This window comes from Arachis hypogaea, chromosome 10 (assembly GCF_003086295.3).
Source record: "Arachis hypogaea cultivar Tifrunner chromosome 10, arahy.Tifrunner.gnm2.J5K5, whole genome shotgun sequence".
NCBI lineage: Eukaryota > Viridiplantae > Streptophyta > Magnoliopsida > Fabales > Fabaceae > Arachis > Arachis hypogaea.
The window spans coordinates 22,290,654-22,362,742 of NC_092045.1; the positions used below are offsets into that span (position 1 = coordinate 22,290,654).

The following is a 72,089-nucleotide window of genomic DNA, read 5'->3' on the forward strand; positions in this document are numbered from 1 at the left end:
CAATATATGAAGTTGGATGAAGTATCAGTTGTTGTATGTCTGATTTGTAGGCTAAAGCTTGGCTGGCCGTTGGCCATGTCTAGCGTTTTGGACAGAAGCTTTCACAAAAAGCTTGGCTGGCTATTAAGCCATGTCTAATTCCTGGACCGGAGCTTTAGACTAACATTGCAAAGATTCCTGAAATTCTTATTAAAAATTTTGAATTTCTTATTTTATTTTTCCTATATGTTTTCGAAAAAAATAAAATAAAATACAAAAAATCAATAAAATCATAAAAACCAAAAATATTTTGTGTTTCTTGTTTGAGTCTTGTGTCATGTTTTAAGTTTGGTATCAATTGCATGTTCATCTTTTTCTTGCATTTTTCAAAAATTCATGCATTGTAATTTTCATGATCTTCAAGTTGTTCTTGATGAATTTTCTTGTTTGATCTTCATATTTTATTGTTTTGTGTTGTATGGTGTTTTTCATATGCATTTTTGCATTCATAGTCTCTAAGCATTGAAAATTTCTAAGTTTGGTGTCTTGCATGTTTTTCTTTTCTTGAAAATTTTCAAAAATAAGTCTTGATGTTTATCTTGATCTTCAAAGTGTTCTTGGTGTTCATCTTGACATTCATAGTGTTCTTGCATGCATCATTGGTTTTGATCCAAAATTTTCATGTTTTAGGTCATTTTTGTGTTTTTCTCTCATCATTAAAAATTCAAAAAAATAAAAAATATCTTTTCCTTATTTTGCTCATAATTTTCGAAAATTTGAGTTGACTTAGTCAAAAATTTTTTAAAACTTAGTTATTTCTTATAAGTCAAGTCAAATTTTCAATTTTAAAAATCTTATCTTTTCAAAATCTTTTTTAAAAATCAAATCTTTTTCATTTTTTTATTATTTTCGAAAATTTTTAAAATTTATTCTCAAAATCTTTTTCTTATCTTTATTTCAAAATTTCGAAAACTTTACTAACAATTAATGTGATTAATTCAAAAATTTGAAGTTTGTTACTTTCTTGTTAAGAAAGGTTCAATCTTTAAATTCTAGAGTCATATCTTTTAGTTTCTTGCTAGTCAAGTAATCAATTTTAATTTTAAAAATCAAATCTTTTCCAAAATATCTTTTTCAATCATATCTTTTCAAAATATATTTTCAAATCATATCTTTTTCAAAATTAATTTCAAAAATCTTTTCTAACTTCTTATCTTTTAAAAATTGATTTTCAAACCTTTTTCAACTAACTAATTGACTTTTTGTTTGTTTCTTATCTTTTTCAAAACCATCTAACTACTTTTCTCTCTCTAATTTTCGAAAATTCCTCACTCTTTTAAAAATTCTTTTAATTAACTAATTATTTCAAATTCTAATTTTGATTTTATTCCTTCTCTTAGTTTTTGAATTTTAACTTTAATTTAAAATAAAAACAAAAATATTTTTTCTTTTATTTTGAGTTAATTTTTGAAAACCCCTCTTTCTCATCTCTTTCTATTTATTCATTTATTTACTAACACTTCTCTTCATCTCAAGAATTCGAACTCACTCTTCCCCCTTGTGTTTGGATTCTTACTTTTTTCTTCTTCTATTCTTTTATTCTTCTACTAACATAAAGGAATCTCTCTACTGTGGTAAAGAGGATCCCTATTATTATTATTTTCTCTTCTCTTCTTTTTCATATGAGCAGGAGCAAGGACAAGAATATTCTTGTTGAAGCAGACCCTGAAACCTAAAAGGACTATGAAGAGAAAACTAAGAGAAGCTAAATTACAACAATCCAGAGACAACCTTACAGAAATTTTCGAAAAGGAAGAGGAGATGGCAGCCGAAAATAATAATGTAAGGAGGATGCTTGGTGATTATACTACACCTACTTCCAAATTTGATGGAAGAAGCATCTCAATCCCTGCCATTGGAGCAAATAATTTTGAGTTGAAGCCTCAACTAGTTGCTCTAATGCAACAGAATTACAAGTTTCATGGACTTCCATCAGAAGATCCCTATCAGTTTTTAACTGAATTCTTGCAGATCTGTCAGACTGTTAAGACTAATGGAGTAGATCCTGAAGTCTATAGGCTTATGCTTTTCCCTTTTGCTGTAAGAGATAGAGCTAGAACATGGTTGGACTCACAACCTAAAGATAGCCTGGACTCTTGGGATAAGCTGGTCACGACCTTCTTGGCTAAGTTCTTTCCTCCTCAAAAGCTGAGCAAGTTTAGAGTGGATGTTCAGACCTTCAAACAAAAAGATGGTAAATCCCTCTATGAAGCTTGGGAAAGATATAAACAAATCACCAAAAGGTGTCCTTCTAACATGCTTTCAGAGTGGACCATTTTGGATATATTCTATTATGTTCTATCTGAGTTATCTAAGATGTCACTGGACCATTCTGTAGGTGGATCCATTCACCTAAAGAAAACACCTGCAGAAGCTCAAGAACTTATTGACATGGTTGCAAATAACCAATTCATGTACACTTCTGAGAGGAATTCTGTGAATAATGGGATGCCTCAAAGGAAGGAGTTCTTGAAATTGATGCTCTGAATGCCATAGTGGCTCAGAACAAAATGTTGACTCAGCAAGTCAACATGATTTCTCAAAGTCTGAATGGATGGAAAAATGCATCCAATAGTACTAAAGAGGCATCTTCTGAAGAATAAGCTTATGATCCAGAGAACCTTGCAATGGAAGAGGTAAATTACATGGGTGAACCCTATGGGAACACCTATAATTCCTCACGGAGAAATCATCCAAATTTCTCATGGAAGGATCAACAAAAGTCTCAACAAGGCTTTAATAATGGTGGAAGAAACAGGCTCAGCAATAGCAAGCCTTTTCCATCATCTTCTCAGCAACAGATAGAGAATTCTGAGCAGAAATCCTCTAGCTTAGCAAATATAGTCTCTGATCTGTCTAAGGCCACTTTAAGTTTCATGAGTGAAACAAGGTCCTCCTTCATTAAAAATTTGGAGGTACAAGTGGGCCAGCTGAGTAAGAAAATCACTGAAACTACTCCTAGTACTCTCCTAAGCAATACTGAAGAGAATCCAAAAAGAGAGTGCAAGGCCATTGACATAATCAAAATGGCCGAACCTAGATAGGAAGGGGAGGACGTGAATCCTAATGAAGAAGACCTTATGGGACGTCTCCCAGACAAGAAGGAGTTCCCTATTGAGGACCTAAAGGAATTTGAGGCTCATATAGAGACCATAGAGATTTCATTAAACCTCCTTTTGCCATTTATGAACTCTAAGAATTATTCTTCCTCTGAAGAGGATGAAGATGTAACTGGAGAGCAAGTTGCTCAATATCTAGGAGCCATCATGAAGCTGAATGCCAGGTTGTTTGGTAATGAGACTTGGAAAGGTGAACCTCCCTTGCTTATTAGTGAACTAGATACGTGGGTTCAACAAACTTTACCTCAAAAGAAATAAGATCCTGACAAATTCTTAATACCCTGTACAATGGGCACCATGACCTTTGAGAAGGCTCTGTGTGACCTGGGGTCAGGTATAAATCTTATTCCACTCTCTGTAATGGAGAAGCTGGAGATCTTTGAGGTACAGGCTGCCACATTCTCATTACAGATGGCAAACAAGTTAGTAAGACAAGTTCATCGATTGGTAGAGGACGTATTAGTAAAGGTTAAAGGCCTTTACATCCCTGCTGATTTCATAATCTTAGACACTAGGAAGGAAGAGGATGAATGCATCATCCTTGGAAGACCTTTCCTAGCCACAGCAGGAGCTGTGATTGATGTTGACAGAGGAGAGCTAGTCCTTCAATTGAATGGGGACTACTTGGTGTTTAAAGCTCAATGATCTTTCTCTGCAACCATGGAGAGGACGCATGAAAAGCTTCTCTCAATACAGAGTCAAACAGAGCCCCCACAATCAAACTCTAAGTTTGGTGTTGGGAGGCCACAACCAAACTTTAAGTTTGGTGTTGAACCCCCACATTCAAACTCTAAGTTTGGTGTTGGGAGGTCCCAACAATGCTATGAGGATTTGTGAGGCTCCATGAGAGCTCACTGTTAAGCTACTGACATTAAAGAAGCGCTAATTGGGAGGCAACCTAATTTTTATTTATCTAATTTTATTTTTATTTTTATTTTTTCTTTTATGTTTTATTAGGTTCATGATCATGTGGAGTCACAAAATAAATATTAAAATTAAAAACAGAATCAAAAATAGCAGAAGAAATAGCACACCCTAGAGGAAGAGCTTACTGGCGTTTGAACGCCAGTAAGCAGCATCTGGCTGGCGTTCAACACCAGAAAAGAGCATGAATCTGACGTTGAATGCCAGAAATAAGCAACAAGCTGGCGTTTAAATGCCAGGATTACACCCTGAGGAGAGCTGGCATTAAACAACAGAAACAAGCATGGAACTGGCGTTCAACGCCAGAAACATGCTGCAGACTGGCGTTGAACGCCCAAAACAAGCATAGAACTAGCGTTTAATGCCAAAAACAAGCATCAATCTGGAGTTAAACGCCAGGATTGCATACAGAGGGCATTTTACACGCCTCATTGGTGCAGGGATGACAATCCTTGACACCTCAAGATCTGTGGATCCCACAGGATCATCTCAGGATCTGTGGACCCCACAGGATCCCTACCTACCTCAATTTACCTTCTCTCTTCTTCACACAATCCAATAACACTCTTCCCCAAAAACCCTTCACCAATCACCTCAATCTCTCTTCCCCATCACCTCTTCACCACTCACATCCATCCACTCTTACCCATAAATCCCACCTACCTTCAAAATTCAAAATCCCTTTCCCACCCAAACCCACCCAATATGGCCGAACCTTAACCCCTCTCCCTCCACTATATAAACCCCTCTATCCTTCTTCATTTTTACACAACACAACCCTCTCTTCTCCCCCTTGGCCGAATACACGCCTCTCTCCCTCTCCTCCATTTTTTTTCTTCTTCTTCTCTTCTTTCTTCTCTTGCTCGAGGGGGAGCAATATTCTAAGTTTGGTGTGGTAAAAGCATAGCTTTTTTTTGTTTTTCTACAACCACTTATGGCACCTAAGGCCGGAGAAACCTCTAGAAATGGAAAGGGAAGACAAAAGCTTCCACCTCCGAGTCATGGGAGATGGAGAGATTCATCTCAAAGGTCCATCAAAACCATTTCTATGAAGTTGTGGCCAAGAAGAAGGTGATCCCTGAGGTCCCTTTCAAGCTCAAGAAAAATGAGTATCCGGAGATCCGACATGAGATCCAAAGAAGAGGTTGGGAAGTTCTGACCAACCCCATTCAACAAGTCGGAATCCTAATGGTTCAAGAGTTCTATGCCAATGCATGGATCACTAGGAACCATGATCAAAGTATGAACCCGAATCCAAAGAATTATCTTAAAATGGTTCGGGGGAAATACTTAAATTTCAATCTGGAAAATATGAGATTGGCATTCAACTTGCCTATGATGCAAGAAGATGCATGCCCCTACACTAGAAGGGTCAACTATGATCAAAGGTTGGACCAAGTCCTTACGGACATATGTGTGGAAGGAGCTCAATGGAAAAGAGACTCAAAAGGCAAGACGGTTTAATTAAGAAGACTGAACCTAAAGCCTGTGGCTAGAGGATGGTTAGAGTTCATCCAATGCTCTATCATCCCCACTAGCAACCGATCCGAAGTTACTGTGGATTGGGCCATCATGATCCATAGCATCATGATTGGAGAGGAAGTAGAAGTTCATGAAGTCATCTCTCTAGAACTCTACAAAATAGCCGAAAAGTCCTCCACCATGGCAAGGCTAGCTTTTCCTCATCTTATTTGCCATCTATGCTACTCAGCTGGAGTTATCATAGAAGGAGACATTCTCATTGAAGAGGATAAGCCCATCACTAAGAAGAGGATGGAGCAAACAAGAGAGCCCATTCATGGATCTCAAGAGACACATGAGGAAGCTCATTATCAAGAAATCCATGAGATGCCTCAAGGGATGCATTTTCCTCCAAACAACTATTGGGAACAACTCAACACTTCTCTAGAAGACTTGAGTTATAGCATGGACCAACTAAGGGTGGAACACCAAGAGCACTCCATCATTCTCCACGAGATTAGAGAAGATCAAAGAGCAATGAGGGAGGAGCAACAAAGGCAAGGAAGAGACATAGAAGAGCTCAAGGAAATCATTAGTCCTTCAAGAAGAAGACGCCACCATCACTAAGGTGGACTCATTCCTTGTTCCTATTTCTTTGTTTTTTTTTTCGGTTTTAAGCATCATGTTTATCTATGTTTGTGTCTTTATTACATGATCATTAGTGTCTAGTAACTATGTCTTAAGGTTATGAATAATTCCATGAATCCTTTACCTTTCTTAAATGAAAAATGTTTTTAATTCAAAAGAATAAGAAGTACACGAGTTTCGAATTCATCCTTGAAATTAGTTTAATTATATTGATGTGGTGACAATACTTTTTGTTTTCTGAATGAATGCTTGAACAGTGCATATTTTTGATCTTGTTGTTTATGAATGTTAAAATTGTTGGCTCTTGAAAGAATGATGAAAAAGAGAAATGTTATTGATGATATGAAAAATCATAAAATTGATTCTTGAAGCAAGAAAAAGCAGTGAAGAACAAAAGCTTGTGAAAAAAAAGAAAAAAAAGAAAAAGAAAAAGCAAGCAGAAAAAGCCAATAGCCCTTAAAACCAAAAGACAAGGGTAAAAAGGATCCAAGGCTTTGATCATCAATGGATAGGAGGGCCCAAGGAAATAAATCCAGGCCTAAGCGGCTAAATCAAGTTGTCCCTAACCATGTGCTTGTGGCATGCAGGTCTAAGTGAAAAGCTTGAGATTGAGTGGTTAAAGTCGTGATCCAAAGCAAAAAGGGTGTGCTTAAGAGCACTGGACACCTCTAACTGGGGACTTGAGCAAAGCTGAGTCACAATCTGAAAAGGTTCACCCAGTTATATGTCTGTGGCATTTATGTATCCGGTGGTAATATTGGAAAACAAAGTACTTAGGGCCACAGCCAAGACTCATAAAAGTAGCTGTGTTCAAGAATCAACATACTTAACTAGGAGAATCAATAACACTATCTGAACTCTAAGTTCCTATAGATGCCAATCATTCTAAACTTCAAAGGATAAAGTGAGATGCCAAAACTGTTCAGAAGCAAAAAGCTACAAGTCCCGCTCATCTAGTTAGAACTAATATTCATTGATGTTTTGAGATTTATAGTATATTCTCTTCTTTTTATCCTATTTGATTTTCAGCTGCTTGGGGACAAGCAACAATTTAAGTTTGGTGTTGTGATTTAGCGGATAATTTATACGCTTTTTGACATTGTTTTTAGGTAGTTTTTAGTAGGATCTAACTACTTTTAGGGATGTTTTTATTAGTTTTTATGCAAAATTCACATTTCTGGACTTTACTATGAATTTTTGTGTTTTTCTGTGATTTTAGGTATTTTCTGGCTGAAATTGAGGGACCTGAGTAAAAATCTGATAGGAGGATGACAAAGGACTGCTGATGCTGTTGGATTTTGACCTCCCTGCACTCAAAATGGATTTTCTGGAGCTACAAAATTCCAAATGGCGCGCTCTAAATGGCTTTGGAAAGTAGACATCCAAAACTTTCCAGAAATATATAATAGTCTATACTTTGTTTGAGTTTAAAGGACGCAAACAGGTGTTCAACGGCACTTCCATGCTGCATTCTGGAGTAAAACGCTAGAAACACGTCACGAACCAGAGTTAAACGCCAAAAACACGTTACAACTTGGCGTTTAACTCCAAGAGAAGCCTCTGCACGTGTAAAGCTCAAGCTCAGCCCAAGCACATACCAAAGTGGGCCCCGGAAGTAGATTTCTGCACTTTGACTTATTTTTGTAAACCCTAGTAGCTAGTCTAGTATAAATAGAACATTTTACTATTGTATTAGACGTCTTTTGATTAATCTTTAATCAGTGTATGCAATTTTAGACCTTCATGGGGGCTGGCCATTCGTCCATGCCTGGACCATCACTTATGTATTTTCAACGATGGAGTTTCTACACACCATAGATTAAGGGTGTGGAGCTTTGCTGTACCTCGCGTTTTAATGCAATTACTACTATTTTCCATTTAATTCAGCTTATTCTTGTTCTAAGATATTCGTTGCACTTCAACCTGATGGATGTGATGATCCGTGACACTCATCATCATCCATCCTTATGAACGCGTGACTAACAACCATTTTCGTTCTACCTTAGACCGAGCGCATATCTCTTGGGTTCCTTAATCAGAATCTTTGTGGTATAAGCTAGAACCCTTTGGTGGCCATTCTTGAGAATCCAAAAAGTCTAAACCTTGTCTGTGGTATTCCGAGTAGGATTCAGGGATTGAATGACTGCGATGAGTTTCAAACTCGTGATTGTTGGGCGTGGTGACAGACGCAAAAGAATCAATGGATTCTATTTCGACATGATCGAGAACCAACAGATGATTAGCCGTGCTGTGACAAGAGCATTTGGACCATTTTCACTAAGATGATGGATGTAGCCGTTGACAACGGTGTTTCCCTACATACAGCTTGCTATGGAAGGGAGTAAGAAGGATTGGATGAAAGCAGCAGAAAAGCAGAGATCTAGAAGGAACACAGTATCTCCATACACTTATCTGAAATTCCTACCAATGATTTACATAAGTATCTCTATTTTATTTTATGCTTTATTTATTATTAATTTTGAAACTCCATAACCATTTATAATACGCCTAACTGAGATTTACAAGATGACCATAGCTTGCTTCATATCAACAATCTCCGTGGGATCGACCCTTACTCACGTAAGGTTTATTACTTGGATGACCCAGTGCAGTTGCTGGTTAGTTGTGCGGAGTTGTGACAAAGTGTGATTAACGTTTGAGAGTGCTATCAAGTTTTTGGCACCATTATTGATGATCATAATTTCATGCACCACTAACTTCTTTACCAATTGGAAAGAGAGCAATTGGATGTAAATGGGTATTTCGTACCAAATACCACCCGAATGGCACAGTAGAGAGGCACAAGGCAACACTTGTTACCAAAGGATTTACACAAGTGTTTGGTATTGGCTATCGAGATACCTTCAGTCCTGTAGTGAAGCTAGGGACTTTGAGAGTGGTACTTGCTGTTGCAGTAGTAAAAATGTTGCACCTTAAACAAATTGATGTCAACACGGCATTTTTACATGGTGAACTCGATGAGGAGGTCTATATGAGAGTGCCTCCAGGTTTGGAAGCCTCGCTTGGTCAAGTTTGCAAGCTTGAAATATCCTTGTATGGATGGAAACAAGCGAGTAGGTAATGGAATTGCAAGCTCAAGTCTATTCTACTCGAGCTGAAATTCACTCAATGTAAATCGAATTATAGCCTCTTCACCAAGACTACTTCACTTGGATTCACAGCAATTCTCGTGTATGTCAATGATTTAGTATTGGCAGGTGATGATCTAAATGAAATTAACTCAGTTAAAGATGTTATTTATGAGAGATTTCAGATTAAAGACATGGGAGACTTGAAGTACTTCCTTAGTCTAGAAGTGGCAAAATCTAAGACGGGAATTGCTTTGTACCAGAGAAAATATGTTATTGATTTACTCAAAAAAATAGGACTTGAAGGGTGCAAACCTGCCACCACTCCCATTGATTATGGAGCAAAGCTCAGTAACACTGTTGTAAATTTGTTCACTGATTCTGGTTAGTATAGAAGAATTGTAGGCAAGTGGTGGATGAAATTGTGATCATATTCATTGTAATTGGATTTTAGAAATTGGCACGAGTGGACACAACTCCGTTCAACTAACCAGCAAGTGTACTGGGTCGTCCAAGTAATAAACCTTACGTGAGTAAGGGTCGATCCCACAGAGATTGTTGGTATGAAGCAAGCTATGGTCACCTTGCAAATCTCAGTTAGGCAGAAAAAAGGGGAATTGTGATTATTGGAATAAATAATAAAAAGGAATAATAAAAGGGATAGAAGACTTATGCAGATTCATTGGTGAGAATTTCAGATAAGCTGATGGAGATGCTGTAGAGCCCAAGGACGCCTGCTCTCCTACTGCTCCTACTCAATCCTTCTTACTCCTTTCCATGGCAAGCTTTGTGTAGGGGTTCACCATCAACTGTGGCTACTTTCATCCTCTCGGGAAAATGATCCTATGCGGTTGTCAGTCGCACGGCTAATCGTCTGGAGGCATCACCCATGGCTGATGGCTACATCCCATCCTCGCAGTGAAAACTAATGCTCACGCACTCTGTCACAGTACGGCTAATCACCGGTTGGTTCCCGCTCCTACTGGAATAGAATCCCTCTTTTGCGTCTGTCACTAACGCCCAGCAGGTTACAAGTTTGAAGCACGTCACAGTCATTCATTACCGGAATCCTACTCGGAATACCACAGACAAGGTTAGACTTTCCGGATTCCCAGGATCCTACTCGGAATACCACAGACAAGGTGAGACTTTCCGGATCCTCATAAATGCCGCCATCTATCTAGCTTATACCACGAAGATTCTGTTGGGGAATCTAAGAGATACGCATTCAAGCTCTGTTGCATGTAGAACGGAAGTGGTTGTCAATCACGCGCGTTCATAAGTGAGAATGATAATGAGGGTAATCTGACTCATAACATTCATCATGTTCTTGGGTACGAATGAATATCTTGGAATAAGAATAAGAGAGATTTTGAATAAAAGACAATAGAATTTCATTCATACTTGAGGTACAGCAGAGCTCCACACCCTTAATCTATGGTGTGCAGAAACTCCACTGTTGAAAACACATAAGCAAAAGGTTCAGGCATGGCCGAATGGCCAGCCCTCTCCATGATCAAGTGACCGAATGATAAAAGGCTTAAAGTGGTCAAAAGATATCTAATACATTAGATTAATGTTCTATTTATACTAGACTAGCTCCTAGGGTTTACATGAGTAAGTAATTGATGCATAAATTCACTTCCGGGGCCCACTTGGTGTATGCTTGGGCTGAGCTTGATCAATCCACGAGTAGAGGCATTTCTTGGCGTCAAACTCCAGGTTATGACGTGTTTTGGGCGTTCAACTCCGGATCATGACGTTTTTCTGGCGTTTAACTCCAGACAGCAGCGTGTACTTGGCGTTCAACGCCAATTTACGTCGTCTTTCTTCGAATAAAGTATGGACTATTATATATTGCTGGAAAGCCCTGGATGTCTACTTTCTAAAGCCGTTGAGAGCGTGCCAATTGGAGTTCTGTAGCTCCAGAAAATCCATTTCGAGTGCAGGGAGGTCAGATTCCAACAGCATCAGCAGTCCTTTTGTCAGCCTTCTTCAGAGTTTTGCTCAAATCCCTCAATTTCAGTCAGAATTTACCTGAAATCACAGAAAAACACACAAACTCATAGTAAAGTCCAGAAATGTGAATTTAACATAAAAACTAATGAAAACATCCCTAAAAGTAGCTCAAACTTACTAAAAACTATATAAAAACAATGCCAAAAAGCGTATAAATTATCCGCTCATCACAACACCAAACTTAAATTGTTGCTTGTCCCCAAGCAACTGAAAATCAATTAGGATAAAAAGAAGAGAATATACTATAAAGTCCAAAATATCAATGAATATTAATTTAATTAGATGAGCGGGACTTGTAGCTTTTTGCTTCTGAACAGTTTTGGCATCTCACTTTTTCCTTTGTAGTTTAGAGTGATTGGCATCTCTAGGAACTTAGAATTTTGGATAGTGTTATTGACTTTCCTAGTTAAGCATGTTGATTCTTGAACACAGCTACTTTATGAGTCTTGGCCTTGGCCCTAAGCACTTTGTCTTCCAGTATTACCACCGGATACACAAATGCCACAGACACATAACTGGGTGAACCTTTTCAGATTGTGACTCAGCTTTGCTAAAGTCCCCAGTTAGTAGTGTCCAGAGCTCTTAAGCACACTCTTTTGCTTTGGATCACGACTTTAACCACTCAGTCTCAAGCTTTTCACTTGGACCTTCATGACACAAGCACATGGTTAGGGACAGCTTGATTTAGCCGCTTAGGCTTGGATTTATTTTCTTGGGCCCTCCTATCCATTGATGCTCAAAGCCTTGGATCCTTTTTACCCTTGCCTTTTGGTTTTAAGGGCTATTGGCTTTTTCTACTGCTCCTTCTTTTTCTTTTTTTTTTTCGCCACTTTTTTTTTTCGCAAGCTTCCTTTTTCACTGCTTTTTCTTGCTTCAAGAATCAATTTCATGATTTTTCAGATCATCAATAACATTTCTCTTTGTTCATCATTCTTTCAAGAGCCAACAATTTTAACACTCATAAACAACAAGATCAAAAATATGCACTGTTCAAGCATTCATTCAGAAAACAAAAAGTATTGCCACCACATCAATATAATTAAATTAAATTCAAGGATAAATTCGAAATTCATGTACTTCTTGTTCTTTTGAATTAAAACACTTTTTATTTAAGAGAGGTGAAGGATTCATGGAATTATTCATAATCTTTAAGGCATGGTTACATACTAATGATCATGAAGTAAAGACACAAAACATAGATAAACACAATATTAAAAACGAAAAACAGAAAGAAAATAAAGAACAAGGAATGAATCCACCTTTAGTGGCGTCTTCTTCTTGAAGGACCAATGATGTTCTTCAGCTCTTCTATGTCCCTTCCTTGCCTTTGTTGCTCCTCCCTCATTGCTCTTTGATCTTCTCTTATTTCTTGGAGAATGATGGAGTGCTCATGATGTTCCACCCTTAATTGCTTCCAATATTTGTGTGGAGGACAACTTATCCCCTGAGGTATCTCAGGGATCTCTTGATTTGCAGCCACATGTTATACCACTGAGCTATGACGGCTTATATTTCCATCTCCCAAGACTCAGAGGTGGAAGCTTTTGTCTTCCCTTTGAGGTTTCTCTGGCCTTAGGTGCCATTAATGGTAATGGAAAAGCAAAAAAGCTATGCTTTTACCACACCAAACTTAAAATATTGCTCGCCCTCGAGCAAGAAAGAAAAGAAGAGAAGAAGAAGAAGAAGAAGAGAATGGAGGTGAGTGAGGGGAGATGGATTCGGCTATATGGGTGGGATTGGGTGGGAAAGAGAAGTTGAATTGTAAAGGTAGGTGGGGTGTATGAGGAAGAGTGGATAGATGTAGGTGGTGAATGAAAAATGGAAGGGATGACCATGAATGGAAAGAGAGAGGGCGAGGTAGGTGGGGATCCTATGGGGTCCGCAGATCCTGAGGTGAAAAGAAATACCATTCCTTCACCATATAGGCATGAAAAATGCCTTCGTGCATCATTCTGGCGTTCAAACGCCCATTGGTGCATGTTCTGGGCGTTCAACGCCCATGTGATGCATGTTTCTGGCGTTGAACGCCAGTTTCATGCTTGTTCTTGGCATTCAGCACCAGTTTGTCCTCTCTGTGCACCATCCTGGCGTTTAACGCCAGGTTGTTGCTTGTTTTGGGCGTTCAGCGCCATAATGGTGCTCTGTTCTGGCGTTAAACGCCGGCCAGATGCACCTTCTGGGCGTTGAACGCCAGCCCGTGCGTCCTCCAGGATGAAAAATTTTTTTCTTCTGTTTTTGACTCTGTTTTTAATTTTTTTTATTTTTTTCGTGACTCCTCATGATCATGTACCTAATTAAACACAAAAATAACAAAGAAACAAAGTAAAATAAAATTAGATAAATAAAATTGGGTTGCCTCCCAACAAGCGCTTCTTTAATGTCAATAGCTTGACAGTGGCTCTCATGGAGCCACAAGGTGATCAGGTCAATGTTGTATAGTTGCCAATACCAAACTTAGAGTTTGGATATGGGGTCTTAACACCAAACTTAGAGTTTGATTGTGGCCTCACAACACCAAACTTAGAGTTTGACTGTGTGGGCTCTTCTTGACTCTGAACTGAGAGAAGCTCTTCATGCTTACTCTCTTCTGTCACAGAGGGATGGCCATGTGCCTTAAAGACAAGGTAGTCCCCATTCAATTAAAGGACTAATTCTCCTCTGTTGACATCTATCACAGCTCCTGTTGTGGCTAGGAAAGGTCTTCCTAGGATGATGCATTCATCATCTTCCTTCCTAGTGTCTAGGATTATGAAATCAGCAGGGATGTAAAGGCCTTCAACCTTTACTAGCACGTCCTCTACTATTCCATAGGCTTGTCTCATTGACTTGTCTGCCAATTGTAATGAGAACAAGGCAGGTTGTACCTCAATGATTCCCAGCTTCTCCATTACAGAGAGTGGCATCAGATTTATCCCTGACCCAAGATCACATAGAGCTTTTTCAAAGCTCATGGTGCCAATGGTGCAAGGTATTAAGAACTTGCCAGGATCTTGTTTCTTTTGGGGTAGAGTTTTCTGAATCCAAGTATCCAGTTCACTAATGAGCAAGGGAGGTTCACTCTCCCAAGTCTCATTACCAAATAGCTTGGCATTCAGCTTCATGATAGCTCCTAAATATTGAGCAACTTGCTCTCCAGTCACATCTTCATCCTCTTCAGAGGATGAATAGTCTTCAGAGCTCATGAATGGCAGAAGGAGATTTAATGGAATCTCTATGGTCTCTATATGAGCCTCAGATTCCTCTGGATCCTTAATAGGAAACTCCTTCTTGCTTGAAGGACGTCCTAGGAGGTCTTCCTCACTAGGATTTTCGTCCTCCTCCTCCCTAGTGCATTCGGCCACTTTGATCAAATCAATGGCCTTGCACTCTCCTTTTGGATTCTCTTCTGTATTGCTTGGGAGAATACTGGGAGGAGTTTCAATGACTTTCTTGCTCAGCTGGCCCACTTGTGCCTCCAAATTTCTAATGGAGGATCTTGTTTCATTCATGAAACTGAAAGTGGCTTTTGACAGATTAGAGACTATATTGGCTAAATTAGAAGTGTTTTGTTCAGAGTTCTCTGTCTGTTGCTGAGAAGATGATGGATATGGCTTACTATTGCCTAGCCTATTGCGTCCACCATTGTTAAAGCCTTGTTGAGGCTTTTGTTGATCCTTCCAGGAGAAATTTGGATGATTTCTCCATGATGGGTTATAGGTGTTTCCATAAGGTTCACCCATGTAATTAACCTCTGCCATGGCAGGGTTCTCAGGATCATAAGCTTCTTCAGAAGCTACCTCTCTAGTACTGTTGGATGCATGTTGCAATCCATTTAGATTTTGAGAGATCATGTTGACCTGTTGAGTCAACACTTTGTTCTGAGCCAATATGGCATTCAGAGCATCAATTTCAAGAACTCCTTTCTTCTGAGGTATCCCATTATTCACAGAATTCCTCTCAGAGGTATACATGAACTAGTTGTTTGCAACCATGTCAATGAGTTCTTGAGCCTCTTCAGGCGTTTTCTTCAGGTGAATAGATCCACCTGCAGAATGGTCCAGTGACATTTTCGAAAATTCAGAGAGACCATAATAGAATATATCTAACATGGTCCATTCTGAAAACATGTCAGATGGACATCTTTTGGTCAGCTGCTTGTATCTTTCCCAAGCTTCATAGAGGGATTCACCATCTTTTTGTTTGAAGGTTTGAACATCCACTCTCAGCTTGCTCAGCTTTTGAGGAGGAAAGAATTTATCCAAGAAGGCAGTGACCAGCTTATCCCAGGAGTCCAGGCTATCCTTAGGTTGTGAATCCAACCATATTCTAGCTTTGTCTCTTACAGCAAAAGGGAAAAGCATGAGTCTGTAGACTTCAGGATCAACTCCATTTGTCTTTACAGTCTCACAGATCTGCAAGAACTCAGTTAAGAACTGATAAGGATCTTCAGATGGAAGTCCATAAAACTTGCAGTTTTGTTGCATTAATGCAACTAGTTGAGGCTTCAGCTCAAAGTTATTGGCTCCAATGGCAGGAATGGAGATGCTTCTTCCATCAAACTTGGATGTTGGCTTTGTGAAGTCACCAAGCATTCTCCTTGCATTATTATTATTATTATTTTCGGCTGCCATCTCCTTCTCTTGTTCGAAAATTTCTGAAAGGTTACCTTTAGAATAATTTAATTTAGCTTCTCTTAATTTTCTCTTCAGAGTCCTTTCAGGTTCTGGATCAACTTCAACAAGAGTGCCTTTTTCTCTGTTCCTGCTCATATGAAAGAGAAGAAACAAGAAAAGAAAGAGGAATCCTCTATGTCACAGTATAGAGATTCCTTTTATGTTAGTAGAAAGAGAAAGGGGAGAAGAATGAAAAAGAATGAATAGTCTGTATAAAGAGTAAGAATAGGGGGTGAAGAGAAGTGTTAGTAATTAATTAATTAAATAGAAGAAGAGAAGAGAGGGAGAAAAAATTCGAAAATAATTTTTGAAAAAGGGGTTAGTATTTTCGAAAAATCAAAGACAAAATATAATTAAAATTAAAATTTAAAACAAAAAGAATTTTTGAAAAAGAGAGGGAGAATTTTCAAAAATTAGAGAGGGAAAAGTAGTTAGGTGGTTTTGAAAAAGATAAGAAACAAACAAAAAGTTAGTTAGTTGATTGAAAAAGATTTGAAATCAAATTTGAAAAAGGATAAGAAGATAAGAAGTTAGATAAGATATTTTGAAATCAAATTTTGAAAAAGATAAAGTTTTTGAAAAAGATAAGATAAAAAGATAAAAAGATATATTTGAAAAAGATATTTTGAAAAAGATTTAATTTTAAAAATTACTTAGCTAACAAGAAACTACAAGATAAGATTCTAGAACTTAAAGATTGAACCTTTCTTAACAAGAAAGTAACAAACTTCAAATTTTTGAACCAATCACATTACTTGTTAGTTAATTTTCGAAAATTTGATATAAAGATGAGAAAAAGATTTTTGAAAATATTTTGAAAAATAATTTTGAAATTTTCGAAAATGCAAAAAAAAATGAAAAAGATATGATTTTTGAAAAAGATTTTGAAAAGATAAGATTTTTAAAATTGAAATTTTGACTTGACTTGTAAGAACAACTAATTTTTAAAAATTTTTGACCAAGTCAACCCACAATTTCGAAAATTTGAAGGGAAATAAGGAAAAGATATTTTTTTTTATTTTTGAATTTTGAATTATGAGAGAGAAAAACAACAAAAATACTCAATGCATGAAATTTTTAGATCAAAACAATGAATGCATGCAAGAATGCTATGAATGTCAAGATGAACACCAAGAACACTTTGAAGATCATGATGAACATCAAGAACATAATTTTGAAAAATTTTTGATGCAAAGAAAACATGCAAGACACCAAACTTAGAAATCTTTAATGCATGAAAAATATGAATGCAAAAATGCACATGAAAAACAACAAAAGACACAAAACAAGAAATCATCAAGATCAAACAAGAAGACTTGTCAAGAACAACTTGAAGATCATGAAGAACACTATGAATGCATGAGATTTTCGAAAAATGCAAGAAAGATTTTAAAAACATGCAATTGACACCAAACTTAAAAATTGACTCAAGCCTCAAACAAGAAACACAAAATATTTTTGATTTTTATGATTTTATGATTTTTTTGTATTTTTATTAATTTTTTTCGAAAAACATTTTTGGAAAAACGAAAAATAAAAGAAAAATTTTTGAAAAAGATTTTTGAAAAGAAAATTACCTAATCTGAGCAACAAGATGAACCGTCAGTTGTCCATACTCGAACAATCCCCGGCAACGGCGCCAAAAACTTGGTGGACGAAATTGTGATCATATTCATTGTAATTGGATTTTAGAAATTGGCACGAGTGGACACAACTCCGTTCAACTAACCAGCAAGTGTACTGGGTCGTCCAAGTAATAAACCTTACGTGAGTAAGGGTCGATCCCACAGAGATTGTTAGTATGAAGCAAGCTATGGTCACCTTGCAAATCTCAGTTAGGCAGAAAAAAGGGGAATTGTGATTATTGGAATAAATAATAAAAAGGAATAATAAAAGGGATAGAAGACTTATGCAGATTCATTGGTGAGAATTTCAGATAAGCGGATGGAGATGCTGTAGAGCCCAAGGACGCCTGCTCTCCTACTGCTCCTACTCAATCCTTCTTACTCCTTTCCATGGCAAGCTTTGTGTAGGGGTTCACCATCAACTGTGGCTACTTTCATCCTCTCGGGAAAATGATCCTATGCGGTTGTCAGTCGCACGGCTAATCGTCTGGAGGCATCACCCATGGCTGATGGCTACATCCCATCCTCGCAGTGAAAACTAATGCTCACGCACTCTGTCACAGTACGGCTAATCACCGGTTGGTTCCCGCTCCTACTGGAATAGAATCCCTCTTTTGCGTCTGTCACTAACGCCCAGCAGGTTACAAGTTTGAAGCACGTCACAGTCATTCATTACCGGAATCCTACTCGGAATACCACAGACAAGGTTAGACTTTCCGGATTCCCAGGATCCTACTCGGAATACCACAGACAAGGTGAGACTTTCCGGATCCTCATAAATGCCGCCATCTATCTAGCTTATACCACGAAGATTCTGTTGGGGAATCTAAGAGATACGCATTCAAGCTCTGTTGCATGTAGAACGGAAGTGGTTGTCAATCACGCGCGTTCATAAGTGAGAATGATAATGAGGGTAATCTGACTCATAACATTCATCATGTTCTTGGGTACGAATGAATATCTTGGAATAAGAATAAGAGAGATTTTGAATAAAAGACAATAGAATTTCATTCATACTTGAGGTACAGCAGAGCTCCACACCCTTAATCTATGGTGTGCAGAAACTCCACTGTTGAAAACACATAAGCAAAAGGTTCAGGCATGGCCGAATGGCCAGCCCTCTCCATGATCAAGTGACCGAATGATAAAAGGCTTAAAGTGGTCAAAAGATATCTAATACATTAGATAAATGTTCTATTTATACTAGACTAGCTCCTAGGGTTTACATGAGTAAGTAATTGATGCATAAATTCACTTCCGGGGCCCACTTGGTGTATGCTTGGGCTGAGCTTGATCAATCCACGAGTAGAGGCATTTCTTGGCGTCAAACTCCAGGTTATGACGTGTTTTGGGCGTTCAACTCCGGATCATGACGTTTTTCTGGCGTTTAACTCCAGACAGCAGCGTGTACTTGGCGTTCAACGCCAAGTTACGTCGTCTTTCTTCGAATAAAGTATAGACTATTATATATTGCTGGAAAGCCCTGGATGTCTACTTTCCAACGCCGTTGAGAGCGCGCCAATTGGAGTTCTGTAGCTCCAGAAAATCCATTTTGAGTGCAGGGAGGTCAGATTCCAACAGCATCAGCAGTCCTTTTGTCAGCCTTCTTCAGAGTTTTGCTCAAATCCCTCAATTTCAGTCAGAATTTACCTAAAATCACAGAAAAACACACAAACTCATAGTAAAGTCCAGAAATGTGAATTTAACATAAAAACTAATGAAAACATCCCTAAAAGTAGCTCAAACTTACTAAAAACTATATAAAAACAATGCCAAAAAGCGTATAAATTATCCGCTCATCAGCAAGCTCTTATATCTAGCAAATACTAGGCCTGATATAAGCTATGCCATTGGGAAACTAAGCCAGTTTTTGGACTGTGTCACTATTGAGCATTTGAAGGCGGCCACATAAAGTGCTGCGTTATGTAAAAGGTTCCCCTACTGCAGGCCTCTTCTTCTTTGCAGAATCTGATTTGCAGCTTACTGGTTTCTCTGACTCTATTTGGGCTGGTTGCGTTGACTCTCGAAGATCCCTCTCAGCATATTATTTTTATTTGGGACCATCATTAGTTACTTGGAAGAGTAAGAAACGACTTTCAGTTGTAGCCTCCTCCTCAGAAGCAGAGTATAGAGCTTTAGCTCTGGCCACCAGAAAAGCCCAATGGCTGAGCTATGTTCTTCGAGATCTTGACGTTCCAATTACAAAGCCTATTAATTTATACTGTGATAGCAATTCAGCTATTTACATTGCAACTAATCTTGTGTTTTATGAACGTACCAAGCATATCGAAGCAGATTACCATATAGTCCATGACAAATTGCAAGAAAAGTTGATTCATCTCCTTCCCATTTCCACCAATAATCAAGCTGCCGACATTCTCACTAAACCTCTTGCTCCTGGGCCTTTCAATGCAAGTTATTCTAAACTTGGATTGTTAGATCTCTTTTCTCCCAATGGTCCAAGCTTACGGGAGGGTGTTACTTGATATTTATTCTATTAGTTAGAATTTGTTAATATAAGATGTTATTTCTCTTTGTATAGAAAGTTGTTAGTAGTGGGTTTCATTGCACATGCTGAGCTGTATAGTTAGTTAGTGCAGCAATACAATTATGTTAGAAGTAGTGTTTGTATATATAGCAAATTGTAGCATTGTATTCTTTAAGTCTCATCATTATATAGGTTCAATTCTCAATTTTTTCTTGGCTTTTCTATTCTTGTTCTTCTCCATGCTCACATGCAAATTTCACAGAGAGAGAGAGAGAGAAAGAGAAAGAGAGAGAGAAGGGTCAATAACAAGTTCTATGGATGTGTGAATGAGACTGATAATGTTGTAGTGATCATGAGTCGAGGGCAGATGCTACGCTGTGGTGGAAGGGGTGTAAGTGAAACTACGGTAACATTGAAGGTAGTACAACAACAGTAGGATGAAAAGTGTGGTGGATGTAGATGTAAAGTGGAGGTAGGATAAGGGTTGACTATGGTGATGACAATGAAGGTAGCGTGACTACAATGGCATGAGGGTGCCGATGGTTGGGGTTGCTATTAGGGATAAAATAGGAAAAGGGTGGAAGAGAATGCATGGATGGGATGATGATGATTATGACATAGGTGTTGTTGATGGCTATGGTAGGCATTATTGGTGGTGAAGGGAAGGGTTGGATTGGAGCTGAGGTAAAAATTAGGGTAAAGTATAATTTTGGTCTCTAAGGTTTAGGATGAAAATTTTATTCGTCTCCAACCTTTTTTTACATTCAAATTTGTCCCTAAAGTTTAATGTTATTTTGAAATTGTCATTTTTATTCTTAAAATTTTAGACTAAATTACCCCTAACAAAAAATTATAAAATTAAAAAAGAAAAAAGATAAAAGAAAGTGTTTGAAGTTGAGAGAAGAAAAGAACCACGGGAAAGAAGAATAAGGGAGAAGGGAAGAAGAAGAATGGGAAGAGGAAGGTGGCGATTGACGATGTCGATGAGGGAAGACGTCGTGTGCTGTCGTCACCATTTCTGCTTTTGTGTCAGTGTTTCCATGAGTGGGCAGAAACGCTAGCAAATCGGCGAGAGAGGACATCACACGCGGCGTCGCCATTTCTGTTCCTCTCGCCGCTGGTCATTGCTTGCTCACCGCTACTCATTCCCCGCTCACCGTTCACCACTAGTTATCACTTCTCCTTGCCGCTCGCCGCGGCTCCATAGGGTTCCAATTCTATTTTTTTTATTTTGTTGATTCTATTTGATATTTGAAATGTAGATTTGTTGATTCTTTGGTACTGATTTCTGCTTATGTTTTTTGTTTATTACATTGTTTTTTGCTGCCTTGTTATTGTGTCTTGTTGCTGCTGTGCTACTGGTATTTTTTTTGTTTATTCCTACTTCTGTTTTAAAACTTTCACTGCAGCTCTTGGTGTTTTTGGTTGGATGAAGAAGAAAAAGAAAAAAATGAGTATTTTAGTGAAGAAGGTTGCTAGAGAAGGGTGGTTAGATAAGGGTATTTTGGTTCGAAGGATGATTTTAAAACCAAATCGAACCTTAGGGACGAATTTCAATGCAAAAAAAGGTTAGGGACGAATTGAATTTTCGGCCTAAATCATAAGGACCAAAATCGTATTTAACCCTAAAAGTTAAAGTTAAGGTTAGGATGAAATTAGATTAAGAATAACCAGAAATATTTGATAACAAAAATAATTAACCAAAAATAGTAAAAAATTATCTTATTTAATATTTATTAATTGTCGAATTAATAAATATTAAATAAAGTAAGTTTAGATTATTTTTTTGTTTTTTTTAAATTATCAAAAAATAAAATTAAAATAATATTTGTTGATTAATAGTTGAATGTCAAAACATTAAGGATAAAATATAATTAAAATTTCAAAAATTAAAGATAAAATGAATCAAACTAAAAATAATTCTAAAAATTTTTGAAAACATTATAAACAAAAATATATTTTATCTCAATTTTTTATTACTGACATCGTAATCCACCAAAATATTCCTCGCATCTAACGACAAAAAACAAACAAGCATTGTGTCATCTTTTGATTTGTTACTGACAAATTTTGCCGACTATATATTTTTGCCAAATCAATGTGACGTTCGAAGGTGATTGGACACTATCAATCAAATTAGAAGGAGAAATAAATGTGAGAGAACATTATTGAACATTTTTATATTGTCGGCAAATAGTTCTAACTGTTTCTATGGTTTTTTCGCCGCAATTGAGCATACAAATTGTTTGGTTCTGAATTCTCCAACAAAAGTGTGTCTTTTTTTTCCCCAGTAACATCATTGTTTGGCTTTAAGCATAAGAGCCTTGATATAAACAGTGGCGTGCACAACAATATGGATCGAAACAAAACATGAGTGGGAGTGGAAGTGGGATCCATGAAATACATATGTGAGAAATAGTGTTTGTAGGACTACCAAAAATAATAATAAAACATTAGAAAATTTATATAATATAGAAAATCAAGTATCAATCTCATTGATTTATGTTTTAGTCATTTATACTTTTAGTAGAATGTATTTTTTTAATGTTATTTTTCGATTCGGTAGGTTAATGACTAATCTACTAAGGGTGTTTGTGGTGTGATTTAGTTTGATTTTTTAAAGAAAAACAATTCGATCCAATTTTATATTAATTATGTGGTTCAATTTAATTGGTTCAGTATTTTTATTAAGACAATTCGAACCAAATCAAACCAATTAAATTCGGTTTGGTTCGGTTAGGTTTATTCGGTTTAAGGATTCGAGAGACTTTTCTGCAACAAATGCAGCCGGTTGCAACATTTATGACTATTTGAGATACCATGAGGGCTAGAGCTGGAGTTCGAGGATATATGCATTAAAAATCAAAATTAGAAATACAGAATCATATAAAAGTTTAACAGAAGCAGCAGTACAACAAAATAAAATAGCTTCAACAAATAATCAATAACAATTTCAAAAAAATTAACAATAAATACTCGATAAAGAATAATAATCAATAAACAACAAATAAACAACAAAAGAGGTTTAACCCCAGGTCCCATAACTGCATAATTATAACAGATTTTGAAAACAGAATAAAAAATTAGAACCCTAAACATAGAATTTGAATGACAGAATCATCAAAATAGAAATAAAAATTCATAATCATAAACACAAGTTGAAACAAAAAATCATCAAAATTAAAAAAAAACCTACAAAAAAGGAAGATGGAAATGCTGGACAGTGAGACACGGCAGGTTGGCGGCTGCTATGGGGGCGACGAGACTGGACTGAGATGGACGACGACACTCCTGGACTGGACTGAGACGTATGTCAGAGTAGTGGAGGACGATTACGGCACTGCAGTCAGCAACTTGCGACCTATTATGTCGAAGACAGGGCTGCAATATCGGAGACGACGCTGTGTAGGGGAAAGGGAGGGGAGCTCTAGGGTCTGGGCTCACTCTCTGACTGAGGGTTAGTGTGCGACAAGGAGAAGGAAGCGTGACAAGGAAGGGAGGGAGAGAAAGAACCACGCCGAGAAGAGGGAAGCGCGATAAGGAAAGGCCGCTGCGAGGGTGCTGTCCGGCGACGTCAAACGCAGAGAGAAGGACGGTGCTGTGGAGGGTGGGAGGAGGAGTTTTCGGCGCTGTGGAGTGGTGAAGTGGTGGCTAGCTAGGTTATCTGCTTGGGAGAGGGGGCTTTATATATTAGGGTTTTTAAATGAATAGGTTCGGTTTGGTTCAGTTAGGGTTTTCACTAAAAGAACTGAAAATCGAACCGAACCGCAGAAAAAAACTGTAAAATAGTATTTTTCGGTTTTTTTGGTTTTCAGTTTGTTCGATTTTCAATTTTTTCAGTTCATTTGGTCGGTTTTATTTGGTTTGGATCGATTTTGAACACCCCTATAATCTATTGTAGATCTAACCTTCGTTAATTTAAGTATCACTGCAAGATTCTCACTATTTTGTAGCGGTTAAAAACTCCCATGGATAGTATTGTAAGAGTTTCACAAATCTCTAAAATTGGAGGTGCCACGAGCTTATTTGTAGTGGTTTTACAAAACTGCGAGGACCTCATTCAGTAGCGGTTTAAAACCCCCCACAAACATAGTATTTAATTATAAAAAAAATTCCAGAAACTGAACAACACTAACCCTGGGCAAAATTAGAAAAACCATGCCACACAATATTAGCATCATTTAAATTTAAATTGACACCAACCAACTTGTGTAGTCGAGTGGTCAATTCACTCGTCCACTTGTGCATGCAGCAACCCAGTGGCCAGCGGCAGACCCTTAAATAGAGCTTAGATCCGCGACAGATTAGTCCTTGACCTGTCGGATTGGGGAATACCGTGAAAAACAAAAAAAAAAATTGACACCAATTAAAGCGCTAAAATACATAATTAGATGAGAAACAATAAATAATAAAATTAGAACTATGTCAAAGAGATATCTATTCCAAATCATAATACATATGCAAATCAAGGATTCTCCTATCAGTTCCTCCTTTCTTTCACCTCCTTTAATATAAAGAGCAGCCTCTTCTTAGTGGCATGACCAAGCTAACTAGAATATTCATAGTACATAAGCAAGGAACCATACCATTTTTGGTTGTGAATGTCCTCCTGTATGTGTTGACATACTTTTTCACATCGTCTTACTTGGAAAGATTGAACAACTTACGAATTTTTTAGGCTCTCTTTGGACTCCTCATCCTTGGTTTTTCAATGTCTGTCAGGCCTGGCAAATCATTGTCACCCTTCTTCATAATTACCAAGTTCAGAACAAAGAGGTCTTGTATACGGAAGAATTAAAAAATAAAACACAAGACTTGAATGAATGCTCTATACATTGTCCAGCCTATACTGATTGTTATTATAATCTTAATCTCAAAGCAAATTAAAAGAGACATATAATAGTGTAGTGTATTACCTCTATAGAGCAAGAGGCGAACGCAACCGGGGGTCAATACTCCCTGCTTCATTAGAAATCCCTGTTTGTCACAACTTCCAGTGATCTTGTAGACGTGGCCTTTGAATTCTTGTTGAACAATGAAGATGATTAGGAAAATCTCAAAATTGCTTAACAAAAATTCCACCACACCTCAACCCAAGCATCACCAAGAACCTCTTGTGAGATTCTCTTATCCCAAAATGCTCGCCTATAATACAAAGTAGAATGTCATAACTCATAACATAACAACTTGCCACAAAAACAATCCAAATGACCAAAACATAAAGTAGTGAAGAGATTACAGCTTCTGGTCATCATCAATCTCGAGCTTCTTTTGGCATCCATTGGTGGGATTTGCAACGTTGAACTGAAAAAGTAAAATGTAACACCCTTACTACCAAAATTTCACGCTTTCGGCTGCGTACTCTAATAGTGAGAATATTATGACGACTTCCATATAGTTAATAAGAAGATAGGATCCTTTAACTCTTACCAGTGGCGCTGTTTTCTTTGAAAAACTGGAAATACATTTTCATAAAAATTTCGGCAGCATCTCCTCTAAAATTTTGAATTTGCCACCCTTTAAGGGACCCCACCAAACCAAACCAAATATCTCTCAACTGTTCAAATCAATTTCAATTAACCAATATCATAACAATACCAACTCAACTCAAGAAAAATAACAAAGTCTAGAACTTGAGCAATGATGAGCGGATAATTGTACGCTTTTTGGCATTGTTTTTAGTATGTTTTTAGTATGATCTAGTTAGTTTTTAGTATATTTTTATTAGTTTTTAGTTAAAATTAACTTTTCTAGACTTTACTATGAGTTTGTGTGTTTTTCTGTGATTTCAGGTATTTTCTGGCTGAAATTGAGGGACCTGAGCAAAAATCTGATTCAGAGACTAAAAAGGACTACAGATGCTGTTGGATTCTGACCTCCCTGCACTCGAAGTGGATTTTCAGGAGCTACAGAAACCCAATTGGCGCGCTCTCAACGGCGTTGGAAAGTAGACATCCTGGGCTTTCCAGAAATATATGATAGTCCATACTTTTCCCAAGATTTGATGGCCCAAACCGGCGTTCAAAGTCACCTTCAGAATTTCCAGCGTTAAACGCCGGAACTGGCACAAGGATGGGAGTTAAACGCCCAACTGGCACCAAAGCTGGTGTTTAACTCCAAGAAGAGTCTCTACACGAAAATGCTTCAATGCTCAGCCCAAGCACACACCAAGTGGGCCCGGATGTGGATTTTTATGTCATTTACTCATCTCTGTAAACCCTAGGCTACTAGTTCTCTATATATAGGACCTTTTACTATTGTATTTTCATCTTCTGATCTTTGGAATCTTTTGATCTTTAGATCTTTTGATCATTCGGAGGCTGGCCTCACGGCCATGCCTAGACCTTGTTCTTATGTATTTTCAACGGTGGTGTTTCTACATACCGTAGATTAAGGTGTGGAGCTCTGCTGTACCTCGAGTATTAATGCAATTACTATTGTTCTTCTATTCAATTCCGCTTGTTCTTGTTCTAAGATATCACTTGTTCTTCAACTTGATGAATGTGATGATCCGTGACACTCATCATCATTCTCACCTATGAACGTGTGCCTGACAACCACCTCCGTTCTACCTTAGATTGGGTGGATATCTCTTGGATTCTCTAACCGGAATCTTCGTGGTATAAGCTAGAACTGATGGCGGCATTCAAGAGAATCCGGAAGGTCTAAACCTTGTCTGTGGTATTCTGAGTAGGATTCGATGATTGAATGACTGTGACGAGCTTCAAACTCCTGAGGGCGGGGCGTTAGTGACAGACGCAAAAGAATCACTAGATTCTATTCTGGCCTAATTGAGAACCGACAGATGGATAGCCGTGCCGTGACAGGGTGCGTTGAACATTTCCAATGAGAGGATGGGAGGTAGCCACAGACAACGGTGAAACCCTTGCATACAGCTTGCCATGGAAAGGAGTAAGAAGGATTGGATGAAGACAGTAGGAAAGCAGAGAGACGGAAGGGACAAACATCTTCATACGCTTATCTGAAATTCCCACCAAAGAATTACATAAGTATCTCTATCTTTATCTTTATGTTTTATTCATCATTCATAACCATTTGAGTTTGCCTGACTAAGATTTACAAGGTGACCATAGCTTGCTTCATACCAACAATCTCTGTGGGATCGACCCTTACTCGCGTAAGGTTTATTACTTGGACGACCCAGTACACTTGCTGGTTAGTTGTGCGAAGTTGTAGTGATCACAATTTCGTCCACCAAGTTTTTGGCGCCGTTGCCGGGGATTGTTCGAGTATGGACAACTGACAGTTCATCTTGTTGCTTAGATTAGGTATTTTTTTTCTTCAGAGTTCTTAAGAATGAATTCTAGTGTTTCAAAGTGATGTTCTTATCATCACCAAAGCTGATTGATTCTCATCAATTTAGCTCTTGAATGCAATGTCCTGCTGAAGCTTGGCTGGCCATGTCTAATTCCTTTAGACTGAAGCTTTAGACTAACATTGCATGATTCCTGGAATTCTCATTAAGAATTTTGATACCTTTATTTTCTTCTCCATTTAATTTTCGAAAAACACAAAAAAAAAGTACAAAATCATAAAATCCAAAAATATTTCTTGTTTGAGTCTAGTGTTTCATGTTAAGTTTGGTGTCAATTGCATGTTTCTATTCTACATTCATGCATGTGCCTTCATTAATCTTCAAGTTGTTCTTGATGGTTTCATTGCTCTGATTTTTAAATTCTCTTGACTTGAGTGTTTTGTGTGTCTCATATGCATTCTTATTTTGTTAGTGTCAGTAGTATACAAACTGCTAAGTTTGGTGTCTTGCATGCATTGTTATTTGATTTTAGTTGCATTTTGATTATTCCTCTTTATTAAAAATCCAAAAAATATTTTTAATTTGTGTCTTTTCAAGTCAATAATACAGGAAATTTGAAGATTCAGAACATACTGCAGAGGAATTACACAGAAAAAGCTGGGCGTTCAAAACACCCAGTGAAGAAGGACAGACTGGCGTTTAAACGCCAGCCAGGGTGCCTGGCTGGGCGTTTAACGCCCAAAAGGGTAGTAGTTTGGGCGTTAAACGCCAGGATGGCACAAGAGGGAAGATTTTGTTTTCAAATCAAAATTTTTTTTTCAAAATCTTTTCAAAATCAAATCTTTTTCAAATCAATTTTTTTCAATCAAATCTTTTTCAAAATCAATTTCTTTCTATTTTCAAAGATACTTGCTATCAATTAATGATTTGATTCAACATTTCAAGTATGTTGCCTTTTCTGTTGAGAAAGGTTTAATGTTTGAATCATATCTTTTCTTGATAGCCAAGTCATTAATTTTTAAAATCAAATCTTTTTTTTTTAAATGTTTTTCAAATCATATCTTCTCAATAACATCTTTTTAAAATCAATCATATCTTCTTAACCACATCTTTTTCAAAATAGTTTTCAATCAAATCTTTTTAATTTCTAATTTCAAAATCTTTTTCAAAAATCACTTGATTTCTTTTCCACTCTTGGTTTTCGAAAATCAATTAGTGTTTTTCAAAATGTTTTCAAAATCTTTTACTTAATTTTCGAAAATTACTTCCCCTCTTCTCACATCCTTCTATTTATGGACTAACACTATTCCTCAATGAACAATTCGAACTCCATCTTTCTTGATAAGTTCGAATTTTCTACTTCTGCCTTCTATTTTTCTTTTCCTCTGACACCTCAAGGAATCTCTATACTGTGACATAGAGGATTCCACATTTTCTTGTTCTCTTCTCTTTCATATGAGCAGAAGCAAAGACAAAAGCATTCTTGTTGAGGCTGACCCTGAACCTGAAAGGACCTTAAAGCGAAAGCTAAGAGAAGCTAAGGCACAATTCTCTGTAGAGGACCTAACAGAAATCTTCAAAGAAGAAGAACCCATGGCAGCCGAAAACAATAACAATGCCAACAATGCAAGGAAGGTGCTGGGTGACTTTACTGCACCTACTCCCGACTTCTATGGGAGAAGCATCTCCATCCCTGCCATTGGAGCAAACAACTTTGAGCTTAAGCCTCAATTAGTTTCTCTAATGCAACAGAATTGCAAGTTCCATGGACTTCCATTAGAAGATCCTCATCAGTTCTTAGCTGAGTTCTTGCAAATCTGTGACACTGTCAAGACTAATGGGGTTGACCCTGAGGTCTACAGACTTATGCTATTCCCTTTTGCTGTAAGAGACAGAGCTATGACATGGTTGGACTCACAACCTAAAGAAAGCCTGAACTCTTGGGAAAAGCTAGTCAATGCCTTCTTGGCAAAGTTCTTTCCACCTCAAAAATTGAGTAAGCTTAGAGTGGAAGTCCAAACCTTCAGACAGAAGGAAGGAGAATCCCTCTATGAAGCTTGGGAAAGATACAAACAATTAATCAGAAAGTGTCCCTCTGACATGCTTTCTGAATGGAGCATCATAGGTATTTTCTATAATGGTCTCTCTGAACTATCCAAGATGTCTTTGGATAGCTCTGCTGGAGGATCTCTTCATCTGAAGAAGACGCCTACAGAAGCTCAAGAACTAATTGAAATGGTTGCAAATAACCAATTCATGTACACTTCTGAAAGGAATCCTGTGAACAATGAGGCTAATCAGAAGAAAGGAGTTCTTGAGATTGATACTCTGAATGCCATATTGGCCCAGAACAAAATATTGACTCAGCAAGTCAATATGATTTCTCAAAGTCTGTCTGGAATGCAAAATGCACCAAGCAGTACTAAGGAAGCTTCATCTGAAGAAGAAGCTTATGATCCTGAGAACCCTTCAATGGAAGAGGTGAATTACATGGGAGAACCCTATGGAAACACCTATAATCCTTCATGGAGAAATCATCCAAATCTCTCATGGAAGGATCAACAGAGACCTCAACAAGGTTTCAACAATAATAATGGTGGAAGAAACAGGTTTAGCAAAGGCAAGCCTTTTCCATCATCTTCTCAGCAACAAACAGAGAGTTCTAAGCAGAACACCTCTGACTTAGCAACCATGGTCTTTGATCTGATCAAAACCACTCAAAGTTTCATGACTGAAACAAGGTCCTCCATTAAAAACTTGGAGGGACAAGTGGGTCAGCTGAGCAAGAAAATTACTGAACTCCCTCCTAGTACTCTTCCAAACAATACAGAAGAAAATCCAAAAGGAGAGTGCAAAGCCATCAACATGGCCGAATTTGGAGAGGAGGAAGAGGCAGTGAACGCCACTGAGGAAGACCTCAATGGACGTCTACTGACTTCCAATGAGTTCCCCAAAGAGGAACCATGGGAATCTGAGGCTCAAAATGAGACCATAGAGATTCCATTGGACTTACTTCTGCCATTCATAAGCTCTGATGAGTATTCTTCCTCTGAAGAGGATGAGTATGTCACTGAAGAGCAAGTTGCTAAATACCTTGGAGCAATCATGAAGCTAAATGACAAGTTATTTGGTAATGAGACTTGGGAGGATGAACCCCCTTTGCTCACCAAAGAACTAGATGACTTGTCTAGGCAGAAACTGCCTCAAAAGAGACAAGATCCTGGGAAGTTTTCAATACCTTGTACCATAGGCACCATGACCTTCAAGAAGGCCTTGTGTGACCTAGGGTCAAGTGTAAACCTCATGCCTCTCTCTGTAATGGAGAAGCTAGGGATCTTTGAGGTGCAAGCTGCAAAAATCTCACTAGAGATGGCAGACAATTCAAGAAAACAAGCTCATGGACTTGTAGAGGATGTTCTGGTAAAGGTTGAAGACCATTACATCCCTGCTGATTTCATAGTCCTAGAGACTGGGAAGTGCATGGATGAATCCATCATCCTTGGCAGACCCTTCCTAGCCACAGAAAAGGCTGTGATTGATGTTGATAGAGGAGAATTGATCATTCAAGTGAATGAAGAATCTTTTGTGTTTGAGGCTCAAGGATATCCCTCTGTCACCACGGAGAGGAAGCATGAAGAGCTTCTCTCAAAACAGAGCCAAACAGAGCCCCCACATTCAAACTCTAAGTTTGGTGTTGGGAGGCCACAACCAACTTCTAAGTTTGGTGTTGAACCCCCACATTCAAACTTTAAGTTTGGTGTTGGGAGGTTCCAACATTGCTCTGAGCATCTGTGAGGCTCCATGAGAGCCCTCTGTCAAGCTACTGACATTAAAGAAGCGCTTGTTGGGAGGCAACCCAATGTTATATTTTATCTATTTTTCCTTTATTATTTTATGTTTTCTGTAGGTTGATGATCATGAGAAGTCACAAAATCAATTGAAAAAGCAAAAACAGAATGAAAAACAGAAAGAAAAATAGCACACCCTGGAGGAAGACCTTGCTGGCGTTTAAACGCCAGTAAGGCTAGCAGATGGGCGTTTAACGCCCAGTCTGGCACCATTCTGGGCGTTTAACGCCAGAAAGGGGCACCAGACTGGCATTAAACGCCAGAAAAGGGCAAGAAGTTGGCGTTAAACGCCAGAAAGGGGCACCAGCCCGGCGTTTAACGCCAGAATTGGCACAAAGAGAAATTTTGCTCGCCACTTGGTGCAGGGATGACTTTTCCTTGACACCTCAGGATCTGTGGACCCCACAGGATCTCTACCTACCCCACCACTCTCTCTCTCTTCTTCACCCATTCACCAATCACCTCAACACCTCTTCCCCAAAAACCCTTCACCTATCAAATCCCATCTTTCTCTTCACCACTCACATCCATCCTTCATAAAACCCCACCTACCCCACCATTCAAATTCAAACCACTTTCCCTCCCAAACCCACCCATACATGACTGAACCATAACCCTCCCCACACTCCTATATAAACCCTTCTTCACTCCTCCATTTTCACACAACCTAAACACTACTTCTCCCCTCTTTTGGCTGAACCACAAAGCCATCTCCATCTCCTCATTTCTTCTTCTTCTACTCTCTTCTTTCTTCTTTTGCTCGAGGACGAGCAAACCTTTTAAGTTTGGTGTGGTAAAAGCATTGCTTTTTGTTTTTCCATAACCATTTATGGCATCCAAGGCTGGAGAAACCTCTAGAAAGAGGAAAGGGAAGGCAAAAGCCTCCACCTCCGAGTCATGGGAGATGGAAAGATTCATCTCAAGGGTGCATCAAGACCACGTCTATGAAGTTGTGGCCTTGAAGAAGGCGATCCCCGAGGTCCCCTTCAAACTCAAAAAGAGTGAATATCCGGAGATCCGACATGAGATCCGAAGAAGAGGTTGGGAAGTTCTTACCAACCCCATTCAACAAGTCGGAATCTTGATGGTTCAAGAGTTCTATGCCAATGCATGGATCACCAAGAACCATGATCAAAGTATGAACCCGGACCCAAAGAATTAGATTACTATGGTTCGGGGGAAATACTTGGATTTTAGTCCGAAAAATGTAAGGTTGGCATTCAACTTGCCCATGATGCAAGGAGATGAACACCCTTACACTAGAAGGGTCAACTTTGATCAAAGGTTGGACCAAGTCCTCACAGTCATTTGTGAAGAGGGCGCCCAATGGAAGAGAGATTCAAGAGGAAAGCCGGTTCAATTGAGAAGGCATGACCTCAAACCCGTGGCTAGGGTATGGTTGGAGTTTATCCAACGGTCAATCATTCCCACTAGCAACCGGTCCGAAGTTACTATAGACCGGGCCATCATGATTCATAGCATCATGATTGGAGAAGAAATAGAAGTTCATGAGGTGATATCCCAAGAACTTTATAAGGTGGCGGACAAGTCCTCTACCTTGGCAAGGTTAGCCTTTCCTCATCTCATTTGTCACCTCTGTTATTCAGTTGGAGTTGACATAGAGGGAGACATCCCCATTGATGAGGACAAGCCCATCACTAAGAAGAGGATGGAGCAAACAAGAGACCCCTCTCATCATCAAATCCCTGAGATGCCTCAAGGGATGCACTTTCCTCCACAAAACTATTGGGAGCAACTAAACACCTCCCTAGGAGAATTGAGTTCCAACATGGGACAACTAAGGGTGGAGCACCAAGAACATTCCATCCTCCTCCATGAAATTAGAGAAGATCAAAGAATCATGAGAAAGGAGCAACAAAGACAAGGAAGAGACATTGAGGAGCTCAAGCACTCCATAGGATCTTCAAGAGGAAGAACAAGCCGCCATCACTAAGGTGGACCCGTTCTTTAATTTCCTTGTTCTTTATTTTTCTGTTTTTCGAATTTTAGTGCTTATGTTTATCTATGTTTGTGTCTTGTGATCATTAGTGTCTTAGTGTCTATGCCTTAAAGTTATGAATGTCCTATGAATCCATCACCTCTCTTGAATGAAAAATGTTCTTAATTGAAAAAGAGAAGAATTGCATGAATTTTGAATTTTATAACAGTTTAATTATTTTGATGTGGTGGCATTACTTTTGTTTTCTGAATGTATGCTTAAACAGTGCATATGTCTTTTGAATTTGTGGTTCATGAATGTTGGCTCTTGAAAGAATGATGAAAAAGGAGACATGTTACTAAGGATCTGAAAAATCATAAAAATGATTCTTGAAGCAAGAAAAAGCAGTGAATACAAAAAAAAATATTCGAAAAAAGAGAGAAAGAAAAAGAAAGAGAAAAAGAAAGAAAAAGAAAGAAAAAGAAAGAAATAAAGTTGTGATCCAAGGCAAAAAGAGTGTGCTTAAGAACCCTGGACACCTCTAATTGGGGACTCTAGCAAAGCTGAGTCACAATCTGAAAAGGTTCACCCAATTATGTGTCTGTGGCATGTATGTATCCGGTGGTAATACTGGAAGACAGAGTGCTTTGGGCCACGGCCAAGACTCAATAAGTAGCTGTGTTCAAGAATCATCATACTTAACTAGGAGAATCAATGACACTATCTGGATTCTGAGTTCCTAAAGAAGCCAATCATTCTGAATTTCAAAGGATAGAGTGAGATGCCAAAACTGTTCAGAGGCAAAAAGCTAAAAGCCCCGCTCATCTAATTAATACTGATCTTCATAGATGTTTTTGGAATTCATTGCATATTCTCTTCTTTTTATCTTATTTGATTTTCAGTTGCTTGGGGACAAGCAACAATTTAAGTTTGGTGTTGTGATGAGCGGATAATTTGTACGCTTTTTGGCATTGTTTTTAGTATGTTTTTAGTATGATCTAGTTAGTTTTTAGTATATTTTTATTAGTTTTTTTAGTTAAAATTCACTTTTCTGGACTTTGAGTTTGTGTGTTTTTCTATGATTTCAGGTATTTTCTGGCTGAAATTGAGGGACCTGAGCAAAAATCTGATTCAGAGACTAAAAAGGACTGCAGATGCTATTGGATTCTGACCTTCCTGCACTTGAAGTGGATTTTCTGGAGCTACAGAAGCCCAATTGGTGCGTTCTCAACGGCTTTGGAAAGTAGACATCCTGGGCTTTCCAGAAATATATAATAGTCTATACTTTTCTCAAGATTTGATGGCCCAAAGCGGCGTTCAAAGTCACCTTCAGAATTCCCAGCGTTAAACGCCGGAACTGGCACAAGGATGGGAGTTAAACGCCCAAACTGGCACCAAAGCTGGCGTTTAACTCCAAGAAGAGTCTCTACACGAAAATGCTTCAATGCTCAGCCCAAGAACACACCAAGTGGGCCCGGAAGTGGATTTTTATGTCATTTACTCATCTCTGTAAACCCTAGGCTACTAGTTCTCTATATATAGGACCTTTTACTATTGTATTTTCATCTTCTGATCTTTGGAATCTTTTGATCTTTAGATCTTTTGATCATTCGGAGGCTGGCCTCACGGCCATGCCTAGACCTTGTTCTTATGTATTTTCAACGGTGGAGTTTCTACACACCATAGATTAAGGTGTGGAGCTCTGCTGTACCTCGAGTATTAATGCAATTACTATTGTTCTTCTATTCAATTCCGCTTGTTCTTGTTCTAAGATATCACTTGTTCTTCAACTTGATGAATGTGATGATCCGTGACACTCATCATCATTCTCACCTATGAACGTGTGCCTGACAACCACCTCCGTTCTACCTTAGATTGGGTGGATATCTCTTGGATTCTCTAATCGGAATCTTCGTGGTATAAGCTAGAACTGATGGCGGCATTCAAGAGAATCCGGAAGGTCTAAACCTTGTCTGTGGTATTCTGAGTAGGATTCGATGATTGAATGACTGTGACGAGCTTCAAACTACTGAGGGCGGGGCGTTAGTGACAGACGCAAAAGAATCACTGGATTCTATTCCGGCCTAATTGAGAACCGACAGATGGATAGCCGTGCCGTGACAGGGTGCGTTAAACATTTCCAATGAAAGGATGGGAGGTAGCCACTGACAACGGTGAAACCCTTGCATACAGCTTGCCATGGAAAGGAGTAAGAAGGATTGGATGAAGACAGTAGGAAAGCAGAGAGACGGAAGGGACAAGCATCTTCATACGCTTATCTGAAATTCCCACCAAAGAATTACATAAGTATCTCTATCTTTATCTTTATGTTTTATTCATCATTCATAACCATTTGAGTTTGCCTGACTAAGATTTACAAGGTGACCATAGCTTGCTTCATACCAACAATCTCTGTGGGATCGACCCTTACTCGCGTAAGGTTTATTACTTGGACGACCCAGTACACTTGCTGGTTAGTTGTGCGAAGTTGTAGTGAACACAATTTCGTCCACCAAGTTTTTGGCGCCGTTGCCGGGGATTGTTCGAGTATGGACAACTGACAGTTCATCTTGTTGCTTAGATTAGGTATTTTTTTTCTTCAGAGTTCTTAAGAATGAATTCTAGTGTTTCAAAGTGATGTTCTTATCATCACCAAAGCTGATTGATTCTCATCAATTTAGCTCTTGAATGCAATGTCCTGCTGAAGCTTGGCTGGCCATGTCTAATTCCTTTAGACTGAAGCTTTAGACTAACATTGCATGATTCCTGGAATTCTCATTAAGAATTTTGATACCTTTATTTTCTTCTCCATTTAATTTTCGAAAAACACAAAAACAGTACAAAATCATAAAATCCAAAAATATTTCTTGTTTGAGTCTAGTGTTTCATGTTAAGTTTGGTGTCAATTGCATGTTTCTATTCTACATTCATGCATGTGTCTTCATTAATCTTCAAGTTGTTCTTGATGGTTTCATTGCTCTGATTTTTAAATTCTCTTGACTTGAGTGTTTTGTGTGTCTCATATGCATTCTTATTTTGTTAGTGTCAGTAGTATACAAACTGCTAAGTTTGGTGTCTTGCATGCATTGTTATTTGATTTTAGTTGCATTTTGATTATTCCTCTTTATTAAAAATCCAAAAAATATTTTTAATTTGTGTCTTTTCAAGTCAATAATACAGGGAATTTGAAGATTCAGAACATACTGCAGAGGAATTACACAGAAAAAGCTGGGCGTTCAAAACACCCAGTGAAGAAGGACAGACTGGCGTTTAAACGCCAGCCAGGGTGCCTGGCTGGGCGTTTAACGCCCAAAAGGGTAGTAGTTTGGGCGTTAAACGCCAGAATGTGCACCATTCTGGGCGTTTAACGCCAGGATGGCACAAGAGGGAAGATTTTGTTTTCAAATCAAAATTTTTTTTTTCAAAATCTTTTCAAAATCAAATCTTTTTCAAATCAATTTTTTTCAATCAAATCTTTTTCAAAATCAATTTCTTTCTATTTTCAAAGATACTTGCTATCAATTAATGATTTGATTCAACATTTCAAGTATGTTGCCTTTTCTGTTGAGAAAGGTTTAATGTTTGAATCATATCTTTTCTTGATAGCCAAGTCATTAATTTTTAAAATCAAATATTTTTTTTAAAATGTTTTTCAAATCATATCTTCTCAATAACATCTTTTTAAAATCAATCATATCTTCTTAACCACATCTTTTTCAAAATAGTTTTCAATCAAATCTTTTTAATTTCTAATTTCAAAATCTTTTTCAAAAATCACTTGATTTCTTTTCCACTCTTGGTTTTCGAAAATCAATTAGTGTTTTTCAAAATGTTTTCAAAATCTTTTACTTAATTTTCGAAAATTACTTCCCCTCTTCTCACATCCTTCTATTTATGGACTAACACTATTCCTCAATGAACAATTCGAACTCCATCTTTCTTGATAAGTTCGAATTTTCTACTTCTGCCTTCTATTTTTCTTTTCCTCTGACACCTCAAGGAATCTCTATACTGTGACATAGAGGATTCCACATTTTCTTGTTCTCTTCTCTTTCATATGAGCAGAAGCAAAGACAAAAGCATTCTTGTTGAGGCTGACCCTGAACCTGAAAGGACCTTAAAGCGAAAGCTAAGAGAAGCTAAGGCACAATTCTCTGTAGAGGACCTAACAGAAATCTTCAAAGAAGAAGAACCCATGGCAGCCGAAAACAACAACAATGCCAACAATGCAAGGAAGGTGCTGGGTGACTTTACTGCACCTACTCCCGACTTCTATGGGAGAAGCATCTCCATCCCTGCCATTGGAGCAAACAACTTTGAGCTTAAGCCTCAATTAGTTTCTCTAATGCAACAGAATTGCAAGTTCCATGGACTTCCATTAGAAGATCCTCATCAGTTCTTAGCTGAGTTCTTGCAAATCTGTGACACTGTCAAGACTAATGGGGTTGACCCTGAGGTCTACAGACTTATGCTATTCCCTTTTGCTGTAAGAGACAGAGCTAGGACATGGTTGGACTCACAACCTAAAGAAAGCCTGAACTCTTGGGAAAAGCTAGTCAATGCCTTCTTGGCAAAGTTCTTTCCACCTCAAAAATTGAGTAAGCTTAGAGTGGAAGTCCAAACCTTCAGACAGAAGGAAGGAGAATCCCTTTATGAAGCTTGGGAAAGATACAAACAATTAATCAGAAAGTGTCCCTCTGACATGCTTTCTGAATGGAGCATCATAGGTATTTTCTATGATGGTCTCTCTGAACTATCCAAGATGTCTTTGGATAGCTCTGCTGGAGGATCTCTTCATCTGAAGAAGACGCCTACAGAAGCTCAAGAACTAATTGAAATGGTTGCAAATAACCAATTCATGTACACTTCTGAAAGGAATCCTGTGAACAATGAGGCTAATCAGAAAAAAGGAGTTCTTGAGATTGATACTCTGAATGCCATATTGGCCCAGAACAAAATATTGACTCAGCAAGTCAATATGATTTCTCAAAGTCTGTCTGGAATGCAAAATGCACCAAGCAGTACTAAGGAAGCTTCATCTGAAGAAGAAGCTTATGATCCTGAGAACCCTTCAATGGAAGAGGTGAATTACATGGGAGAACCCTATGGAAACACCTATAATCCTTCATGGAGAAATCATCCAAATCTCTCATGGAAGGATCAACAGAGACCTAAACAAGGTTTCAACAATAATAATGGTGGAAGAAACAGGTTTAGCAATGGCAAGCCTTTTCCATCATCTTCTCAGCAACAGACAGAGAGTTCTAAGCAGAACACCTCTGACTTAGCAACCATGGTCTCTGATCTGATCAAAACCACTCAAAGTTTCATGACTGAAACAAGGTCCTCCATTAAAAACTTGGAGGGACAAGTGGGTCAGCTGAGCAAGAAAATTACTGAACTCCCTCCTAGTACTCTTCCAAACAATACAGAAGAAAATCCAAAAGGAGAGTGCAAAGCCATCAACATGGCCGAATTTGGAGAGGAGGAAGAGGCAGTGAACGCCACTGAGGAAGACCTCAATGGACGTCTACTGACTTCCAATGAGTTCCCCAAAGAGGAACCATGGGAATCTGAGGCTCAAAATGAGACCATAGAGATTCCATTGGACTTACTTCTGCCATTCATGAGCTCTGATGAGTATTCTTCCTCTGAAGAGGATGAGTATGTCACTGAAGAGCAAGTTGCTAAATACCTTGGAGCAATCATGAAGCTAAATGACAAGTTATTTGGTAATGAGACTTGGGAGGATGAACCCCCTTTGCTCACCAAAGAACTAGATGACTTGTCTAGGCAGAAACTGCCTCAAAAGAGACAAGATCCTGGGAAGTTTTCAATACCTTGTACCATAGGCACCATGACCTTCAAGAAGGCCTTGTGTGACCTAGGGTCAAGTGTAAACCTCATGCCTCTCTCTGTAATGGAGAAGCTAGGGATCTTTGAGGTGCAAGCTGCAAAAATCTCACTAGAGATGGCAGACAATTCAAGAAAACAAGCTCATGGACTTGTAGAGGATGTTCTGGTAAAGGTTGAAGACCATTACATCCCTGCTGATTTCATAGTCCTAGAGACTGGGAAGTGCATGGATGAATCCATCATCCTTGGCAGACCCTTCCTAGCCACAGAAAAGGCTGTGATTGATGTTGATAGAGGAGAATTGATCATTCAAGTGAATGAAGAATCTTTTGTGTTTGAGGCTCAAGGATATCCCTCTGTCACCATGGAGAGGAAGCATGAAGAGCTTCTCTCAAAACAGAGCCAAACAGAGCCCCTACATTCAAACTCTAAGTTTGGTGTTGGGAGGTGACGATTGGATTTTTGACGGTTTAGAATTTTACAAATGAAATCTCGTCGAAGTATAGTCTCTAAACCAACAATAATCCTCTCATACAAAAATTTGTTTGTCACAAGTACAAACCCCTAAAATCTATAAACCGAAGTATTTAAACCTCGGGTCGTTCTCCCTAGGATTTACAATAAAGTGTTTTGTTATTGGTTGTGAGTTATATTTGGGGTTTTAGAGGAGAAACATGAATAGTAAATGGTAAGAAAACTTTATTAACAAAATGGTCTTGGCAAGATTTGGTTGTCAAGGATCTTCATCATTATCACTAGCCACAAGTATGGTAGTTGCAAGGATTAATCCCACTTAGTCATCCTTAAATCAATTAACAAAGGAAAGTCAAGTGAGTTATATCAATCCTAGTCCATAAGTCCTAGCTTTCCACTAATTGGATTAATGAAGGCTAGAGTTAATGGCTATCAACTAGCAATCAATTGGACACTAGTGACTCAAGAAATCCTAAGTTACCTTCTCAAGCCAAGAACATAAAATTCTACTCTAACATCCTCTCAAGCATTTCATCAAACACTTGGAGGGTAATGAAAGAAAGCATTTTTATTTGTAAGAATAAAAGGAATCAACAACCAACAATTACAAAGAATTAACAAAACAACAATCAACAACATCACAATCTCATGAATTATCTCAAATTGCATTATTAAAAGAAAACAAAAGAACAAGAATATCTCAATTACAAAACCTAGAAACAAAATAAGAGAAATTACAACAAGAGGATAGGGATAGAAAGAAGAACCAAAGTGTAGCAATCACCACTTGAAGGTAGAAGTAGAAGGAGACTTGAATTAAACCTAGAATTATGAGATCCTAATCTAACCCTAATTCCTAATCCTAGAGAGAAGTGAGAGCTTCTCTCTCTAAAACTAACTATAACTCCTAAAACTAAGCTAATGATCAAAAGTATCTAAAAGTCTCTTGATTCCCCTTCAATACTTGACTTAAATAGCATCAGAAATGAGTTGGATTGGGCCCACATGGCTCCTAAAATCGCTGGCCACATGTTGCATTAAGTGAACCAGATGGCAGCAACGGCGCGCGCGCGCAAAGTGCGCGTGCGCGCCCCTGAACGCGAAGCAATATATGGCAAATTTTATATCATTTCGAAGCCCCGGATGTTAGCTTTCCAACCCAACTGGAACCGCATCATTTGGACCTCTGTAGCTCAAGTTATGGTCAATTAAGTGCGAAGAGGTCGGCTTGACAGCTTTCCGGTTCTTTCATTTCTTCATGAGTTCTCCAACTTTACATGCTTTTTCTTCATTCCCTTGATCCAATCTTTGCCTCCTAAATCTGAAATCACTTAACAAACATATCAAGGCATCTAATGGAATCAAGGTAAATTACATTTAGCTATTTTAAGACCTAAAAAGCATGTTTTCACTCTTAAGCACAATTAAAGGAGAATATACAAAACCATGCTATTTCATTGAGTAAATGTGGGTAAAAGGTGATAAAATCCCCTAAAATCAATACAAGATAAACCCTACAAATGGGGTTTGTCAACCTCCCCACACTTAAACCAAGCATGTCCTCATGCTTAAGCCAAGAGAAAGCAAAGGGCATCAATATTTATTCTATGTAAATGAGCTATATGCAACCTAAACTATATGCGACTAAATGCAAAATGGTTTTACCTACTTGGTTAAAAATAAATCAATCCTCCAAGTGCACGTATAAACGGGTAGGGCTAAGGTCATATGACGATTCATGAATCCTACCAATTCAAGTGTGGAAATGAAGTTCAAATAGACTTGCGAGAAGAACGCTCATGAAAGCCGGGAATCAAGGAATTGAGCATCGAACCCTCACCGGAAGTGTTTGCACTCTAGTCACTCGGTGTTTGGGGTTGATTCTCTCAATTCTCCCCTAATCATGCTTTCCAAGATTTGTTTATCTTCTAACAATCAACAATTATTCAATCCATGCATACAATTATCATGAGGTCTTTTCCTTAGGTTGTAATGGGGCTAGGGTCAAGGTAGGATCATATATGGCTAGTGGACTTAGGATTTGAATCTTTGATTAACTTAAACTTTCCCACCTAACCTATATATGACCTATACAATTAAGTACTAATCTAACTACCCATTCCTCACTTTTTCACATACTCATGCATTTTTTTTTATTCATTTCACAACACATATGCATTGATTTTATTTGAACTTTACTTTGGGGCATTTTGTCCCCTTTTTATTTCTTTCTTTTTCTTCTTTTCCTTTCTTTTTCTATTTTTTTTCTTTTCCTTTTCCATATTATTTTTTCTTTTCTTTTTCTTTTGTTTTTCTCATTTTTTTCTTTCTATATACAAGAACCTCAATGCATAAGGTTTTGCTTTTAATCAATACATGAGTATGTACCCAATTCCCAATATTTCCAATAATAATACAAAACTACCCTTTTATTCACCCAATATCCCAAGATTCCCACACTTGAATGATACTCACATACACTAGCCTAAGCTAATCAAAGATCCAAATTAAGGACTTTTATTGTTTTTCGCTTTAAGCTTGTAATGTGCTAAAATTAAGAACAAGTGGGTTAATCGTAGGCTCAAATTGGCTAACAAAGGAATATAAAAGGGTTGGCTATTTGGATAAGTGAGCTAAATGAAATGATGGCCTCAATCATATAAATGCATGAATACACAAAATAATGGACATAAAGAATCAAACAAATCAAAGATTATAATCATAGAAAGAGAATAATGCACACAAGAAGGAAAATAAGTGGTTATAAGATGTAACCACACTATTAGGCTCAAAACTCACTTGCTTGTGTTCTTAGCTCAAAAACCATGTTCCAAAATACATTACTTCAAGCAAGTTCCACAAATTTTCTTTTTTCAAATTGGTAGGGTGCCCTAAAACAGTTTCTTGGAAAGAAAATCATCACTCTAACCAAGTAGTCTTAATAAGAAAAAGGTAGTAAAATATGTATAAATTCTAACTTAACATGCAACCTATCATGCAAATGCAATAGCTAATCGAACAAAGAAAATAAAAATTTGGTGTTGAAAAGGAAAATTGTTACCCATGGAGATCGGTCAAACGACCTCCCCACACTTGAAGATTGCACCGTCCTCGGTGCATGCAAAGAAAAGCAAGGTGGACGGGTTGCTACAATTGATGAGTTTATTCAAAGGGTTGTGCGGATGAACTTGTTTGTTGCCCCATTTAGAAGCTTTCTCATTCCTTTCCTTCTTGGTGGCCAACCTAGAAGGAGAGAAAAAGAAAGAAAATTAAGCCTATAACAAAGACATCAAAGCAATTAGAACATAGGCGGGGCTAATGCCAAATAAGAGTATGGTTCTCTACTACATGGTAGCTACAACATGTGAGTAAGAAAACAATTTAAGCAAAGGGCATATCAACTAATACTTGATGCAAGAGTAAAGTTAAAGCATGGAGAGTATATGGAGCATCAACATCAAATACACAAACAAGATTAGTGATACGCATGAAAGCATTTGATTCTATCCTAATTCAATGATGAAGCGGTACAAGAAAAAGAAAAAAACAAAGGGTAATGAATTAGGAAGGACTAAAGCACTAATCTTGTGTGTTGACAAATATTGCAATTAATGTAACAAGTCATGAAGCACCAAAACAAATGCAAGAAATTCTCAACAATTGAGTGAGAGAATTCAACACCATTATTAAAATGAGAAATTCAGAAAATAAAATGAGAACAAATTATAGAATCAAATTAGAATGCAAAGAATAAAAGTATGCAAATGTAATAGACAAAAGAAAATGGAAGAAGAGAAAAAAAATTTTTTTTATATTTTTAATTTTTTTTATTTTTTTTTGTATTTTATTTATTTATTTATTATTATATATATATATATATATATATTTTTTTATTAAAAAAAATTTTTCTTTTTTTTTTATTTTTTATTTTTTTTATTTTTTATTAAAAGAGAAAAGAAAAAGAAAAAAAAATCTTGCAAGAGAGGAAAAAGAAAAAAAATGAGAAAGAAAGAAGAAGAGAAGAGGAAAGAAGGAGAAAGGAGGAGAGAGAAAAGCAGGGTGCAAATCCGCGCGCGCGCGCACAGCGCGCTTACGCGTGGATGAGGTTGGGACGATCCGCGCGCGCGCGCACAGCGCGCTTACGCGTGGATGAGGTTGGGCTCCCAGCACAATGCTGGCGCAACGCGCGCACAACTCTCTGGTTTTTGTACCAGAAGTTGCAGAAGTGCAATGTGCGCGCGCGCGCACAGCGTGCTTACGCGCACATGGCCGTTTTTTTTTTTTGCCCAGAAAGCAGAAAAAAAATGCCCAAGAGCTCCCTATAATGTCCAAAACTCTTCTTTATTCAATCACATATCAAATAATTCACATAAATGCAATTTGATTTTAGGATTTATTCATCTACTACTAATGAATACAACATACTAACAACCAATCTTTACCAACAAATCAATATGAAATGAAAATCTACCTACAATGGCAACTCAAATCACTTATTAAACAAAACTAAAAGAGGATGGAAAGAGTTTACCATGGTGGGGTGTCTCCCACCTAGCACTTTTAGTTTAAGTCCTTAAGTTGGACATTTGAGAAGCTTATTGTCATGGTGGCTTATGTTTGTACTCATCCTTGAATCTCCAAGGATCTTTGCTTCTCAATTGGTTGACAGAATTTCCAACCATCTTCACCAAACTTGGGCAAAGTTCTACCCAAGATATGAGCTCCCAAAATTGGTCTTCATGTTGTGATCCGGGATCCCATATCTTATTTTCACACCCATCTTCTAGTTGATCATCATGATTCAACTTGGGTAGTAGGCATATAGAATTCTCCTTTATGCACCAAATTCTCCTTCTAGACCCATACAATTTAGCATTCCTCCAACCATAGTATTTATGCCTTGAGGGTTTAACCTTAATGAGCCTAACGTTCTTTTTCCAACCATTACACCACTCCCTCTTACTCTTAACTCCACAAAGAGCTCTAAGTTGACCATCATTTTCAATCAACCCATATTCAAGTGAGAAAGTGAAGCTTAGGGATAGAAATTTTACCCACTTGAATGTTATGTTAGGTGATGGTGGCTTGGGAAGGACGACCTCCCCACACTTAGCCATTGTGATGTCTACGCTCTTGTGCTCTTTCCTTGTAACTTCCACCTCTTGACAACTTATATCAATTTCAACCTCATCCCCTTTGTTACGTGGCTTGGTGTTGTCTTCAAGAGCTTCATCTTGTTTAATGGGAGGTGATTCAACCTTGGATAGGAATTCATTGATGAATGAGTTCATCTCTTGATCAACCTCTTTATATTCTTCAATTTCAATATATACCATGCCAATTTCGTTATCCTTGGGAGGTTGTGCACACTCTTTTATAGTCTCAACTTCATGTCCAATGGGAGAGAATTCCATTGTAGAGAGGAACTCATCAATAATTGAATCCATCTCTTGATCAACCTCTTCAAAGTCTTCAACCATGATGTGCTTTGGAGGTTGCGCACCCTCCTCAACATCAATGTCAAGCTTCTTGGAAGAGTTTTCCATGATGCTACATTCCCATGGACTCTCAACGTCTCCTAAATCTTTAACCACTTCTTCCTTTTCTTCAATAACCATAGGCTCCTCCAATTGCTCTAATACAAAATAGCCTCCCTCATTTTCCACCGGGTTTTCCAATCTCTCCTTCATGCTATGATCTTCAATGGATTCTTCACATGTGGCCACGGAAGCACCTTGAGTGTTCAAAAATTTGTAGGCTAAGGTAGACACTACCTCGGTCAAGTTAGTCACAAACTCTAGGGTGTTCCTTTGCATATCCGCTTGTCCTTGAAGTAGCAATGTGAGAGAGTCATCTATTGGGGCTTGGGGTGGATAAGAGGGTTCATTATTTTGGAGAGAGGGTTTATAGTAGAAAGGTGGTTCTTCTTGGTGAGGGTATGGAGATGGTGTGCATTGAGGTGGTTCTTGAGAGTAATTGTGTTGGAATGGTGGTGGTTCCATGTATGGTTCATATGGCTCATAAGGTGGTGGGTATGGTGGATAAGGATTGGGGTCATATGGAGGGTTTTGGTGATATGGGGCTTGTGAGTATGGTTGAGCATCATGTTGAGGATAAGATTCATAGGTATATGGTGGTGGTTGATTGTCATAAAAGGAGTCACCATAACCATTGAATTGACATGCATTAGGATGAGAATTATACCTATAAGTGTCCGGAGGTTGATGCCAATGGGAGTGATCAATTCCTTGAGGCTCCTCCCATCTTGGAGTGTTCCATCCTTGGTACATGTTAGCATTGAAGTTCACATTCCCTACAACACAATTAGAGCCAAACTCATAGCCAAAGTGAGAACTCATTATGGAAAAACAAAATAAAACTAACAAAAATTAAGAAACAAACAAAAGATAAACCTATTCACAATATTCACATATGTACAATAACCAATAACACAACACCATTGCAAATCCCCGGCAACGGCGCCATTTTGACGATTGGATTTTTGACGGTTTAGAATTTTACAAATGAAATCTCGTCGAAGTATAGTCTCTAAACCAACAATAATCCTCTCATACAAAAATTTGTTTGTCACAAGTACAAACCCCTAAAATCTATAAACCGAAGTATTTAAACCTCGGGTCGTTCTCCCTAGGATTTACAATAAAGTGTTTTGTTATTGGTTGTGAGTTATATTTGGGGTTTTAGAGGAGAAACATGAATAGTAAATGGTAAGAAAACTTTATTAACAAAATGGTCTTGGCAAGATTTGGTTGTCAAGGATCTTCATCATTATCACTAGCCACAAGTATGGTAGTTGCAAGGATTAATCCCACTTAGTCATCCTTAAATCAATTAACAAAGGAAAGTCAAGTGAGTTATATCAATCCTAGTCCATAAGTCCTAGCTTTCCACTAATTGGATTAATGAAGGCTAGAGTTAATGGCTATCAACTAGCAATCAATTGGACACTAGTGACTCAAGAAATCCTAAGTTACCTTCTCAAGCCAAGAACATAAAATTCTACTCTAACATCCTCTCAAGCATTTCATCAAACACTTGGAGGGTAATGAAAGAAAGCATTTTTATTTGTAAGAATAAAAGGAATCAACAACCAACAATTACAAAGAATTAACAAAACAACAATCAACAACATCACAATCTCATGAATTATCTCAAATTGCATTATTAAAAGAAAACAAAAGAACAAGAATATCTCAATTACAAAACCTAGAAACAAAATAAGAGAAATTACAACAAGAGGATAGGGATAGAAAGAAGAACCAAAGTGTAGCAATCACCACTTGAAGGTAGAAGTAGAAGGAGACTTGAATTAAACCTAGAATTATGAGATCCTAATCTAACCCTAATTCCTAATCCTAGAGAGAAGTGAGAGCTTCTCTCTCTAAAACTAACTATAACTCCTAAAACTAAGCTAATGATCAAAAGTATCTAAAAGTCTCTTGATTCCCCTTCAATACTTGAATTAAATAGCATCAGAAATGAGTTGGATTGGGCCCACATGGCTCCTAAAATCGCTGGCCACATGTTGCATTAAGTGAACAAGATGGCAGCAACGGCGCGCGCGCGCCCCTGAACGCGAAGCAATATATGGCAAATTTTATATCATTTCGAAGCCCCAGATGTTAGCTTTCCAACCCAACTGGAACCGCATCATTTGGACCTCTGTAGCTCAAGTTATGGTCAATTAAGTGCGAAGAGGTCGGCTTGACAGCTTTCCGGTTCTTTCATTTCTTCATGAGTTCTCCAACTTTACATGCTTTTTCTTCATTCCCTTGATCCAATCTTTGCCTCCTAAATCTGAAATCACTTAACAAACATATCAAGGCATCTAATGGAATCAAGGTAAATTACATTTAGCTATTTTAAGACCTAAAAAGCATGTTTTCACTCTTAAGCACAATTAAAGGAGAATATACAAAACCATGCTATTTCATTGAGTAAATGTGGGTAAAAGGTGATAAAATCCCCTAAAATCAATACAAGATAAACCCTACAAATGGGGTTTGTCAAGAGGCCACAACCAACTTCTAAGTTTGGTGTTGAACCCCCACATTCAAACTTTAAGTTTGGTGTTGGGAGGTTCCAACATTGCTCTGAGCATCTGTGAGGCTCCATGAGAGCCCTCTGTCAAGCTACTGACATTAAAGAAGCGCTTGTTGGGAGGCAACCCAATGTTATATTTTATCTATTTTTCCTTTATTATTTTATGTTTTCTGTAGGTTGATGATCATGAGAAGTCACAAAATCAATTGAAAAAGCAAAAACAGAATGAAAAACAGAAAGAAAAACAGCACACCCTGGAGGAAGACCCTGCTGGCGTTTAAACGCCAGTAAGGCTAGCAGATGGGCGTTTAACGCCCAGTCTGGCACCATTCTGGGCGTTTAACGCCAGAAAGGGGCACCAGACTGGCATTAAACGCCAGAAAAGGGCAAGAAGTTGGCGTTAAACGCCAGAAAGGGGCACCAGCCCGGCGTTTAATGCCAGAATTGGCACAAAGAGAAATTTTGCTCGCCACTTGGTGCAGGGATGACTTTTCCTTGACACCTCAGGATCTGTGGACCCCACAGGATCTCTACCTACCCCACCATTCTCTCTCTCTTCTTCACCCATTCACCAATCACCTCAACACCTCTTCCCCAAAAACCCTTCACCTATCAAATCCCATCTTTCTCTTCACCACTCACATCCATCCTTCATAAAACCCCACCTACCCCACCATTCAAATTCAAACCACTTTCCCTCCCAAACCCACCCATACATGACCGAACCATAACCCTCCCCCCACTCCTATATAAACCCGTCTTCACTCCTTCATTTTCACACAACCTAAACACTACTTCTCCCCTCTTTTGGCCGAACCACAAAGCCATCTCCATCTCCTCATTTCTTCTTCTTCTACTCTCTTCTTTCTTCTTTTGCTCGAGGACGAGCAAACCTTTTAAGTTTGGTGTGGTAAAAGCATTGCTTTTTGTTTTTCCATAACCATTTATGGCATCCAAGGCCGGAGAAACCTCTAGAAAGAGGAAAGGGAAGGCAAAAGCCTCCACCTCCGAGTCATGGGAGATGGAAAGATTCATCTCAAGGGTGCATCAAGACCACTTCTATGAAGTTGTGGCCTTGAAGAAGGCGATCCCCGAGGTCCCCTTCAAACTCAAAAAGAGTGAATATCCGGAGATCCGACATGAGATCCGAAGAAGAGGTTGGGAAGTTCTTACCAACCCCATTCAACAAGTCAGAATCTTGATGGTTCAAGAGTTCTATGCCAATGCATGGATCACCAAGAACCATGATCAAAGTATGAACCCGGACCCAAAGAATTGGCTTACTATGGTTCGGGGGAAATACTTGGATTTTAGTCCGAAAAATGTAAGGTTGGCATTCAACTTGCCCATGATACAAGGAGATGAACACCCTTACACTAGAAGGGTCAACTTTGATCAAAGGTTGGACCAAGTCCTCACAGTCATTTGTGAAGAGGGCGCCCAATGGAAGAGAGATTCAAGAGGAAAGCCGGTTCAATTGAGAAGGCATGACCTCAAACCCGTGGCTAGGGGATGGTTGGAGTTTATCCAACGCTCAATCATTCCCACTAGCAACCGGTCCGAAGTTACTATAGACCGGGCTATCATGATTCATAGCATCATGATTGGAGAAGAAATAGAAGTTCATGAGGTGATATCCCAAGAACTTTATAAGGTGGCGGACAAGTCCTCTACCTTGGCAAGGTTAGCCTTTCTTCATCTCATTTGTCACCTCTGTTATTCAGTTGGAGTTGACATAGAGGGAGACATCCCCATTGATGAGGACAAGCCCATCACTAAGAAGAGGATGGAGCAAACAAGAGACCCCTCTCATCATCAAATCCCTGAGATGCCTCAAGGGATGCACTTTCCTCCACAAAACTATTGGGAGCAACTAAACACCTCCCTAGGAGAATTGAGTTCCAACATGGGACAACTAAGGGTGGAGCACCAAGAACATTCCATCCTCCTCCATGAAATTAGAGAAGATCAAAGAATCATGAGAGAGGAGCAACAAAGACAAGGAAGAGACATTGAGGAGCTCAAGCACTCCATAGGATCTTCAAGAGGAAGAACAAGCCGCCATCACTAAGGTGGACCCGTTCTTTAATTTCCTTGTTCTTTATTTTTCTGTTTTTCGAATTTTAGTGCTTATGTTTATCTATGTTTGTGTCTTGTGATCATTAGTGTCTTAGTGTCTATGCCTTAAAGTTATGAATGTCCTATGAATCCATCACCTCTCTTGAATGAAAAATGTTCTTAATTGAAAAAGAGAAGAATTGCATGAATTTTGAATTTTATAACAGTTTAATTATTTTGATGTGGTGGCATTACTTTTGTTTTCTGAATGTATGCTTAAACAGTGCATATGTCTTTTGAATTTGTGGTTCATGAATGTTGGCTCTTGAAAGAATGATGAAAAAGGAGACATGTTACTAAGGATCTGAAAAATCATAAAAATGATTCTTGAAGCAAGAAAAAGCAGTGAATACAAAAAAATATTCGAAAAAAGAGAGAAAGAAAAAGAAAGAGAAAAAGAAAGAAATAAAGTTGTGATCCAAGGCAAAAAGAGTGTGCTTAAGAACCCTGGACACCTCTAACTGGGGACTCTAGCAAAGCTGAGTCACAATCTGAAAAGGTTCACCCAATTATGTGTCTGTGGCATGTATGTATCCCGTGGTAATACTGGAAGACAGAGTGCTTTGGGCCACGGCCAAGACTCAATAAGTAGCTGTGTTCAAGAATCATCATACTTAACTAGGAGAATCAATGACACTATCTGGATTCTGAGTTCCTAAAGAAGCCAATCATTCTGAATTTCAAAGGATAGAGTGAGATGCCAAAACTGTTCAGAGGCAAAAAGCTAAAAGCCCCGCTCATCTAATTAATACTGATCTTCATAGATGTTTTTGGAATTCATTGCATATTCTCTTCTTTTTATCTTATTTGATTTTCAGTTGCTTGGGGACAAGCAACAATTTAAGTTTGGTGTTGTGATGAGCGGATAATTTGTACGCTTTTTGGCATTGTTTTTAGTATGTTTTTAGTATGATCTAGTTAGTTTTTAGTATATTTTTATTAGTTTTTAGTTAAAATTCACTTTTCTGGACTTTACTATGAGTTTGTGTGTTTTTCTGTGATTTCAGGTATTTTCTGGCTGAAATTGAGGGACCTGAGAAAAAATCTGATTCAGAGACTAAAAAGGACTGCAGATGCTGTTGGATTCTGACCTTCCTGCACTCGAAGTAGATTTTCTGGAGCTACAGAAGCCCAATTGGTGCGCTCTCAACGGCGTTGGAAAGTAGACATCCTGGGCTTTCCAGCAATATATCATAGTCTATACTTTTCCCAAGATTTGATGGCCCAAACTGGCGTTCAAAGTCACCTTCAGAATTCCCAGCGTTAAACGCCGGAACTGGCACAAGGATGGGAGTTAAACGCCCAAACTGGCACCAAAGCTGGCGTTTAACTCCAAGAAGAGTCTCTACACGAAAATTCTTCAATGCTCAGCCCAAGAACACACCAAGTGGGCCCGGAAGTGGATTTTTATGTCATTTACTCATCTCTGTAAACCCTAGGCTACTAGTTCTCTATATATAGGACCTTTTACTATTGTATTTTCATCTTCTGATCTTTGGAATCTTTTGATCTTTAGATCTTTTGATCATTCGGAGGCTGGCCTCACGGCCATGCCTAGACCTTGTTCTTATGTATTTTCAACGGTGGAGTTTCTACACACCATAGATTAAGGTGTGGAGCTCTGCTGTACCTCGAGTATTAATGCAATTACTATTGTTCTTCTATTCAATTCCGCTTGTTCTTGTTCTAAGATATCACTTGTTCTTCAACTTGATGAATGTGATGATCCGTGACACTCATCATCATTCTCACCTATGAACGTGTGCCTGACAACCACCTCCGTTCTACCTTAGATTGGGTGGATATCTCTTGGATTCTCTAACCGGAATCTTCGTGGTATAAGCTAGAACTGATGGCGGCATTCAAGAGAATCCGGAAGGTCTAAACCTTGTCTGTGGTATTCTGAGTAGGATTCGATGATTGAATGACTGTGACGAGCTTCAAACTCCTGAGGGTGGGGCGTTAGTGACAGACGCAAAAGAATCACTGGATTCTATTTCGGCCTGATTGAGAACCGACAGATGGATAGCCGTGCCGTGACAGGGTGCGTTGAACATTTCCACTGAGAGGATAGGAGGTAGCCACTGACAACGGTGAAACCCTTGCATACAGCTTGCCATGGAAAGGAGTAAGAAGGATTGGGTGAAGACAGTAGGAAAGCAGAGAGATGGAAGGGACAAGCATCTTCATACGCTTATCTGAAATTCCCACCAAAGAATTACATAAGTATCTCTATCTTTATTTTTATGTTTTATTCATCATTCATAACCATTTGAGTTTGCCTGACTAAGATTTACAAGGTGACCATAGCTTGCTTCATACCAACAATCTCTGTGGGATCGACCCTTACTCGCGTAAGGTTTATTACTTGGACGACCCAGTACACTTGCTGGTTAGTTGTGCGAAGTTGTAGTGATCACAATTTCGTCCACCAAGCAACCAATCTCATCAATCACAATTTAAACCAACTTCAACAAAATCAATCAATAAATAAAAATTCTCAGCCTTCTCAAACAGTTCCAAAACCAAATCATTCCACAATATAAATATCTATAAACCAAATTTCCAATGCAACTCATTTCTCAATATAAATATACCAATCGAATTCCCAAATCAAGCTTTCATTAACTATCACAACGCCAACTCAATCAATCAAGAATTCAATCAAGTAAATAATAACATTCTTTCAAAATAACTTAGTCAAACCATAAGACTTGCATAATCACCAAAAATATATTTTTCCATCAATATCGATTTATAAAATTCTTGAAAATAAAATGAGTATAAGGAAAGCGCCCCTACCTCACTCGTGATTCAACTATGCGACAAAAACTCCGTTTTCTCTCGACTCGCAACAGCGACAACCATAATCATAGCTCCATATCGCTCTCGCGACAACAATCGCAACTCCAATTGCAACATGCAACAACCGAAACTCCATATCTCTCTCTATCCGCGGGATGCCTCCCTCACGGCAGACTTGGCTCGCCAGTGGCTAGGCAGCAGCTTGAATGGCAACCCAGAGCTGGCAACTACAACTCCTTCTCATGCATCCTCTTCCCTGCCCTGTCTAGCGACGATGGAGGCTCCGTGATGACTACAAGGCGCGGCAACTGGGCAACACTGGCTCCAACGGCTGCGAGGACCTCCTTCCTCTTCCTCTCTTCGATCACGTTGCTCCTTCTCTCCACAACGGAAATGAGCTCCCCATGTGTGAAAATTCGGCGGCGGCAAGGCCTCCCCATCCCTTCCTTCTTCTCCGTTCAACTTTCTCTTCCTTCTTTTCTCTTCCCTTTCTTTCTTTCTTATTTTCGTGTGTGTGTGTGAAACACAGGTGAAGTGAGTGTTGTGAGGGAGTGTGCGGCGGTGAAGAGTAAGGGAGTACGGGTGTTATGTTAGAGTTAAAGTTAGGATTTGGGTAGTTTAGGTAATTTTTATAAAATTAGGGATAATAGAGTAATTGAAAACTAATTTTAATTCAACACTCATATTTATAAAAATACTATTTAATTATTAACTTACAAATTATTTTTAAATAGATACTCTAATTCAATAATTAGAGATAATCAAACTAATTTTTTTTGAAATTATAAAATAAAGTTCAAAATCTAGTTATTCAATTAAAGCATATAAACTCCTTGTTATTTTTCAAGCACTAAAAATTTAAATCAATTATAAGAAAGTATTCAATATAAAAATCTTCAAAAATATATTCTTGAATAAATAAAATAAATAATAAATAATTTATTATTTAATTTTCAAAAATCTCTTACACAAAATATATACAATAGCAAGTTTGATTCGATCATGTCGCCTATGGTTTTGAAAATTTCGAGGGATATGTTAAAAATTTGGTGTACTTAAAAATGAGGTTCATATTAAATCATTATTATGTGTCCAATTTTGGTTCTCTTCGAGCCTCAGAACACTTAGTTGAGGAAATATAAATCAGGTTAGGACAAGGTTTATTGATTTCATTTTCACTAGCGATTCTCAATCTGATTGAACATGTGAGATGTTCAAAGCATATGTAATTCAATATCTTTAGTACAACTACGTTGCTTTAATTTAAATGTTAAAAGCAAGTAACAAACCTATTCTTTTTTGTATGACTTTCTCCAGAGCTTCCAACTCAATCAACCTCCTCTGTGGCCTGTGAAAATGTTGCTCACAATAAAATTTGTCACTCCTTGAAATCATCCTTCATCTACAATAATTTGAACCAGGCTACAATAAGATACATAATTAAATAATTTATCAAAAGTCTAAAAACCAATGAAGAGATTAGACTATAATTTTAAGCTACTTGAATGTTTAGGAAATAAGATTCTAAATTTATAGTAAGCACAAACAAACAAAGAAACTTAAGTAATAGAAAATTAGAAATTTAAAATCGTTAGAGGAAAAATGTGAAAAGATGTAAAAAGACCTAAGTGGCACTGGTGGATGGACTTGGCCATGCCGGACTTGAAGACAAGAATATGGAGGCGGCGCTCGAGGAAGTTCTCGACGATGAGAGAGAGGATGTAATCGAGCTTGTTTTGCATCTTGTCGAGGAGGTCATTACGGAACATCCTCAGAGGCTTGGGCATTGCGACTAGATCTAGAGAGGCGATTAACCACAGCGACAACGGCAGCGGCGACGGTGAGGCGAGTTCTCTCTCCTCTCTGAATCTCTCTGTTTCATTCTTCTCTTAGATCTCTTCAGCCAACGGTACTGAATCTACGCCCAAACCGTGCTCTAAGTGCTTAACATCTGCTGGAACAAAAGCAAAACAGGTGGCAGAACCTGCCGGGGAAGACGATGTAGCAGTGACGCCGCATGGATTTGACGCGCCATAATGAGAGGGAACTAGCCTTGCGCTTCATAGCTCCAGCATGGTGGCGTGTTAATGTAGGCTCGGATGCGGATGAGTCGGTGGTAGTAGAAGGAGTTGAAAATGTAGCATCGCAGTATTTCTCTTTTATTGGAATTAAAAAATTCTGTTTAGGATTTTAGAGTTTCACTATTCTTATTGTTTCGGTGTATTCGTTTTGTTTGGGTGGGAGTTTTAATCATGCGTAAATAACAGGAGTTTGTCGATAATTATGGAAGGGAGTTTGATAGATTGTCATAAATAAATTATTTTATGAAAATTTTTAAAAACTTTAATTAAAAAACTTTTACAAATAAGTAAATATCTTTTAGTGAATTTGTTGTTAGCCTATAAATTATTGGATATATAATATAGGATTCAAACTTATGATACTTATAATAAGAGAATTGACTATTCGACCAAACTAAATTAGTTTGTAAAATTGATTGTTTTGTCAAATCTTAATTAGGTCTATTTAAATCAAATATAATGTGCAGGTGAAACTATATATCTCTTCTTATGGGACATCATCACAACGTCGATTATAATTATATAATAATGTTCTCAAGCAAATTATTGAACAAATTAAATATTAATTCCTAATTTAAAAAACCTTAACGACCGCAGTCGATTAAAATAGTTTTAGAAAGAAATAAAAAATAAATAAAAAATAAAAAAACCACGTGCAAAATTGACATGAAATAAAATGCAAAGAACCTTAGTCTATGCAACTAATAATAATATACAAATTGCTAAGATGCTGCCCCTTTAGTCCCACCAAATACTATCCAAGCCTGAAGCGACAAAACTTGGTGGCCACTATGATTCCTACGCTCATAAATTTTCTGGCGTAGAGCTATAGATATAAAAAACAAAGTGAAATTTGTGCACCGTGCCAAAATCATCTCTTGTCATATATTTTTTTTCGAAGATGTGTTTGGCATGAGAGGAGAATTTTAATGTAATTTATAAATTGATAGATGAAAAAAAGAAAAGGAGAGAACTACGTAAGAATATAACTAATGGGGATTAAGACTATGTTTAATTTTGTGTTTTTATTTTTTTAATTTTTTATAATCTTTTTGTTTATAAAATTTTGTAGGAATGTAGAAAAGTAAATATGGATTTTCATGGATTAAGGCACATTTTAATATTTTAATGAGTCATGTGTATAAATTAATATCAAGTTTGTTAGTTATTTTTATCTTTTTGTCATTTGAATAATTTTTTTGGTAGTAGTGACTGTCAGGTGGCACGTTATTTATTATGGTGGTTATGTGTTGCGTGAGCTAGATTTAATAAATAAAAATTAAATGTTAAAGTGAAATATTTTTAATTTTTTTTCATGTGAGTTTATACTGAAAATTTGTAAACCCTAACATATCAAAATGTTACAATTTCAACGAAAAAAGAACATATTCCAAACTTGTGCAAGTGCTGAAGAATAGGAAGAAGAAGTTCGACTACAACAACGACAAGTGTCTGCATGAACTTGACGTAATAGTGTTTGTGTTTGCGACGAAGTAGAGCTCAAGAAAATTGTTTCTTCGTTATTTGTTATGGGAGGTATGTGATTTCATATTCGGTTTATGATGATGAATGTTATGTAATTTATGTGAAATGTTCTCAAATTCATGAATATAGAAGGTTGAATCAAGGTGTTATTATTTCATTTAGATTGATGATATTGTTGATGTTAAAAAAAATAAAATACTCAGGAGAAGAATGAAAAAAGCAAATGGAAGTATGTAAAAAAAAATGGAAGGATGAAAAAGAGATGAAGAAGATGATGCAGATAATTGATGGAATTAATAAAAAATTAAAGAGTATTAGAAAATGGGAACACACAATACACATAGCCACCACGATAAATGACGTGCTATCTGGCAGCCAGTGACGAAAAGATAGAAATGATTAACAGAGCTTGATTTTAGTGTGTATACATAACTCATTAAAATATTAGAGAGTACATTAATCTATCATGTAAAAATCTATATGTAATTTTATCTATTCTTCTAAAAATTTTGTGAAAACAAAAAAAAAGTAAAAATAATAAACTTTAGTATCAGAAAACACTTAAAATGAAAATAAGAAATGAAAAGCACAAATAAAAGAAAGTCTTAAGGAAGCGCATAAGACTGCACATTTACAAGAACAATGGCATGAGTCAAAGCCCTAAACTCATCAAGACTAAATCTAAAAAAAAAGTTAATAACAATAATAATGAATTCGGGCGATCTAGTGTACAGATCAAGTTTCATACAGATTTACAGATATTTTCTTTGGTTGCATCTCTTCTTGACATGTGTTGCTGTCTTTTGCAAAATGGTGCAGGGGATCAACAGAAAGTGGACACTCATGAGAATGGTTAGCTGAGCCGAGATGTTAGGTTGCACAATGTAACCACCCTACCACATGAGGCCTGAGATTTCTCATTCCTCATTACGTTCGCCGACATACATATGTTTAAATATATATGCGGCATAGGTAATAAGTTAAAATTATAATCCGTGGCGCTAAAATTTTTTAGCTTTTCCAAATGATAAGTTTTGGGTAATTAATTAATTACCGTTATAATCAAATTTCCTTTATTTTATTATTTTATTAAGTTCACTAGATAATAAATTAGCATAGGAATAATTCTAGATGCATCATCAATCAACAATTGGTACATGATCACAACTTTTATTCTTAACCCAAAATACTCTTACCATAGGATAAATCAAACTAATGCTTTAGTCATTCTTATGAAAAACCCTAAGATCAACTAAACCATTAGTTCACCTAAGCCAATTATAATTAAACCATGATTAGAAGCAACAATGTCACTCTTCTCTTTTTCATTATTGTCACGGATAGCACCTCTTTCCCTTCTCAAACCATGATTTCATCTCATGGTTAACTAATCTAGTGGATGCTTAGTCATTAAACTCAAGTACATGTGTTGCTTATTCACCAACATCAGCCACGGAACACATATGCAAACTTACACCCGTTCTTCACTACATTATCCTCACCCCACTTATTCATTTGCTCACACAAAATCTGCAAAATGGAAGAGAAAAAGAGTGAAGACCGCAGTGACCCAGGAAACACGGTTGGCTTGCCATCTTACTCTTCACTTCAATTTCGGTAGGAGCTTGAAGAATGTAGCCCTCCTCTTCCTCCATCAACCCTTGTAGCATTGAAATTCTTTATTAGGTAAGCTAGGCTTGGCTCCCCTTCTCTTCTATCCAATTCGGTTTCACCATTATTGAACAATTCAGCCTTGCTTTTTCTTCTAGTTTGTGAAGCTCAAGGGAATTTCCTCTAGTGTCTCTATTCCACTGAACCATTCGGTCAGAGAAGGTGAGAGTTGCATCTCCTCTTTTCTGGTGGTCAGGGTCGGCCCCAAGGCCCTAAAGGTAATGATGAATGAAATTAAATTATGATGTATTAGGTGTTGTAGCTGAGAAAGTGAGCTTAGGAGCAAAGCATATCAATTTTCGACATCACCAAGTAAGGGTTAGGATAATTAGATTGTTAATTTTGTGGTTGTGCCTGTGATGAGAATTGATGAAGTATTATATGCTTGATTGATGATAAATATGGTTCTAGTATGTGTTTGATTGATGGATAGGGTATATGAATTGATATGTTTGGCATAATGCTGAAAGGTGAAAGCTTTACTTTGTTTAGGTACTTGAAATTGTGAAAATTGTCGAGTATGGATTTTTGTATTATGTTGGCTGTGAAAGCAACCCTACATAACTGAAGTAAAGTCAAAAATGTGATTTTGGAAGGGATATAAGTTCAAATGTGAGTTATGGTATGTAAGGTTGTTGAAAAGGTCCAAGGAAGAATTTTCTACATAATTGACAGTGGAATAAACTAGTTTCTGGGAGCAGACCAGACCCTATTTTTGAATGAAACTATTTTTTACGAAACTTTAATGTGTTATGAGTGTCTCATAAAAAATTCAAAATTTATTGATGAGTGGTTTGGAAGAAACGAATTTTTAAAGATTTATGAATTCTGCAGGAAATTCTGTTTCTCTACTGTAGAAGCACCAACTTCCAACCCACTTAATTTACAATTCTGAAGATTTTTTGAGCTGAAACCAATAGTTGTTTCAAGCCTTGTGTCCAAAATCTTCAGTTTAAATTTCGTCTCAAAATTCTTTTTAATCAATTAGATATGTAGCAAAAAGTTTGAGTTGCTCGCTGGATTTTGAAAACAGATTTTTAAAAGGTAGGGCTGTGTTGTTTTAATCTCATAACTTTTTTGTGTGGTATGATAATGATCTGGAATGAGATTTTGTGGAAAACTGGAAGAGTCTTGCTTAAGGTCATAAATTTTTAAAAGCATTGGGTGAAAATTAGATTTTTAAGGCATTTTACAAATTTACCACCTTGCTGTTTTTCTACAATTTTAAAAAAAATCGTGATAGCATCTTTTTAAAAGAGATAGTATAAGTTTAAACTAGGATTAGATTACCTCAATACCAAGTTTTGGATTTTAAAACAGTAGTATTAATACAGCCAAGAAAAGTTTAAGGATAATTGGTGATGCGGATGTATGTATAATTAGGCAGTGATGCGGAGGCACGTTTTATAATATTGGTGATGTGGAGGTAATAAAGGAAGAGGAAAATAGAAACTCATATGTAAAAGGGGTAACTGTAACAAATAACGATTTGAGAAAAGTATATATTGAATGGGCCTTATGCCAAACTGCTAATGCCAAAGTGCCTGCCTAACGGATAGCCTAAGATTGCTAATGCGGGAATGTTCAGCTAACTGATAGCACTGCTTCTTATTGTGATGCACGTTAAAATGTTATTATAAGGAGGCCTAACTGACACAGTAAAGGAACCATAATAGGGATTCACTCTGAGTAACGTCGGGTTGCGGGTAGACAACCGACGTATGAGCTCATGACCTGTACTAGAAACAGGCATGCATCATCTTGTTTGCACATATAAACTTCCTGTGAATTGTTTATTGCCATTTCCTAATTGTCTGTACTATCTACTTGTTGAATGTATATTTGTACCCTGTATCTTTATGTTTGTTCTTTTTCTATTTCACAACAACTTAGAGACAAAGACCCTAGGTTCCTCGTTTACCTTGCAGAGAACTCTAGGTTCTCACCCTTCTTTTCTTTTTTTCTCCCCCTCCCCAGATGGAATTAGAAGAGGAGTCCATTGAGTTTCGAGTTTCAGTATATCACCCATGTTTCGATCCTGGCATGCCGTACGTGTTCACTCTAGCTGAAGACCATTCCGGAGATTGACCTGGCTGACTTTTTACTCCTTTTGACGATTAGTAGTATTAATTTCCCCTCGCTTTTGTAGTACTTTTAAAGGGATATTATCTCTTAGTAGTTGATTCCAGTTTAGGAAACCTGTATGAGGGTTGGGACTGACTTCCTCTTTTGCATCTGTATATAAAACTTGGAGTAGTACTCGGCTTTTGATTGATGACATGTATCTATAAGCTTAACTCATGTGTATATTTGTATATATGTATATATGTTATTTTCTGTTACCATGTATTTATCTGTGACATATCTTTAAGAACTAACTTTGTGAGCAACTAAATGATATTTCACGATTAATGGTTTATTCATGCTAAGCCGATAAAGGCTTTTATTAATATTTGTTTACAAAATCTGAGTTTATAGATAAGTATATTCTTACGACGAGTAACACCTGAACGTTTGGCATTGGTCATGATGAGTCGAATGTTGGAGTGTTACAAGTTGGTATCAAAGCAGTTCATCCTTTGAGCCTTGGGATGGACTGTCTATGCGTCTTTGTGTATTCTGAATCTTTTATACCATGAAGTTAGGATATTTTTGTAATATATTTTGCATGAAGGTCTCTAAACATCCATTGTAGTAAACTTAATTTTGATATATGAAGGTTGATCACCTTAGTATTGATTATTGAGTATTGATAGGACTCAAATGGCTGCGAATAGGCGAGGACGCCCTTGACTGGGAGGAACAAGTGAGAGAACTTTCCCTGATGCAGCAGCTATTCTTAAATCCATAAATGCTATGGCCAATGCTCTACGTGAATCAGTAGCTGCTACCAATCGAGTAGCTGAATGTCTTTATCACCACAATGGAGCTGAAAATAACCATGAACTTAGACATGAAAATGGAAATGGCGATGAAGGTGAAGGTGGATTACGCAACGATAATCGGCCAATGACCTTAGCTTCTTTCTTGAAGATAAATCACCACAATTTCATGAAAACACTAGTGCTACGCAAGCTGATGACTGGTTTAAAGAAATAAGACGATCAATGCGAGCACAACAAGTCCCTGAAGAACAGCGAGTGGAATTTGCTGCTTACATGCTGAGGAATGACACACAACATTGGTGGCAGAAAGTACTCCAACTACTAGGAAATGAGGCTATTGACATTACCTGGGAGAAATTTTCAGCTGAATTTTATAAGAAGTATTTCCCTCAGTGTTTTTGTACCGCTAAGGAATTGGAGTTGCTTCAGTTAAAATAGGGAAACATGATAGTCACCAAATATACTCGCAAGTTTGAAGAGTTATACCGGTTCTCAAATGTTTGTCAAGGAGCACCAGCTGCATTCGAGAAATGGAAGTGCATCAAGTTCAAAGGAGGACTTAGGGAAGAACTGTTAGCTCATGTGGACCCGATGAAAATCCAGAATTTTGTGAAATTAGTTAACAAGAGCCAACTGATAGAGGAATGCATTGTATCCTTTCATCAAGGGACTTCCATTGTAACCTCATCCCTCAAGGAAGAAACTTTAAAGTAACTCGCTAGCCAGATCTGGGTAAACAACCGCAATCGACCCAACTAAAACTTATGCGCTGTGTATGGAAAGATCCATGGAGGCAAACCCTGTCTGTTGAAATCTGGAGTTTGCTATAACTATGGTAAGCCCAGACACATAGCCAAGGAATGTACGCTACAAAGTGCCGAACTTGTTTTTCCTGGATAGCAACAGCCAAGAAGGTATTTGTCGTAGATGCAGGAAAAACTACCAAAACTGACCTCTTCCCTCGAGGTAACAAAATTTTGAGGGCAAAAATTTTTTTAGAGGGGTAGAATGTAACCACCCTACCCCATGAGGCTTGAGATTTCTCATTCCTCATAACGTTCGCCGACATGTATAGGTTTAAATATATATGTGGCATAGGCAGTAAGTTAAAATTATAATCCGTGGTGTTAAAACTTTTTAGCTTTTCCAAATGATAATTTTTGAGTAATTAATTAATTACTGTTATAATCAAATTTCCTTTATTTTATCAATTTATTAAATTCACTGAATAATAAATTAGCAGAGGAACAATACTAGATGTATCATCAATCAACAATTGGTACATGATCACAATTTCTTTTCTTAACCCAAAATACTCTTGCCATAGGATAAATCAAACTAATGCTTTAGTCATTCTTATGAAAAACCCTAAGATCAACTAAACCATTAGTTCACCTAAGCAATTATAATTTTACCATAGTTAGAAGCAACAATGTCACTCCTCTCTTTTCCATTATTGCCACGGACAGCACCTCTCCCACTTCTCAAACCATGATCTCATCTCATGGTTAACTAACCTAGTGGATGCTTAGTCATTAAACTCAAGTACATGTGTTCCCTTATTCACCAACATCAGCCATGAAACACACATGCAAGCTTACACCCGTTCTTCACTACATTATCCTCACTCCACTTATAGATTTGCTCACACACAATCTGCAAATAGGAAGAGAGAAAGAGTGAAGACCAAAGTGACCCAGCAAACACGGTTGGCTTGCCATCTTCCTCTTCCCTTTAATTTCGATAGGAGCTTGAAGAATGTAGCCCTCCTCTTCTTCCATCAACCCTTGTAGCATTGAAATTCTTTACTGGATAAGCTAGCCTTGGCTCTCCCTCTCTTTTATCCAATTTAGTTTCACCATTATTGAACAATTCAACCTTGCTTTTTCTTTTAGTTTGTGAAGCTCAAGGGAATTTCCTTTAGTCTCTCTATTCCACTGAGCCATTCGGTTAGAGAAGGTGAGAGTTCCATCTCCTCTTTTCTGGTGGTCAGGGTCGGCCCCAAGGCCCTAATGGTAATGATGAATGAAATTAAATTATGATGCATTAGGTGTTGTAGCTGAAAAAGTGAGCTTAGGAGCAAAGCGTATCAATTTTTGACATCACCAAGTAAGGGTTAGGATAATTAGATTGTTAATTTCGTGGCTATGCATGTGATGAGAATTAATGAAGTATTATATGCTTGACTGATGATAAATATGGTTCTAGTATGTGTTTTAATGATGGATAGGCTATATGAATTTATATGTTTGGTATAATGCTGAAAGGTGAAAGCTTGACTTTGTTTAGGTACTTGAAATTGTGAAAATTATCGAGTTTGGGTTTTTAGGTTGTGTTGGCTGTAAAGTAACCCTAGAAAACTTAAGGAAAGTCGAAAATGTGATTTTGGAAGGGATATAAATTCAAATGTGAGTTATGGTATGTAAGGTTGTTGAAAAGATCCAAGGCAGAATTTTCTGCATAATTGACAGTAGAATAAACCAGTTTTTGGGAGCATACTAGGTTCTATTTTTGAATGAAATATTTTTTTATGAAACTTTAATGTGTTATGAGTGTCTCATAAAAAATTCAGAATTTATTGATGAGTGGTTTGGAAGAAACGAATTTTTAAAGATTGATGGATTCTGCAGAAAATTCTATTTCTCTACTGTAGAAACAAAAACTTCCAACCCACTTAATTTAAAATTCTGAAGAGTTTTTGAGCTGAAATCAACGGCCGTTTCAAGCCTTATGTGTCCAAAATCTTTAGTTTAAATTTCATGTCAAAATTTATTTTAACCAATTAGATATGTAGCAAAAAGTGTGAGTTGCTCGCTGGATTTTGAAAAACGATTTTTAAAAGGCAGGGCTGTATTTCTAACCTCATAACTTTTTCATGTCGTATGATAATGATCTGAAATTTGATTCTTTGGAAAAATAGAAGAGTCTTGCTTAAGTTCATTATTTTTGAAAAGCATTGGATGAAAATTGGATTTTTAGGGCATTTTACAAATTTACTACCCTACTATTTTTCTGCACTTTAAAAAAAATTCGTGACAACATCTTTTTAAAAGAGATAGTACAAGTTTAAAATAGGTCCAAAATACCTTAATACCAAGTTTTAGATTTTAAAACAGTAGTATTAATACAACCAATAAATGTTTAAGGATAATTGGTGATGCGGAGGTATGTATAATTAGGCGGTGATGCGGAGGTACTTTCATAATATTAGTGATGTGGAGGTAATAAAGGAAGAAGAAAATAGAATGTCATTGATGATCGGATAATTTATACGCTTTTTGGCATTGTTTTTAGGTAGTTTTTAGTAGGATCTAGCTACTTTTAGTATATTTTTATTAGTTTTTAAGAAAAATTTACATTTCTGGACTTTACTATGAGTTTGTGTGTTTTTCTGTGATTTCAGGTATTTTTTTGCTGGAATTGAGCGACCTGAGCAAAATTCTGATTCAGAGGCTGAAAAAGGACTGCTGATGCTGTTGGATTCTAACCCTCCTTCACTCGAAATAGATATTTTGAAACTACAGAAACCCAAATGGCGTGCTCTCAATTGCACTGGAAAGTAGACATCCTGGGCTTTCCAGCAATATATAATAGAAACAGGATAGAAGCTGCAGTTAAACGCCCAAACTGGCATAAAAACTGGTGTTTAACTCCAAGAAAAGTCTCTACGCATGAAAACTTCAATGCTCAGCCCAAGCAGACACCAAGTGGACCTGGAAGTGGATTTCTGCATCATTTACTTATTTCTGTAACCCTAGTAACTAGTTTAGTATAAATAGAACTTTTTACTATTGTACCCACATCTGGGGAACATCTTTGGACCTTTTGATCATCTTTTGATCTTTTGATCACTTTGGGGAGGCTGGCTGATGAGCGGATAATTTATACGTTTTTTGGCACTATTTTTAGTATGTTTTTAGTATGTTTTTATTAGTTTTTATTTAAAATTCACTTTTCTGGGCTTTACTATGAGTTTGTGTGTTTTTCTATGATTTCAGGTAATTTCTAGCTGAAATTGAGGGACCTGAGCAAAAATCTGATTCAGAGGCGGAAAAAGGACTGCAGATGCTGTTGGATTCTGACCTCCCTGCATTCAAAGTGAATTTTCTGGAGCTACAGAAGCCCAATTGGCGCGCTATCAATTGCGTTTGAAAGTAGACATCCTGGGCTTTCCAGCAATGTTAAATAGTCCATACTTTGCTCGAGATTTGATGGCCCAAACCGGCGTTGCAAATCAGCTTCAGAATTCCCGGCGTTTAACGCCGGAACTGGCACAAAAATTGGAGTTAAACGCCCAAACTGGCACAAAGCTGATGTTTAACTCCAGGAAAAGTCTCTACACATGAAAGCTTCAATGCTCAGCCCAAGCACCCACCAAGTGGACCCCGGAAGTGGATTTTTATGTCATTTACTCATTTCTGTATACCCTAGGTTACTAGTTCACTATTAATAGGACCTTTTGACATTGTATCTTTACCTCATGACACATTATACGTTTCTTACTGTATCTTCTACGGCATGAGTCTCTAAACCCCATGGTTGGGGGTGAGGTGCTCTGCTGTGTCTTGATGGATTAATGCAATTACTACTGTTTTTCATTCAATCACGCTTGCTTCTATTCTAAGATATCACTTGTTCCTCAACTTGATGAATGTGATGATCCGTGACACTCATCATCATTCTCACCTATGAACGTGTGCCTGACAACCACCTCCGTTCTACTTTAGATTGAGTGAATATCTCTTGGATTCCTTAATCAGAATCTTCGTAGTATAAGCTAGAATTGATGGTGGCATTCAAGAGAATCCGAAAGGTCTAAACCTTGTCTGTGGTATTCTGAGTAGGATTCAAGGATTGAATGACTGTGACAAGCTTCAAAGTCCTGAGGGCTGGGCATTAGTGACAGACGCAAAAGAATTACTGGATTCTATTCTAACCTAATTGAGAACCGACAGATGATTAGCCGTGCTGTGATAGAGCGCGTTGAACATTTTCACTGAGAGGATGGGAGGTAGCCATTAACAACAGTGAAACCCTACATACAGCTTGCCATGGAAGGAGTCTTGCATGCATGAAGAAGAAGACAGTAGAAAAGCAGAGATTCGGAAGATAGAGCATCTCCAAAACCTCAACCTGTTCTCCATTACTGCAAAACAAGTATTTATTTCATGTTCTTCTACTTTTTACAATCAACCCTGAGAATTATTGATATCCTGACTAAGAGTTACAAGATAACCATAGCTTGCTTCAAGCCAACAATCTACGTGGGATCGACCCTTACTCACGTAAGGTATTACTTGGACGACCCAGTGCACTTGCTGGTTAGTTGTGCGGAATTGCAAAAGTGTGATTGCAATTTCGTGCACCACTGGCCATTCGGCCATGCCTGGACCTTCATCACTTATGTATTTTCAATGGTGGAATTTCTACACACTATAGATTAAGGTGTGGAGCTCTGCTGTTCCTCGAGTATTAATGCAAAGTACTATTGTTCTTCTATTCAATTCAAGATTATTCTTATTCTAAGATTGTTCTTCTATTCCTTTATTTGAGTTTAGTTTCATATTTTAAGTTTGGTGTCAATTGCATGTTTTTGTCTTCTTTTAATTTTTCGAATTTGCATGTTCTTAGTCCTTTCTTGATCTTTAAAAGTTCTAAGTTTGGTGTCTTCTTTGTGTTTTCCTTTAAAATTTTCGAAAATTTGTGTTTGATTTTCTAAAAATTTTAAGTTTGGTGTCATCTTATTGTTTTTCTCTCTCCTCATTTCAAAAATCAAATATTTTTCAAAATAATTTTCAATCATATCTTCTTAATTGCTAATTCCAAAGTCTTTTTAATTAATTAATTGATTTAGTTTTTAATTTTCTTTGATTTTATTTTCTTTTAGTTTTCAAAATTTTATTCTATTTTCTTTCCCATTTATTTTATTATTTTCGGTCATCTTTAATTAAAAAGAAAAAAAGTATTTTATACTTTACTTATGAATCTATATCATTTCCCGTTCTTCATCATGGACCTAAGTGGAATTGAGCAGTCCAGAAGGACTCTGGGGTCATATGCTAACCCCATTACAACTGCATATGGGAGTAGCATCTGTATACCTCCCATTAAAGCAAGCAGCTTTGAGCTAAATCCTCAACTCATTATCATGGTGCAGCAAAATTGCCAGTATTCCGGTCTTCCACAGGAAGAATCTACTGAGTTTCTGGTACAGTTCTTATAAATTACTGACACAGTACATGATAAAGAGGTGGATCAGGATGTCTACAGATTATTACTGTTTCCATTTGCTGTAAAAGATCAAGCTAAGAGGTGGTTGAATAACCAACCCACGGCAAGCATAAAAACATGGAGACAGTTATCAGACAAATTCCTGAATCAATTTTACCCTCCAAAAAGGATGACATAGCTAAGGATGGACATCCAAGGCTTTAAACAAAAGGATAATGAATCTCTTTATAATGCCTGGGAGAGGTACAGAGGTATGCTAAGAAAATGCCCCTCCGAAATGTTTTCAGAGTGGGTACAGCTAGACATCTTCTACTATGGGCTTACAAAAAAAGCTCAAATGTCTCTAGACCACTCAGCTGGTGGATCTATGCATATGAGGAAGATGATTGAAGAAGTTCAAGAGCTCATAGACACTGTTGCTAGAAATCAACATCTATACGCAAGCAGTGAGTCCTCTACAAAAGATGAAGCTATGGCAGTAACTAATGATCCTAATCCTCAGGAATAGATTGTTGAGCTTAATCAGCAATTACTCCTGATAACAAAACAGTTAGCAGAATTTAAAGAGATGCTCCAAGAAACTAAAATTGCTAACAAGAATATAGAATCACAGTTGGATCAGACAAAACAGCAGCTATCTAAACAGATAACAGAAGAATGCCAAGCTGTTAAATTAAGGAGTGGGAAGACATTGAATGTATCAACTCAAAGCAGCAGAAAGCTAAGAAAGGAACAACTGACAGAGGATGACCAACCAACTACCCAAAATCCCTCTGAGGACAGTAAGAGCCCAGAGAGGAATGATTCTGGCATTCAAACGCCAGAAAAGGGTAAGAAAGTGGCGTTAAACGCCCAATGGGTAGCCAATTCTGGCGTTCAAACGCCAGAAAAGGGTTGCAATCTGGCGTTAAACGCCCAAAAAGCACCCAATCCTGGCGTTCAAACGCCACAAAGGGGTCAGTCACTTGCAAGTGCTGATAACAACCCCCTTAAGCAGGCTTCTCCAACCACTTCTGTAGGAAATAAACCTGCAGCAACTAAGGTTGAAGAGTATAAAGCCAAGATGCCTTATCCTCAGAAACTCCGACAAGCGGAACAGGATAAGCAATTTGCCCGCTTTGCAGACTATCTCAGGATTCTTGAAATAAAGATTTCGTTTGCAGAGGCACTTGAGCAAATACCCTCTTATGCTAAGTTCATGAAAGAGATCTTAAGTCATAAGAAGGATTGGAGCGAAACTGAAAAGGTGTTTCTCACTGAAGAATGCAGTGCAGTCATTCTAAAAAGCTTACCAGAAAAGCTTCAAGATCCAGGAAGCTTTATGATACCATGCACATTAGAAGGTGCTTGTACTAAGACAACCCTATGTGACCTTGGAGCAAGTATCAACCTGATACCTGCATCCACTATCAGAAAGGTTGGGTTGACTGAAGAAGTCAAACCAACCCGGATATGTCTCCAACTTGCTGATGGCTCCATTAAATATCCATCAGGCATAATTGAGGACATGATTGTCAAGGTTGGGCCATTTGCCTTTCCAACTGACTTTGTAATGCTGGAAATGGAGGAGCACAAGAGTGCAACTCTCATCCTAGGAAGACCCTTCCTGGCAACTTGACAAACTCTCATTGATGTATAAAAAGGGGAAGTAACCCTGAGAGTCAATGAGGATGAGTTCAAGTTGAATGCTGTCAAAGCTATGTAGCATCCAAACACATCAAACGACTGCATGAGCGCTGATATTATTGACTCTTTAGTGGAAGAGATCAATATGACTGAGAGTCTCGAATCAGAGCTAGAAGATATCTTTAAAGATGTTCAGCATGACCTGGAGGAACCAGAGGAAATAAAAGAACCTCTGAAAATTCCTCTGGAAGAGGATAAGCCTCCTAAACCCGAGCTCAAGCCACTACCACCATCCCTGAAGTATGCATTTCTGGGAGAAGGTGACACTTTTCCAGTGATCATAAGCTCTGCTTTAAATCCACAGGAAGAGGATGCACTAATTCAAGTGCTAAAGACACACAAGACAGCTCTTGGGTGGTCCATCAGTGATCTTAAGGGCATTAGCCCAGCAAGATGCATGCACAAGATCCTATTGGAAGATAATGCCAAGCCAGTGGTTCAACCACAGAGGCGGCTAAATCCAGCCATGAAGGAGGTGGTGCAGAAAGAGGTCACTAAGTTACTAGAGGCTGGGATTATTTATCCTATTTCTGATAGTCCCTGGGTGTGCCCTGTCCAAGTTGTCCCCAAGAAGGGAGGCATGACAGTGGTTCATAATGAAAAGAATGAACTGGTTCCTACAAGAACAGTTACAGGGTGGCGTATGTGTATTGACTACAGAAGGCTCAATACAGCCACCAGAAAGGATCATTTTCCTTTACCATTCATAGACCAAATGCTAGAAAGACTAGCGGGTCATGATTATTACTGCTTTTTAGATGGCTATTCAGGCTATAATCAAATTGCAGTGGACCCTCAAGATCAAGAGAAAACAGCATTCACTGTCCTTCTGGCGTGTTTGCTTACAGAAGAATGCCTTTTGGTCTATGCAATGCACCTACAACCTTTCAGAGGTGCATGCTCTCCATCTTCTCTGATATGGTAGAGAAGTTCCTGGAAGTCTTCATGGATGATTTCTCAGTATTTGGAGACTCATTCAGATCCTGTCTTGATCATCTAGCACTTGTTCTGAAAATATGCCAAGAGACCAACCTAGTTTTAAAATGGGAAAAATGTCACTTTATGGTGACTGAGGGGATTGTACTTGGGCATAAAATTTCAAACAAGGGAATAGAGGCGGATCAAGCTAAAGTTGAAGTAATTGAAAAATTACCACCACCTACCAATGTTAAGGCAATCAGAAGCTTTCTGGGGCATGCATGATTCTATAGAAGGTTTATAAAGGATTTTTCAAAAATTGCAAAACCTCTGAGTAACCTGCTAGCTGCTGACACACCATTTGTGTTTGACACACAGTGTCTGCAGGCATTTGAGACCCTAAAAGCCAAGCTGGTCACAGCACCAGTCATCTCTGCACCAAACTGGACATTACCATTTGAACTAATGTGTGATGCCAATGACCATGCCATTGGTGCAGTGTTAGGACAGAGGCATAACAAGCTTCTGCACGTCATTTATTATGATAGCCGTGTTCTAAATGATGCACAGAAGAATTACACAACCACAGAAAAAGAGTTACTTGTAGTGGTTTATGCCATTGACAAGTTTAGATCCTATTTAGTAGGGTCAAAAGTGATTGTATACACTGACCATGCTGCTCTTAAATACTTACTCACAAAGCATGATTCAAAACCCAGGCTTATAAGGTGGCTGTTGCTTCTGCAAGAGTTTGATATAGAAATAAGAGACAGAAAATGGACAGAGAACCAGGTAGCTGATCATTTGTCCCGAATAGAACCTGTGGCAGGGGCGTCCCTCCCTTCTACTGAGATCTCTGAGACCTTTCCAGATGAGCAACTCTTTGCCATTCAGGAAGCTCCATGGTTTGCAGACATTGCAAATTATAAAGCTGTGAGGTTCATACCACAAGAGTACAGCAGGGTGCAAAGAAAAAAATTAATTTCAGATGCCAAGTACTACCTATGGGATGAGCCATATCTCTTTAAGAGATGTGCAGACGGAATAATCCGCAGATGTGTACCTAGAGAGGAAGCACAAAGAATCCTGTGGCATTGCCATGGATCACAGTATGGGAGACATTTTGCAGGTGAGCGAACAGCCACTAAGGTCCTCCAATATGGATTCTACTAGCCCACTCTCTATAGGGATGCCCGAGAGTTTGTGCGTAACTGTGACAGTTGCCAAAGAGCTGGTAACTTGCCTCAGGGTTACGCCATGCCTCAACAAGGGATCTTAGAGATTGAATTGTTTGATGTATGGGGAATTGACTTCATGGGTCCCTTCCCACCATCATACTCAAACACTTATATTCTGGTGGTAGTAGACTATGTATCTAAATGGGTAGAAGCAATTGCCACACCCAATAATGATACCAAGACCGTGCTGAAATTTCTCCAGAAACACATCTTCAGTAGGTTTGGTGTTCCCAGAGTACTAATCAGTGATGGGGGCACTCATTTCTGCAATAAACAGCTGTACTCTGCTATGGTCCGATATGGAATTAGCCACAAAGTAGCAACTCCGTATCATCCACAGACAAATGGGCAAGCTGAAGTCTCTAATAGAGAGCTAAAAAGAATCCTGGAATGGACTGTTATTGCCCGTAGAAAGGATTGGGCAAAGAGCTTGGATGATGCTCTGTGGGCATACAGAACAGCGTACAAGACTCCTATAGGAACCTCTCCATACCAACTTGTATATGGGAATGCCTGTCATCTGCCAGTGGAATTGGAACATAAAGCCTACTGTGCAACCAGATTCCTAAACCTGGATGCTAAGTTAGCTGGTGAAAAAAGATTGCTCCAGCTAAATGAGCTAGAGGAGTTCAGACTCAGTGCCTTTGAAAATGTAAAAATTTATAAGGAAAAGGCAAAGAAGTGGCATGACAAGAAATTGTCATCCAGAGTCTTTGAGCCAGGACAAAAAGTTCTGCTCTTCAACTCTAGGCTCAAATTATTCCCAGGAAAACTTAAATCCCGATGGAGGGGTCCGTATGTGATTACAGGAGTGTCACCATATGGATATGTTGAGCTTCAGGATATTGATTCTGATAAAAAGTTCATTGTTAATGGACAGAGGATCAAACATTATCTTGAAAGTAATTTTGAGCAAGAATGCTCAAAACTGAGGCTTGAATGAATCTCAGTAAAAGGTCCAGCTAAAGACAATAAAGAAGCGCTTGCTGGGAGGCAACCCAGTTATTAGCAGGTTATCTATTTTATTTAATAAAAGTTTGATACATATTCTCAAAGGGTGATCAGCAAAATTGAAAGAATTCACAGAGTTACAAAAGGATTCAGTGCAAAAAGCGGAGAAAAGGAGCTTGCTGGCGAAAAAACGCCAGTAAGGGGTACCATTCTGGGCGTTTAACGCCAGTAAAGGTACCATTTTGGGCGTTAAATGCCATAATGGGCACCATTCTGGGCGTTTAATGCCAGGTGTGCAGCATCCTGGGCGTTTAGCAAAACGCCCAGTGATGAAGGGGTTTCTGGCGTTTAACGCCAGCCAGGGTACCTGGCTGGGCATTAAACGCCCATAATGGCCAACATTTGGGTGTTAAATGCCAGAATGGATACCATTCTGGGCGTTTAACGCCAGATAGGTGGGGGACAGAGATTTTGCTTTCCACTTCAAATTTTTTCAAAC

General features: G+C 38.0%; 1 pseudogene; it reads right to left on the reverse strand.

Moving 5' to 3' along the window:
* Positions 1-24,368: 24,368 nt before the first annotated feature.
* LOC112717413 (small ribosomal subunit protein eS6-like) lies at positions 24,369-54,231 on the reverse strand (annotated as a pseudogene).
* Between the last annotated feature and the right edge of the window lie 17,858 nt (positions 54,232-72,089).